This window comes from Phalacrocorax carbo, chromosome 9 (assembly GCF_963921805.1).
Source record: "Phalacrocorax carbo chromosome 9, bPhaCar2.1, whole genome shotgun sequence".
NCBI classification, from domain to species: Eukaryota; Metazoa; Chordata; class Aves; order Suliformes; family Phalacrocoracidae; genus Phalacrocorax; species Phalacrocorax carbo.
The window spans coordinates 19,683,179-19,755,267 of NC_087521.1; the positions used below are offsets into that span (position 1 = coordinate 19,683,179).

General features: G+C 40.0%; 2 protein-coding genes and 2 long non-coding RNA genes across 6 annotated transcripts; 2 read left to right on the forward strand and 2 right to left on the reverse strand.

Moving 5' to 3' along the window:
* Positions 1-302: 302 nt before the first annotated feature.
* On the forward strand, positions 303-9,672 carry PSMC1 (proteasome 26S subunit, ATPase 1). Its single transcript, XM_064460555.1, has 11 exons — positions 303-388; positions 1,111-1,164; positions 2,014-2,110; positions 2,525-2,649; positions 3,171-3,356; positions 3,560-3,688; positions 4,645-4,741; positions 4,922-5,111; positions 6,487-6,638; positions 8,418-8,572; positions 9,368-9,672. The coding sequence occupies exons 1-11, from the start codon at positions 386-388 to the stop codon at positions 9,500-9,502; spliced, it is 1,323 nt and encodes a 440-aa protein (XP_064316625.1). The 5' UTR covers positions 303-385; the 3' UTR covers positions 9,503-9,672.
* LOC135315020 (uncharacterized) lies at positions 6,633-11,787 on the reverse strand. 2 transcript variants are annotated; one of them, XR_010374453.1, is made up of 3 exons: positions 11,145-11,787; positions 8,199-8,307; positions 6,633-6,823 (listed from the first exon to the last, which is right to left on the reverse strand). It is a non-coding gene; the product is annotated as an uncharacterized LOC135315020 (long non-coding RNA). The 2 variants fall into 2 exon arrangements; XR_010374454.1 differs by lacking the exon at positions 6,633-6,823 and adding an exon at positions 7,592-7,754.
* A 768-nt stretch (positions 11,788-12,555) lies between these two features.
* Positions 12,556-45,434, reverse strand: NRDE2 (NRDE-2, necessary for RNA interference, domain containing). Of its 2 annotated transcripts, XM_064460553.1 has the most exons (14): positions 45,305-45,434; positions 37,124-37,232; positions 34,868-35,092; positions 32,788-32,937; positions 30,847-31,309; positions 30,242-30,644; positions 26,606-26,739; positions 24,462-24,582; positions 22,248-22,423; positions 21,130-21,516; positions 19,144-20,072; positions 16,738-16,876; positions 14,003-14,074; positions 12,556-13,348 (listed from the first exon to the last, which is right to left on the reverse strand). In XM_064460553.1, the coding sequence occupies exons 1-14, from the start codon at positions 45,381-45,383 to the stop codon at positions 13,223-13,225; spliced, it is 3,513 nt and encodes a 1,170-aa protein (XP_064316623.1). In that variant the 5' UTR covers positions 45,384-45,434; the 3' UTR covers positions 12,556-13,222. The 2 variants fall into 2 exon arrangements, with proteins under 2 accessions (XP_064316623.1, XP_064316624.1); XM_064460554.1 differs by lacking the exons at positions 12,556-13,348; positions 14,003-14,074; positions 16,738-16,876 and adding an exon at positions 16,883-17,821.
* A 237-nt stretch (positions 45,435-45,671) lies between these two features.
* On the forward strand, positions 45,672-47,983 carry LOC135315019 (uncharacterized). Its single transcript, XR_010374452.1, has 3 exons — positions 45,672-45,808; positions 46,620-46,698; positions 46,798-47,983. It is a non-coding gene; the product is annotated as an uncharacterized LOC135315019 (long non-coding RNA).
* Positions 47,984-72,089: the final 24,106 nt, after the last annotated feature.

Consider the following 72,089-nt stretch of genomic DNA (forward strand, 5'->3'; position numbering starts at 1 on the left):
CTCCCCGCACGGCCGCCTCAAGGCCTCGGCGCCACCCGGGCGGCAAAGGGGCAGGGCCCCCGCCCGGCCCGGCCCGGCCCGGCCCGGCAGGCGAGGAGGCAGCGGCGGCCCCGGCGACCCGGAGCCTCGGCAGGGCGGCGGGCGGAGCGGGTGGCCACGGGGCCACCTGCGGGGACGAGCGACAGCCGACGGAGGCCGCGCGCAGCGGGGCCACGTGACCCGCTGCCTCGCTCCGCCGAGCCGGGCGGCCGTGCGCCTCCGCCCCGCCCAGGCCAGGCCGCCCCTCGTGTTTGGCCCTCGCCGCGCCCCGTAGTGACGCCGCCGCCGCGTCCCTCGCCGGCCGCCGTCGAGGCGGCACTTCCGGTGCGGCGGACGCTGAGGCAGGATGGTGAGGCGGGGGCTGCTCCCGGGGCGCCGCGGCGCGGCCCTGCGGCGGGACGGGACGGGACGGGCCTCCTCTCCCTGGGCATCGCCGCCTGTTCCCTCCTTTCCCCTCCGCTGCCCGGGTGTCCTGGCGCCGGCGCCCGCGGTTCTGCGCAGTCACGGCTGGCGCCGGGCCGGCCCCGGCGGGGCAGGAGCGGGGGCAGCGCGGCCGGGCGGCCCCGCCCTCTCCGCGGTTGTGGGAGGGGCGGGGGTCGGTCTGTAGCCGGGGGTCTGCGGGGCCCCGCCGGGCGGGAAGGCGAGCCGCCACCCCGGGGAAGCCACGGCCCGCCGGCCGCAGCGCCGGTTTGTTTCGCCTGCCTGAGGAAGGGCGGGCGGGCGGGCCGGCCAGCCGGTAGGAGAGCGCAGGAGAGCTCTTCGTGGTACCCCTTGCTCAGTGGCGCTCGACTGATTTACACTAGCGAGGAATGAGCTAAAACTGTAGCAAGACAGTGCGATGCAGTACGAGTCAGAACCACCCCAAAAAACGTGGCCTTCCCAGCCTCATAAGTACCATCTTCTCTTTATTCACTGGGTTTTGACGATTAATTGTAATATATTAGTACTTTGTTGAGATAGGAGAGATCTAATTATGGCATTTGTTTACATGGAACTGCCTGTGGGTTTCAAGATTCATGGTAACGTACTTACATTTGGCTGTTGTTTTGTGTTTTTTTAATTTTTACTTAGGGTCAAAGTCAGAGTGGTGGACATGGTCCTGGTGGTGGCAAGAAGGATGACAAGGTAACTAAAACCAAATACTGTTACTTAGAGGATGAACTATGGGTGTGGCACTACAGGGTCTGGCTGCAGTAGGTTTTATTTTACAGGGGGTTTTTTGTTGTTGTTCTTGTATGTGCAACTGCACAAAATTGTGCTCTTGCTAGTTTTGATGAAATGTCCTTATCTCTTCTGGGTGTGCATTGGTAAAAACAGGTTGCTGTTCAAAAACAGAAAAGGGGGCTTAACTGGAAAGGAAAACTGAAACTATTTGGCAGTAGTGATTTATTTTTTTAGAAAATAGAACTATAAATCTCTCTGGGTTAGGAAAGACTAGTTGCCTTTAAGCTGTCTCTTCAGTAACTGGGTTTGGTTTGAAAATGACTGTCATCTGCACGAGGTCAGTACTTCATGTTGTGGACTCTTAGAGGCCTTCCCAGCTCCCTTCTGGAGATGGAAGTGTGACGTTCTTGGCAGCTGTGTCTGAGCTGGCAAACTGAATGCATGATACCTGTTGATTAAAATGCGCCATAAATGATCAGATTCAATATTTTCCTCATCCTTTCATGTATGAGTTCTGTTTGTGATTTACTAAAGGCTTAAGCTGTCTGTGTTCTGTATTCACTGGAAATTGGCAGAAATCTAAATTTAAAAAAAGGATGTGAAATAAGCAGGAGGAGAAATTTTTTAACTTTCTTAAAAAATAATATTCCTTTTGGGCTTCTCACTATATATCATAAAAGAGACAATTTTATTATGTAGCCGTTCAGTTCAAGTCGAGCTCTCCCTCAGTCTGTGCGCTTGACATCTGTGGGGTTTTTTTGTTGTTAATGTCCTGATTTTTTTCCCCATGCAATTCTTTTTATGAATAAGGATAAGAAGAAGAAATATGAACCTCCAGTTCCAACCAGAGTGGGGAAAAAGAAGAAGAAAACAAAGGGACCAGATGCTGCCAGCAAACTCCCCCTGGGTAAGCATTCTGCCTGTCCTGGCAGTCCTGTGGACTGTCCGCTATTCAAGAAGTGCAGAGCCCTCGTCTCCCCTAGATCTGGCTTTGTGTAGGCTGCAAACGATTCAACAGAAGGCCAAATGTAATTTTATTTCTAATTAATGTAAAAACACTGAATAAGACTGTTGTTATGTGAGATGCAGCCTATGAACTCCCAGGTAAGCGAGACGGAGAAATTGAAATGAGGAGAAATGCAGGAGAAATGTTATCTTTTAAAATGTTTTTTACCTGGAATTACAGTGGGACAAGTAAAATAGTGACCATTGCTCATGTGGAAGTTCTTGCCAGAAAATAAAGCAGAATTTCTGGTAATGAATTAGTAAATAGTTGGTACTGTGTCAAACTTGGTCTAAAATATTGTGATTCTGCTTACAGTGACTCCTCACACACAGTGCAGACTCAAATTGTTGAAATTGGAGAGAATTAAAGATTACCTTTTAATGGAGGAAGAATTTATCAGAAATCAAGAACAGATGAAACCTTTAGAAGAAAAACAAGAGGTGAGGTTTGAGTGAACTGTTACTTCTAATATTATAATAAGCACTCCCATGTAAACTACTTCATACAAAAGCAATGGAAACAAAGCACCATGAATGTGTAAGGCAATACAAGCGTATTATGTACATTACAATTCTTTGTTAAATCTCAATTCCTGTCCAGAAAACAGAGGATTATTTTTTCCTGGTGGTTTAATGGTTTTAGCCCAAGCATGGGTTACTAGAGATGAGGACACAGTAGTTTTTTGTTTCTCAGTGATCTGACGAAGTGCAGCACCCAAATATCCATCAGTAGAGAAAGAATGCTTTAGCTATCTCCATCCATATAGTAGTGTCCTTAGGATAGGACTAAAATAATGGTGAATTTTGTTACCAGCCTATGCTTTTATGCCTTTTGGGGCAGCAAAACAATAGTAGCAAGGCCTGGTTCTGTTACACTCGGTGTGAACTGTTGAGCCAGTGTTGTACAAGAATGGTTTTGCCCATATTTTTTGAGTTGTTTCTTGGATTCTTCTTGACAACAGGAAGAAAGATCAAAGGTGGATGATCTGAGGGGAACACCGATGTCCGTGGGCACCTTGGAGGAGATCATTGATGACAACCATGCTATCGTGTCCACGTCAGTAGGATCAGAACACTACGTCAGTATTCTGTCTTTCGTGGACAAGGACCTGCTAGAGCCAGGCTGCTCTGTTTTGCTAAATCATAAGGTGAGTTGTTTTTATAAAGTGAGGCACAACTTCTTGTACTGTTTTTAACAGGCCTTTTTTTTTCTGAGAATCACAGGATTGCAGGGTCTGAGAGCTAATGCTGTTTATTTCACACACCTAAATAGATGGGCATTGGGTTTAGGCTTGAGCTTGTATTAAAAATCCTGCTTGATTTCTTTGACAACTCCTAATGCTTGAATTAGGTTCATGCTGTAATAGGAGTCCTGATGGATGACACGGACCCCTTAGTTACTGTGATGAAAGTGGAGAAAGCTCCTCAAGAAACATATGCTGACATCGGTGGCCTTGACAACCAGATTCAAGAAATCAAGGTATTCAGTTGTACTAATTTCCACTGTTAAGTAAGCTAGTAATGTAGCTGTTGTGCTGGGAGCTTGAAGGTGCAGCAGCAGGACCAACTGCTGGGCATGTCATGTTCTTTTGTGTCTTGCTAGTGCATTCCTTCATTTGATTTTGCTAGGCAGGCTGAAATCTCTTAAGTGAGTAGCGTACCCATTCACAAACCGTACGCGCAGAAACCTTTCACAGCTGCTGTGGAATGTGTGGAATCTGTAGAGCTCTGAGCAAATAAAATCTGTGCAATAACTTACTGTTTTACAACATGTAACGTTATTGGTTGTTGCAAGATGAGAAATTGTAAAAAGCGCAGAGGTGGGTTTGAGTGGCTGATGCTGTGCAATCTAAGGATTTGGTGGGTACAGTCTTTTGGCTTGTTTTGGTTTTGCATTTGTGTGTTGCTTCATTGGGTTGTTTTGTGTTTGGATTTTTCGTTTGGATTTTTTTTCCCCCCTACCAGCAGAGCTCTATCCAAACCCTAGTAAAACTCAACCTTACTGCTTTGGGTAGGTGTCCAAAATCACAAGTGCTCTTAAAATATTGATCTGTAGTGTCTGGTAAGTCATGGTGGAAGGCATCCTTTCACAAGGGTCCCCCCCAACAAAAGGACCTCCATGAGTATTTGGGCGTCAGGAACTCCTGGGTTCTGAACTCAGCATGATGCATTTTAGGCTGGGAGATGGGGAACACTCACTGCTGCTCTTCCGTGTGTCAAGTGGAAGCAATAGGAAGACCTGTTTAGATAGAGTGGCTGTCTGCCTTAGAACTGGAGGCAGCAGAGACACTTGTTTGTCAAGGTCTTTCTTGAAATTAGTTAAAGTCTTTTTGCTTTTGTTGCTTTTATTAATGCTGTTCTTGAGATCCCCACAGAACTTCTGTGGAGAGCGCTCACTCTTTAGAAAAACTGAGGTTTGCTTTTCTTGTGCTGCAGGAGTCTGTGGAGCTTCCTCTCACCCATCCAGAATATTATGAAGAGATGGGTATAAAGCCACCCAAAGGAGTCATTCTGTATGGCCCACCTGGCACAGGTATCTCACAGTACAGTAACAGCTGCGCTGAGCTAACGCAAATAAAATAAATAATGCTTGCATAGTATTAAAGCATTGCCAAGTCTGTCACAAATTTGACATGACTGTTTTGTTAAAGCACTTTTTTTTTTTCCACTCCCCTGCAAACTAATTACAGTATTTCTTTCCAACTGAAAACAGGTAAAACTTTGCTAGCCAAAGCAGTGGCAAACCAAACTTCAGCAACCTTCCTGAGAGTGGTTGGTTCAGAACTGATACAGAAATACCTGGGCGATGGTCCGAAGCTCGTGCGCGAGCTGTTCCGTGTGGCTGAAGAGCACGCTCCCTCAATCGTCTTCATTGATGAAATTGATGCCATCGGGACAAAGAGGTACGGCGTTCCAGCTCCTGCTTCACACACACGTTATTGACAGGGACAGTAAAAGGTCTACTAGAAGCACTTCTTTTGCAACCATGTTGATACTCAGTTTCTTAGCTCTGTTATCATTTTCATAATGCTCTTTTTGATGTAAGCTTTTTTAACAAGTAAAACTTCAAAGAACTTCTTTTAAACTAAAATACATCATGACCTTTTCATATTAAATAGATATGACTCGAGACTTAACCTCTGTTCTCTTGCTACCTGGTAACACCTCTATTACAGAGTGTCTTAAATAGAGGCACTGTGTGCAAGTTCTTATGCTATTCTTGAAGTGCAAATCTGCAGTAATTGGCTTCAGTGATTCAACAGTAAAGTGTACTTAATACTGAATATATCCATTTGTCGTTTGCCTCTCCAGGTAGGTCGCTAAATACCTCTGTTCTTGGAATATTATGTGCTAAGTTAGAGTGTAATTTCATGGAGAAGCATTGCTTGTGCTGCACTAAACTATTGTTTGGCTTGTATCCAAATTGTATTCCTTCGAAAATTCCATAGGCTGGTTGGAACTGTCCAATACAAATAGTCTTTAAAGTAGTCAAATGTATTTTTTAAATAACTAAAAAGGTGCTTACACATGTTACTATGCAGCTACAAGCCTGAAGCGACAGTATAAGGCAGCTTCTGCCTCATGTACGTCAGCACATCTGGAAGGGGTTGGACTGATGGTGAAGTGCATAACACGCACAATTCTTCATAAATATTATGTTGCTTCAACCTGTTCCTAAACACGGGTGAGCGGTTCACATGTAGGTTATCTAGTCGGACACTAGCAGAGTGAAACAGCTGAGCTGCAGAGCACAGAAATAGGGCCACTGGTACCTGTGTCTCAGGAAGACCAGAGTTAAACCAGGATCCGCGGTGGTAAGGCTAAAGGGCATACAGCCGAAACTGCGCGTGCAGGGAAAACCTCTGAACTGAAAAACGAGTGACAAGCTGTATTTGCTACGAAGCGGATGCATGTGCTTTTAAGAATTAGGGTTTCTTCCTTTTTATGTTAATTTGTTCATTTTGTTAGCGGAAAAAAGATTTCCAAATACATAATAAACAAGGAAAAAGGACAGATTTCCTTCATGTGATTGCTGTTACTTTCTGCAGCTACAGGAATAGTTCAGTGTCTACTTCCCTAGATGTCACGATATGATTCTGAAATCCCACTTCTTGTTTTCTATGGGTGAACATTAAATTAAAAAAAAAAAATTGGGTATGGGTGTTTAAAAAACCAAACCCGACCACACACTATTTTGCTTATATGTTTGTGGTAGTTACTTGAAGTATGTTCTTAAATTTGCACAGTGCTTTTCCTGACTACATTGTTTTCTTAAAGGTATGACTCAAATTCAGGTGGTGAGAGAGAGATCCAGCGTACAATGCTGGAGCTGCTGAACCAGCTGGATGGCTTTGACTCTCGGGGGGATGTCAAGGTTATCATGGCTACAAACAGAATAGAAACACTGGACCCAGCCTTAATTAGGCCAGGTAAGAGACTTCCCGCTGTGCATGCTTAAGTCGCCTTTCTTGCGAAAGGACTTGTCATTACTTGTCAAAACATGGGCTGGTGAAGAGAATGCAAGTTACTGGGTTGTCTTTATTCACCATCTCATCTGTGCGGGTGTATCTGTTAAAACCGGACCCATTCACAAGTTTCCAAATGGGAGAGAAACCTGCGGAAGAGAAGAAATGTGTTAATTCCCCTTACATATACACAAATGATTTGAGTGTTCTTCCTTTGTATGAAGAGGGCACAGGTATTTTCAGTAATGTTAAGGCAAGTGGTAGCGCGATGGCAGCGTTTCGTTCACACCTTCCGCAGCTGGGGAAGGTAGGGCAGTTCCACTTGTGCCTCAGAGGTGAGAACTTGAGCCTTGACAATGAGAGCCTGGATTTTGCTGCAAGGGAACTGCTCTGCTCCTTACCGGCCTGGCGTCTGGGGGGTGAGCTGGGGAGAATTTGATGTACATATTACACGTTGAGCCAAGAACTTGAACAGGCACAAGTAGTGTTTTTTAAATGGCCACTAAAAATGCAATGAAACATAAGTCTGTAGGGTCTGTTACATCAGAAGGTAGAAAGCAACACGGAGATCAAAGGAATAAGCTAAGCCTCCTGTTAGTGTTGTCCAGTAAATCTGAAGTATTGAAGAGGTGGTAAAGATCTTCCTCCTAAAGTAACAGAGGTAGGACAGAGAGCAAAGATAATTTGAGATAAAATTGTCAAAGAACTACTCTGAGCAGTCGCTAGACCGGGTGGACCCAAGGGGTTTAGAGAGAGAACTCCACAGCACAAAGTTGCTGAGGTGTTTCTTCAAAAAAGTCTGGTTTTGTCACCATCTTAGCCTTACCCCCTCCGAATCAAGAACAACTGCTGTTAGAGTACAGATGAGAGAGTACTATACAGGTATTAAAAGACAAGCTAAGATGATCTGAAATTTGTTGGAAGGAAACTTCCTACACCTATTGGGTATTTAAATTATAACCATTGTGTGAGCAACCAGGGCCCTTCTAGCAGCTTGGTAGGCTGATTTACCTTTGTGTACGACAGTCTGGAATATCTTCTCTGGTTCCACCAACCCTTTTTAGAAAAGATACTGTAAAACTAAAAACAAGTGATCTGTAGATGGAAAATATCTTTAAAAAGAAAGCTCATTAAAGTTGGAACAACGAGTGCCAGAACATCCAACGTCCCTACTGACATAAAGCAACATCTGGTAGGGACTTGCAACACAATTATTTAGGCAAAACCTTCCTCCTTCAGTTAGGTCTTTTGTTTGGGTTGTTGGGGGTTTTTTAGGAGGCTTGTTGTAGGGAGGAAGAGTTCTTCAAGTTGCCACAGTGATTTACTTCGTGTGTCTGTGTGTGTGTATGTGGCAGAAAACTAAACTTCAGAGCTAAATGTAAGCTCACAGCAGAATAAAATTTATTACAAGAACATAAGCATTTGATTAACACTTTCCTGCATGATGACACACGGGGCTTGTTCTTAGATTTACATGTGACTCAGGAAAGGTTTTTCATGTTTCGTAGGTGAGGTGTCTCTTACCTGCAGCAACTCAGACTTTTTCAGCAGCAGCAGGGTATCTGTCAGCTCCGGTAGCTTCCTCTTCATGGCAAATACCCTGGTCTCACTTTCTGTTCTAAGACAGGAGTGACTGTGGTGTGAAGAAAAAGTCACTGTCAGTCTAACCATGAAATGTTCTTCCTGCTCTGTTTCCAATAGCTGCATACAGAAAAAACCTGACCGAACTTTTCTTTTGGACAGGACGTATCGACAGGAAAATAGAGTTCCCTCTGCCTGATGAAAAGACCAAGAAACGAATCTTTCAGATTCACACAAGCAGGATGACGTTGGCAGATGATGTGACTTTGGATGAGCTCATTATGGCAAAAGACGATCTCAGTGGTGCAGATATTAAGGTCAGCGTATGTCACCATTGCTACACTCGAAAACACAAATCAGATCTCATTTTTGCTGCATCCAGAAATATTGTCTGTTGAAACTGTTGTCTAATTCTCTGTGGTTACACCACTGAGGGACAGTTGGATGGCTTTAAGAGTGCTACATACTCAGCTTTACAAATGGGAAATTTATCCAGATCATAATTATGGGGTGGTTTGTATTGGTAAGAGTTAAGTACCTGCCTTCTCTGAATATCAAGTTTTAAAAGTAGCAAAGGGGAAGCTAGAAAGAGAATGGGGGATCTTGGACAAATGTGCAAGGTAAACAGTACTTGAGATAGTGCAGGGTAAGAAGCATTTTTAGAGGCTATGCTGCAAGCAGATAAAAATGCAGCTGCAGGTTAGGAAGGTTCAGACACACATAGTTTGCTTTTTTCAAGTAGTTAGAACCCTTGCTGGTGTTACCACGCGAATGAGCTTAACCAAACGCGACAGCAGGTTCCTCGCTCGTCTCATTGCAGAAGGCGAGCACAGGCCTCTGCTTGTAACAGAGCTGGATGCATCTGTTCCTCGCAGGAGGGAAATACTCTTGTGAAGCTGCTTTTCTGTCTTGGAAGCGTTACTCTGACTACAGGAGCACTCACCTAGCTTTATCCAGATTGTTTACATGCTTCAGCGCTTCTGAGCCGTATCAGACTTAGCAAAAATTACATTCTTAACACTCTTCATGTCTGCTACAGAGCCAGGTGCTGCTGGCTTCTGAGGTGGGGCCTGAAGGGTCAGACAGTAACTTATTCTTGCTTTCTGTTTCAGGCAATTTGTACAGAAGCTGGATTGATGGCTTTGAGGGAACGGCGAATGAAAGTAACGAATGAAGACTTCAAGAAGTCTAAAGAGAATGTTCTCTATAAGAAGCAGGAGGGAACCCCCGAGGGACTGTATCTTTAAGTCACCTGGCTCTTGGGGGGCCTATCAGGAGCTCTTTCTGTGCTGATGACAGCCTTGTGTAAAACCACACAGTCTAGCTAATTTTCGTTCTTGAAGGTTAAGTCCTGCTGGGTTGTGGCTTTTCAGTCAGTGTAACACCTCATTTCCCAATAAAACATCCATTTGAACTGCACTGTCCTGGTGGCAGAGGTCTGCTCTGTACATTGGACTGGCTGTTGCGTTCAAGAAAAGGCGCTACTGCTTGTCTCGGGGCTCCAAAGCACCCTGCGGCTGTACCACAGGGCGCAGCGAGGGGCGTGTAAGCAGGTGCCCCCCTGTCAGTCCTTAGGCATGGCAGTCATTTACAACTACTGTATAATTGCTGCTGTTATTAACGTAATTACTTTTCTATATCTTTTTTGGGGCTAAGTAACTAGGATGAAAGTCACTTGTAACATCAGTGTCCTAAAAAGTAATGAAAAAACATGCAACCTTAAGTAACATCAGTACACGTCAGAAGCACCCACCTCTATTGAGCACCTGTGCTTACAAGGCAGCAATGTGGCTGCTCATTCATGTTCTTAAAGCTCTGAATGTGGTGAGGTACTTGTAACATCAGTTTACAAATTTGTTTTTCCCAAGAGGGTTACAGTTCATTCTATAAACAAGTGGTCTTTACTATGAGTTAGAGAACGGCTTTAAAAGGATGCAGCACTGCAGGGGGTTCTCCAGCCCTGCGCTGCCCCAGGCAAGATGTACGTCCAGGCACGGCACTGGCGCTGGCCAGCCCAGGTGCTAGCGGTAGCGAGAGGAATGCCAGCGGCAAGTCACGTGCTTGGTGTTCTGCAGCATACGCTTAAAATGAATTCTTCCCCTCTAAACAAAGCCACTGCCTGCAGCTCCATCCCCGTAGGCGGTACATTTCTAGTTCACTAAGTTGTAGCGATGCGTACGCTGCTCATCAGGTACTCGGTGTAGCATACGCTGAGCTTGTTAAGGTCTAAGTAATTAATGTCCAAATGTACATGTGATTTTTAAAGGTTATATACAGTCGCATATACAGACCACAGTTAAGCAATGTGCGGTCTTTGTTCTGGGAGCTTTCTGTGGGAGCAAATACGGGCCATTGCACACAGAGCAATCCCTTTGGTAACCGCCAGCGCTGTAACAACAATGGCAGCAGCAAGGCCAAGCGATGCAGTTTTTCTATGTAAAAATTAAGTGGTTTGTTTTTTTAACCACAAACCCTACAGCTGAATGGAGTCTTTCATGACAAGAACCCTGAAATAGTTTTGGTTTTTATTCTGGAGATAGATAGAAAAACAAGCAGCAAAGTTTTATTACCCATTCTTACAAACCTTATGAGGTCTGTCTCCTTGGAACGCTCACAAAAAGCCAGTGATTTTTTAGCACTTCCTAGTTACAGCAGCTGAGCTCATCCTTGCTTGAGGGGCTGAAGGTTTACACCACGTGGCAAGCAAAGCTTTTGTTGTTTGGGACATGGCTGTTAACGCTGGCCAGAAGCACCAACCACAGAGATGGGTCGTTCAACCAACTGAAGGAAAGCTGCAATGTATTAAGCTAAACCAAGAACCCTGTTCTGGTACGCTGTCTGCCACAATAGCAGCTGAAAAAGAAACGTATTTGTAAATTCAATTCTTACCTTTTGCAGCAGAATTTAACTTCTGTCACTTTCTCCAACATTTCTGAACTTGAGTCACAAAGCTCAAGACAAAAGTAATAAAGATCATGAGAAAGTGAACAGCCAGGATATTCCCCATCAGGGCAGAAAAAGCTACTGGGGTCTGAATTAACAGGCAGGACTTGCTCCAGGAGCTCCAGTAAGCGAGTGGCCTCTGACCACCCCCAGCAAAGGAAGCAGCAGGAGTGCAGCAAAGGGCAGAGCTGTGCAAAGGAAAGGGCCCGGGGGAGGGGACGCGTAGAAAAGTGACTGAAGAGTCACCGCTGCCACCACTGCGGGTTTTCAAGATGTGACTGGACACGCTGCTAGATAATCTCACCTAGGCTCCCTGTCCCACAGAAAGTTGGGCCAGACGATCTTCCGAGGTCCCTCCCAACCTGGGCAGCCCTGTGATCCTGGACTCTGAGGAGAAACACAAGCAGGGGCACAACTGCGCTTCCCCGCTCTCCACGGCCCGTCCAGGCCTCTAGAGGAAATGGCATTTTGCTTTGACAGGAGCGCAAAACCACGCACATGCAAGTTGTGATGTTACTGTTCAGTGCACAGAGCAACTCCCACCTCCAGTTCAGGAGCTCTGTCATTTCTGAAAGCAGCATGGATTTTAAAAATAAAATATGTATTCATACAAAGACAGATCAATTACTTCATAGCAAAACCAGCACCACTTGCAACCACAGCAATATTATAAGGCTCTTAAGAAGAACTGTAATGCTGTTTAATGTTCTGCATATTCCCAGTAATATTTAAAATAATTTTAGGCTACACTTCATTTATTCCTTTCTAACTGAAGTGTATTATATCTTGTAGTGTGGTGCTAGAGGCAAAACCGAGCCATAGGTTGCATGGCTTTGTCCAGCCAGAGTTCTCCATGTAATCAGCTCTCCCCAGCTGGATGATCCCAGTTGTGTTACTGCTGTTAGTGACGGTTTTCTCCCGAAAAGCCTCTGAAGCAGTTTTGAGGATTCAGCAGCTGCAGGTACCCTCCCTTCAGATGAAGATCCCATTTCTGAGTACTTGGGTCTCAAGAGCAGGGATGCTAAACACTCCTTTACGTATTTCAGCATATTCTCTCTTACATAACACAACTCTCTCTTTAAATTGTTACATACTACTTCTCTAGGAGCTTGCCTAAAGACTCTCGGAGTAGAAGCTACTAATTAAACAATCATGTTTTGACGACTCTGCGCCTTTGGCGAGGATTAAATACAGACCAGACCTCTACTTCTCCCATGATGATTGCCTGTATTTGGATTAAAAGTGAGTAATCAATTACAAAATCGTGTTTAAAAGTGAGCTGCTTAGAGATGCGTATGGATACATTTTCATTTTTAATACACTCACAGTTCAATTAATAAAAAATAATTCACGTTCCTTTTGTATTTTCAAATATGCAGTTATATTTTTCATAAATATTTGTATTTAAATGGTCATCTGTCAAAACAAACATACACAAGTCCAAAATAGGTGCCTGCTCAAGCAAAGGTGTAGCTTTTACTAACAGCGTTCGTACAGGTGTAACGGCTGTTCGACTGGGTAGTTACGCATACACGCGCCTGCATACCAGGCTGAAGGAAACCACTGAAGTCTGCCCGCTGGGGGACAGTGGAGCATCCATTTGGCAGATGTTTATTTCCTGTGCTGCTCACCAAACCAGAGCTGGCATGTACTGAATCTCTGCTGAACTCTAGGGAATGTAACTCCAAACAATAGCATTAGGAATGTGGGCAACATCCAACGTGGGCTATTTATAAGAGGGCATCCTTCTGCGGATACTTCAGGGAATTCAGCAATACTTCGGAGAAACAGATGCATTTTTGTGGGCAAAATGCAGTACTTTATTCCAGCATACTGGCAGCTAGTAGAACTCCATTTTGATAGCAATTTATATAAAAGCTTAAAAAAAACCCCATCCCTAAGCCTTAAAAAAAAAAGTACATAGTACCCAAGTCCCAACAGAGTTCCTGTTTGAAGAGAGACAGGTCTAACTGCTAGTTTTGGAACTAGCTTCTGTACTTCCTCCACTCATCTAGAGTCTTCTTTTAAACCTCTAATAGTAGATCCAGCTCCTCCATAGGTAACCGCACTCTCAGTTCTTTTTCAGTCATTAAATCAAGCGTCTCCTGCAGATGATCAGGGAAATACTCTACTGCATCCATATAGAGAACCTAGAAAGACAACAAGAACATTTTGTGTGCCATCTATTGTAGCAAGAAACATAGTAAAAGGTAGTATGTAGATACGCAAACAACTCTGTAGGAAGAACATAAGAAATATATTTCTTCAAAATAATACAAAACAGAATCAGTACTTCCGCAGTGACAGCTATGCAGATGTTTAATCAAGTCTTTTCCAATTCTCATGACATAATTTTGTTCAAAAAGACAAAAGGTAGGTCAAGCAGCACAGGAGCATTTGCAGCATATACGCACACGTTACCTCAGGAGTTGCAGGTGCTCCTGAATAATTTCTTGTACTATTAACTAAATACATTTTTATTTGCCTGTATATCTCTGCTTCTACTGTGCTCATGACAAAACACTGTCTGAAAGACACGATCGCTTCTAGATCATGCAGAGGGGACTTCATTACCTCCTTGCCTCATGTGATGCTACACCTTTCTGTTCTGAAACACACACACCACTGACCACTATGTTTCCACTTCAGGTGCATCTCTTATTTGCAAAAAATCTTCTTCAGAAATCTCTCCTTTCATTTGCGTATAACTCATTACAACAACTGTTAAAGTCTAACTTGTTTTTAAAATACAGGACTTCAAAGATTCAAGTACAATGACAGGTTTGTATTTTTTCTGTGCTTACCTTTGCCCACGGACAGTTTTGAAGGGCTTTATAAAACAATCCTTTACTTTTTTCTTTTTTTCCTAGTGAAGCCTGTGTGAGAAAAAAATGTTCATACTTCAATGGAATAATAGCTGAAATAAAAAACCAATTATCTCTGAGACAAAGAAATTACTGCTGAAAAGCTCAAGTGTTGTTCTGCTGAGGAATCCTTATCACTACATATCATGGTAGCTATGCAGCTTCACCGGTTACACTGGTGACACCAATTACACTCTTCAACGTGATCGAAGATATGTCTTGAAGGAGTTTCAGGGCTTTACTTGTAAGACAAGTAATAGCACAAACACCAGCAGAAAGAGCCTCTGCTGAGCATTTCAGTTAAAGTCAGTGCCCCTGCCTGTATTTGACAATCATAATGCAATGGGCAAGAGTGCAAACCATTAACCAAAACTTACACCCAATATGCTACACATATACTACACAAGAGCATCTTGGGTACGGTGAAGGTGATAATACATTACTTTTGTGCATGGAGGAGATCATGCACGTACATCTTCTTACTCGGCAGAAGCTTGTTAAGGCTGAATCCCCTTTACAGACAAAAATGGCTATGTCAAATTAGCATCTATCTGGAAGGAGTTAAAAACTTTTTCCTCAAAGTACCCGTTCAACTTTGTGATACAAGTGCAGAGCACACAGCTATCAAGAAGTTTAACAAGAGAAGGGTAGCAGAGGTCAGAGTGCTGAACTGTCTCCTTAGCTTCAGACATCCAGTTATAGGTAGAAAGAGTTCTTGTGAAGAAATCTTTTGAGTTGGGCTACTTTGAAAAACACTTAACAAACGGAGGTTTATGGCAAATCAAAAAAAAAAACCAAACAAACCAGTAATTCCAAAATACTGAAAATACATTAAATGTTTTGAGATCTTTGGAGATCTTCAATCATGAGTTTACATGTTCTCTTGTTCTGACTACTTCAGTACTGTTGCTGAAAGTCAGCAGGTTCCCTTGTCAATTCTTAAAATCTAGAAGTTCTCTTTCATGTTACCGATACACTGGCTGTAGAAGCTTGTGCTGTTGTGGTGTCACGATCTCCCTTTACTGAACAGCAATGCATCTCCACTGGAAACCCTGTTGTCAGAGCTGTGCACCAAGATGCATACACATCTTTTGCTGCTCTGCAAAGAGCTTTCAGTAGCATTCTGCCTCTTAAGTTTTTCACAGAATCACAGGGGTTGGAAGGGATCTCTGGAGACCACCTGCTCCGACCCCTCCGCTCAAAGCAGGGTCAGCAAAAGCAGGCTGCTCAGAACCACATCCAGCTGGGTTTTGAGTATCTCCACAGGAGACTCTGTAACCTCTGGCCAACCTGTTCTACTGTTTCATCACCCTCACAGTGAAAAATCTTTTTCTTATGTTTAAATGGAATTTTCTGTATTTCAATATGTGGCCAGCGTCTCTTGTCCTGTCACTAGGCAGCACTGAGAATAGTCTGGCTCTGTCTTCACACCCTCATATGAGGTATTTATATACATTGACAGTATCTTCCAAGAGCCTTCGCTTTTCCAGGCTGAACTATCACAAGTTTCCCAGCCTCTCCCTGTACAACACATGCACCAAGCCCTTACTAATCTTCATGGCTCTTGGCTATTCAGAGGGACCTGGATGGCATTAGGCAAAGCATTGCCAGCAGGCTGAGGGAGGTGATCCTTCCCCTCTACTCAGCACTGGTGAGGCCACACCTGGCATCCTGTGCCCAGTTGCTGGCTTCCCAGTAAAAGACGGACATGCTGGAGAGAGTCCAATGAAGGGCCATGGGACTAGGGCATCTCTCCTATAAAAGGAGGCTGACAGAGTGGGGACCATGTAGCCTGGAGAAGAAAAGGCTCAGAGGGGGGATCTTATCAATTTATATAAATATGTGAAGTAAGGATGTAAAGAAGAGGGAGCCAGGCTTTTTTCAGCAGTGCCCAGTGATGGGACCAGAGGCAACGGGCACAAACTGAAACGCAGGAGGTTCCCCCGAACATCAGGAAACACTTTTACTGTAAGAGTAACTGAGAACTAGCATGGGTTGCCCAGAAAGTTAGGAGTCTCCTTCCTTGGAGATACTCAAAAAGCTATCTAGGCATTGTCATGGGCAACTCGGACTGGGTGGCCCTCCTTGAGCTGGACAAGATGATCTCCAGAGGTCCCTCCCAGCCTCAAACATTCTGTCATTCTGTGAAGTTATACAAAATCAGGATCTAGATTTGACTGAAATATCAAAGTCCTTATAATTTCCTTACAGAACCCTAAAGTAGGTTTAAAAGATAAATACAAGTCATCTTTGCTGATTTTACTTACATAAAAATAATAAAATCCTAAGTCCCTACAATTTGCTTCCTCTTTTCTTAAATTTTGATCCCTTGTCCACTTACCTTTATATTGTGAGTAAGACTGGGTGGAATCCATCTATTGGCATGTTATAACATACTTTTCATCTATATAAGATCACAGCCACAATAACTTGCCTGCATCTGTATTAAAACTATGCTGTCAGAAGCCATTACTCCTTCTAATCCATGTGAATTACATTTTCCTTAATATTCCCAGCAATAAAGAGCATTACAACTCAAATATATCACCTGGCAAATTGTATCAGTATGGCAGCATTTAGTATTCCTTTTTCATCCAGTATTGCAGCTATGTTCACCAGAAATTCTAAATATGGTAAAAAAACCCAAAACAAAACAAAACCAATACTCTTCTTACCAGAAAGTTCAAATACATTCTCCACAGCAGTGGACAGTGGGTACCATTTTCACTCTGAACTGCGTGTTCAAATAAAGCTACAATCCGATTTGTTAACCCAGTTTCAGGAATAGTAGAATGTATTTCACCAACGTCTGCCCTGAAACAGAGGAAAAAGGAAACCACAGTCCCTTAAACCCAAGCTAAAGGACCACATCCAGGTAAGAGAGGGTAAAGATCAATGTACTGTCTTTGTTCACATAGCACCACTGTATATATCCAGGTTTTTGCATTACATACTACAAACTGAATGTTATAAACCAGATTTTTAGCACTTTCTAATCTAATTAGCAAATTTCTATGTAGGAAAATCAGTTAAGGATAAATGAGGTATTTTTGTGAAAATTCTTTTAGCATGTTGAAAAATTAACCCTGTCCAACTGGAAGAGACAATTTCTCTTTGAGTCCAATAATCCACTATTATATGATCTTAGAATACTTATCTTAGTCTTCATTCAAGATCATTTATCATTCCAAGCTTGGCATAGTGGCTCAAACCAAATTCAAGTCTAGATCAGCAAGTTTTCTTCTGGTGCCCTGGCAAGCCTGTTCAAATTTACCCATCACCTTTTTAAGGCTGTATGCTGGTCTTGGATCAAGACCAACAAGAATCAAGGATTACAGCTCTTCGTCTGAACCATGATTACAATAATTTTCTTTTTCACCTAGAGATTCAAATCCCTAAGCTCCAGACATAACACAAAAGCAGGTATGTGTTTTCACTGAAGCATTAATTTCTATCTACAGCTGATACAGACTGGCTTTTTTTTGGTGCTTGAGCTTGAAGAAACAGCCTGGAGTACTCATGGCAATGTCACTTGTGTATGTGTGCGTTCTCTTGGATTGCCAGCTTGTTCCACTCATCCTTAAACACTTGCTCCTAACTTGCCTCTTTTTTCAAGGGTTTTGAGGTCATGTTTCCTCTCATCTTAACCTTTGCCATGAGGGAAAATGATGTAATTGTTTGAAGCACTGTACCTCACGCTGACTTATATATGCTACTGTTTTACCCTTCATGTTCGTTCCTTTAAATGAAATCTGTGGACTTAAGCAGAAATATAGAACAGAAGAGGAAATAGTCACACATCGTACAGGCATTTTCTTAGTTTGTCAAAATAACATAAACATTAGTTTTACACAAGACCAACGGGCCATTTATCTCTCTGTTGCAGTAGCTCAGGTCTGCTCTTGCAACATCTAACTTCCCCCTATACAAATATAACCTATAGGAAAGGCTATGCTAGCAGAGAACAATCTGGAAAGAAACTGAATGTCACCAAGAAAATAATCATTCTGGAATTTTAACATCAGTTTCCAGTAAGGAAAGTAAGGAAACTTTAGTTTCCTGTAACAATAATGAAAACCTATCACAGTGTTAGTCTGTAATTAACAGTAAATCAAACTACAATACTCCTTTACGTTTGGTAGCTGTAAAATTCTTATTACAACTTAAGATGGCATATACTGACAGCTCAGGAATGTTGCTATCATGTATGCGTGCCTGTTGCCAGACTGTGGCAATCAAAGCAGTGGGTGCACCACCATTTTGAAGTATACTGATAATTCTGCAGTTTCATCAAGTGTGGATATTGCAGGCTTACCGCTATGTAAAGCTTCCTGATAACATTTTCCTAGAAACCTCTGTTGCTATGTGCAGACAGAAGGAACCAAGCTGCCAATGTTATTAGAGATATGCAGGTAGCAGTGAACAGGTAGCTCCAAGCAACGGGTAGACAACAGTTAGAGACTAAGCTTAAGAATGAACACACCCCTCTGTTCCCCACATCCCCTACCCTTTACTCCTTTCCGAGGAGCAAAACACCTGAGCCCATATCACACTGCAAATTCAGGAAATTTCCAGCCTCTTCCACCTAGCAACAGCCCCATATGAAAACTAAATTCTCCAGTATTCACTGTGGAAACAGATCTGCTGCAACTATATTCTGTGATCCAGGAGTAAGGTAGCGAGCTCAGTCAGAAATTGCAACGTAGCTCTGTATTATCTCCTTATTGCTGTAGTATTAAAATGCAGCTCTTTCTAAGCTCACAGTGTCTACCTTGGCCATCTGAGTAGGCTCTTAGTTATTTAAAAATTACTTAAATGCATACCATCTTGATGTCAGCAGCAAGTAATCAAACACAAAGCAACACACAATCTGATCCAGTCAAAAGGACGAGACTATCACTAGGTTTTTAATTCTATTCAGGATTCTGCCACTGACTCACTGTTCAGTCTTGAACAAATAACCTTCCCCAGCTACAGCTTCTTCATATGCAAAATGAGAACTATGAGAGCATTTTCTCTCCTCTGTTAAGTGATCAGACAGATCAAAAAAAGCATAACCACAAGGAGCTGCAAGGTATTACCTCTGGACACTCTCAGTGAGTTTTTTTCTCATCTGCTCTGCTTGGATTGCAAACAGCCATGGCTCTAAAGAGTTAGTAGACCTTGTGACACTATCAAAAAATCTTCGTGCTTTGCTAGCACTGTGAGACTTCCTTTGGATGTGGATATATGACCTCCAAAGAGACTGGTTGCTAGGATACCGTTTCAGAGCCTCCGTTAGTGCCTCTCGCAGAGGATTCAATGGATAAACACTAATTTTCATGTGGAATCTGAGTAAATTTGTATGCAACAGTGTGACAGCTTCAAGAGCAGTGGGAAAATTTTGAATGCCAAAATTCTCTCCAGTATTTTCACATGTTTGTGGACCAGCAGCTTCAAGTTTTTCCGAAGTCTGTGCATATATTAATACTGCAGCATCAATCCCAACAGTCAAATACTGGAACAGTGCATAACAACCAACCAAGTTAACCAGCTGATTAGCATCACAGGCTGGATCTTGATCAGAAACAGGTGTTTTACTTAAATAATTTTGCAGCATATGCTCATATGTTTTACGAGCTTTCAAGACATTCACAGGTAACACTTGTCCACTATAGGGCACATATGGTCCACTTTCAGCCAATTTAGTCAATATATGAACAGCACGTGACATAACAGCTCCTTCTATACTTTCTAGTAGTTCCACTTCTAGCTGAGCATAAAGCAGACTGAGGCTGCAGAGCTGGGGACTCTTCAATCCTCCTGTCCCTGCCGTGCAAAGAGCTGTGTCAAACACCTTCCTGGCATCATCAATGTTACCAAGCAGCCATTCTAGGTAGGCATACAGTTTCCAGAGAGAAAGGTGGTTTCGGTTGTCAGGTGCTTTAAGAAGATTCTTGGCCAACTTTTTACTTTTCCTCCCCTGTGCTTTCAGCTTCTTCTTGTTTTTTGCTTGGAGACACTGAACTACCTGCAGGTGAGAATAAACAGAATTAATTTTGAGAGGGGTGGGAAAAGAAAGGTAAAAAAAAAAGCTCACAGCATTTTTTTATTTCATTACTGCATTTATTTTCATATTGTTCCATATTTTGCCACCAGCCAGATCTGTTGCTACTGAGTACTGTAAGTTGTCACAACTGCCTGTTGTCAGCTCCCTCCAGCACAGCCAAATTACACAGGCTTATCATTCTTACTCCTGCCACTGCTATTAAGTACTACCAAACTTCACTCTTTTAAAAGCCCAACTGCTTAAATAAAGAGCTGCTAACTGGTAATGGTTGAGTAAAGTAAAATAAATGATCCTGTCTGGCCAGATGCAGTTTATGACTAGCACAATTAAACCTTCAACTAGCTTTTCACAGTGGGGATTGCACTGACAGACAAATCTGGAGATTGGATGGGAAGATTACAGGAGATCACCTGGTCAGGTGGTGTTTGGGTAAGAGACAGGGAACTTCTCCGTAAGGAAACACAATACTAAACTTTCTGAAGCATTAGGAAGACAACCTGGACTCTCATCCTTCTGTGGGCATCTGTTAGAGCAGTTCTACTTAAATAAATCCATATTCAAGTGATAAGGTGTTATATCCTTCAATAACACTACAAATGTAACTTGTACAGGAAGAAGTAAGTTTATTGATAAGGTGCTCTTATCATGGTATTGGGGATTATGCACTTAGAATCATTTGGTAAAAGTACTTGGCTGACTCACTTTGCCTTGTAAAAAATCACTTGCATCCATTCCTGTCTAGCATGCAATGTGTCATATAATATTCAAAACTGCAAAAAATATTTTGTTACATGTATGCCTCTGTGTAACATGTACTGAAGAAAAGGATCTGGGGCTTGGGTTTGGTTTTGTTTTTTTTTTTTCCCCCCCCAGTGCAATCTTAACTGTCATTTCCTGGTTTGACTACTTAGTCCTACAAGACTTAATTTTCACCCATATTTATTTTAATTCAGTATAAACATTAATAGACAAGAAAGCCACACACCACAAAAGTGATGATATGCAGATTCCTCATTACCTTAGATATTTCATACTGTAACCAACAAACGGACAGGTTAGATTTTTCCTTTCCTGAAAATAGCAGGAATAGAACATGAAAAACATTCTGTATGAACTCCTCTCCTTCTTTGTAGTGGCCTATGTGATGTCTCCCTTGTAGCATTGTGTCCATATGACCAATACTGTTGAATCCAGAAAGTGGAAAATCAACAGAAGTCAGTGGCTTTTCATCAGAAAACACACTGTCAAAGATGTTATTTTCATCCATGGCAATATAGAGGTTGGAAGGAAAGAGTTTACTTGTACATGGCACTCCCAGGAATTGCAAAAATGAGTACAGTAGTTGACACTGAAGATCTGGATTAGAAAGCTGGATTAAAGATGGTCCAAGATCATCAAATAATACCTAAAAAAAAAAATCCAAATTAAAACAAACTCCATTAATTACATAAATTACAGGTTTGCTAATTTTATTTGATTGCATAATTTAAAGAACCTCTTCCAGTCAATAAAGATTCATAATTACTATCAAATGGTAACAGAATGTCATTCAAACAAAAACCAGACAAGTTAAACAAGCAATGTGTTCTTCAAGTCAGACTGTAAATTTGCTACCAAGACATTTCTTTGCCCTTGAGTATCAAAGGCCTTCACAGAACACTTACACAATGGAAGTCTGAAAGATACTATTTTATTGCTTAGGCCATTTAACACACTTTTATTTGAAAATCAATGTCTGACTTGACCTATCTCCCAAGGGGGGGGGAACGACCAACCAACAAAAAAACCCAAACCCTGAAAAATCCAACTATACGACTTGAAAGCAACAAAACATTTATTTAATGTACATATCTTCTTAAACACAGATTTCTGTGACATTTCCACATACAGATGACAGAAGTCACAGAACAGCAAAGACAATTTACCTACGACCCTTTCTGAAGTTTACCATGAGCTTCCCATGGATTTCAGAAGTCTCAGAGCGAAACCTCAGCTAAATTTTGAATTCCAAACAAAGAAAAATTTTTTTTACAAATTATAAAAGGATTACTCCTCTAAAATATCCATTGGCAATTAATTGAAATGAAAGGATAATTTGTCTTATTATAGCACAGTGTTTTGTTACAGCACAGTGACCTGTCTTTCTGGATCTTCACAGTCTTCTTCAATTTCCTTTTTGGTTTTGTCTGGCCTCCAAGGTAACCAATGCCTTGCTTCACGAGAATATTCAATATCCAACCAAATATGCCACTTGGGGAGAGTTTTATCCTTTATTTCTTGATCCTCATCTATCTCCTCTTCATCATCATCATCTAAAACCAAATCAAGACACCCATACACACACAAATTTATTAAAGAAAAAGTAATCCACCAAATCCAAAGGCCAGACTTGACATACAATTTAACGACATTAAAAATGTAAACAAATGCAGTGTCATTAAAAAAGTCACAAGACAGTGCTGAAAATTTCCACATCACAGTTCTGGGTTTTGACACCACCTCCGTAAGAATAGGAGGTTTCCAAACTTCTGAACCAATGAATCAGTGTCAGCACTCAAACTTTTTCATAGAGGAGAATAGACAACACTGACAGGCTGCTGACCACTTTTATCACCAGCAGTTTGCAAGCAACAGACAACAGTGAGTCACCTTTTTGTGCAACTTAGGTTCTTCACTTCACACCTGGGCATACAAACTCAAATGTGCTCTATGGATACTCATGTGCATAAAACATTTTGAGAAAAATCACTGTAAGTAAAAATACTATGATGTTAAACATTGCAAACCAAGCTTGGCAACGTTACTTTCAAATACCTGGTATTTGTAACATTTTAATTAATGTGCAATTGAAACAACCAATGCAGTTAAACACACACAAAAGGCAGTGCGTAACTAGACCCCACTTTTATGATGATCCTTCTGGACTATTAGATATAATTAGCATGTTTTTCCTGTGTCAGCAATATGATAATTCTGTGCTGGAACTGAGGAGCACCTGTAGGCTAAGGCAAAGCTTGTAGAGATATTTCAAATACTTTTTTTTCTTTCCTGTTGCTGAGGAAAAAAAAGTCCTCAAAATTTATGGTTACCTGCACTATTATTTTTGGTACAAAAATCAGGCCATTTCTATGCCACCTCCAAATTCTTGATCCTGACATTTGCCATTAACTAGATGAAACACTCCCATTCCCAGTTCTTAAATTTCAGGTAAAACAAACAGGTGGTGGCAAGATTTTTACTCTCTCTCTGTTTTTTGTGATCTACAGCCTCTCCCTTAGCCAGCAACTCTATGAAAAATGATAGCATTTCCACAATCTAGCCAAAGTTTGGAAAAAAAAAAAATCAACAGTTTTAGAGATTACACTCGATTATAGATTGCACCTGAACTTCAGGGCTTGGCATGCATGGGTAAAAGCACTGATATACGCTGGACCTGCCCAAGACAGGCAGTGGTTCTCTACTCTGTACTCAGCCTTCCCAATTTGTGGGGAAAACGTCCATAGCCATCAGTAGTGGAACTGCTGACCTCAGTTGAGGGGCAAGGAAATTCCATCTTAATCCAGGGACAAGGGAAGCACAGGATCATTTTTCAGTTCCTCTGTTTACTAAAAGCAAAGCCAAACTTGCTTTGTTAGAGTTGCTACAGCAGCAGGACCAGCAAAACCAGAGACAGCTCATCTTTCGTTAGACACATTCCAGCCCCCTGCTCCCCTTCAAGATGTGTCTGTTTGAGAAATAGTCCTTGACATTAAGGAAGCACTGCAGACCAGAAGACAAGGTGGGGCTAAGCAGCAGGGAGGTGTTTTCTGCACCCCTGCTCACCCAGAAGCACTCCAGCCAAGTGGAGATGAAATTTCTTTGTTTTCTGCATCACAAAGAAAAAGGGAAGGTTTTCCTCCTATTTCTGCTATATATTTGCTATAAGAAACTGAAATCTGATTCTAGAAATAGAATCCTTGAGGCAACTACCATCTAATACTATAATCCCACCTGGTCTACCAATATGATGAAAGGGTCTTAAGGGAAGTAGTTTCTTTCCACTTTAGCTGGGCGTGGGTCTCAACCAAGTATTCACACCTTTAGCCTTTTCAGCACAGAGCAGAGGATACGTCATCCTCTCCCTTAACCCTCATCCCTAGGAAGGGCAACAATATTCCATAAACAATGTTGCACATAGAACACTCAACGCATGCTTTTGCCTGTGAAGTGTGATATACTTTATCTTAATCTTGGTAATTTTTTTTTTAAACTTGCATGCAAAAACATAAGAAAAAACAGCTTGTGTCATTCTAATCAAAATGTTTAGAACACCACATGGACATACAACTACACATATTGATGTAGGCATACCAGGCTTAAGAGCAATCCAGCCACCCTTTTCTTGTTGGTGCATCCATGCTTTCCAGCCTCTTGCTCCTTTTTCTCCAATTCGCGGTTCTCCACTATCCCAAAAGGGTTCAAAGAATTCCACCTATTGTTTTGGGCAGGGGAACCAAAACAAAACATACAGAAAAATAATTTTTGCTGTTGTACAGACACTAACGGGGTCTACTTAGGTTTTCCAGACCCCTACAATCACTTATCTGGGTGCAACTTCTGTATCTGAAGACTTTGTTAGATGCTGCTTAACAGCAGGAACAACTGAGTACTTCAATTATGCCAGTGACACAGCAGGACTGTCATCAGCTCCTCTCATGAACATAAAGATTGTTTTTAAAAGATATTAGGCTTTAAAGAAAGCAAAATACTTTTGTGCAAAATGTCTTACATAGATCCTCCAAGGATAAGGATCCAAAGTGCCCAAGATGTGGCTTTTGGAAACCAAATGTCCCTATCTTCCCTCCCTATCTTCCATGAGACCATGAAGAATTTGGCTAATGGAATGATAATTCAGACAATCATATACCTATGGTCAAATCAAAATGTTACATTTGGATGTAAATCTGACTAGACTGAGGACAAGAGAAAAAGATCAGCAAGGCCTTCTTCATCTCAGATTTCAGGGTGGTCAACAACTTCAGGGCACTTTCCAGTGAATCAGAAGTCCAGGGTTCTAGTCCTGACTTTGTCACTGCCTGTATGCAATTTGTCATCTTTAGATTCATCAATTTCTCCCCTGCTTTGCGTATACTTAGTTGTAATGACCATCTCTCTGCTATTATATGCTTCTGCTGTGTATCAAACCTTGGCTCAGACACTGAGATGTGACTGTTAATACAAATATTAACAATAAAATTTACTCTAAGAAAAATCAAGCATCAACGTATCACAAATGCAGGGCTTAGAGCAACTGCAAAATCTAATTCTGCTCCTCATAGATTTATTCTTTGCCTCAAGTGAGAAAGTGAACTGTGAACGCAGTACAGAAACAAGTAATTCAAGATTGAGTCATGATGCTTCTGTAAGAGGGCAGAATGTGTGATCAGCTGTAAATCTGGCATTTTCCTGTTTTCAAGAACTGCACTTTCCAACCTAAATTCTGTCCTTTTAAGTCGAGGTTCTTTTCCATCCTGCTTTCTTAAGAGTTTTTAAACATTACATATAATCTTGGAATTTTTCAAATGCTTGGAATTGTAACTCAAGCTTTATCTGTGTAACTGTACCAAATCTCCCATCCTGCATGATAATTATGATTGAACTCTACACTTTTGGCTCTTTAAGAAGACACCGCTATTATTTAAACTAGATTGCTCCATTGGTGGGTAACAGTATTAATCTAGAGAGCAAAAAATTGAGTCTCGGTAGTGGTTGCTGGGGAAGAAGGTGAGGGAATAGAAGCAAATGCAATTTCTGTCCTCTACAATAGCCCAGCTGCCTAACTGGTGGCCCTCCCTACCACTCATTAAGAAGGAAGCAGCTCCTGACAGCTCAGTGGGATGATGCTACACTGGCAACAGACCCCTCTAAATACTAATTTACTGATTATTATTGGGGTGCATGCCCAACATTCTCCTGAGGAAATCAAGAGAAAAAGTGATTTAGTACTTTGGCAGAATAAGATGAATGGAATCTCATGAGTCAAATAAAGATACTTCAAAGCATGAAGGTGTTCCTAATGTAGCAGTCAAAGAATTACTGAAAACAACAGAGAACGCAAGAAATGTTTGCAAGAACTGTCTAAACCAGAAAGAGATTATAGGTCCTATCAGCTTTCTCCATCAACAGTAACAAAGCAACAGCAGTTTTGAGGAACCGCTAACTAGACACAGACATTGGTCAGCCAGCTCATTTTTTTCCATCTTTAGCTAGTAAAAAAGACGACATGAAATGACTGGTTATCACACTTCTATTATATACAGTAGAAGCAGCCATTTGGAGTGTAGTTCCAGAGGACCCACAAGCATTTTCCAATGCAAGCATCGCCTTGAAGAAGCACAAAGTAAGCTGTGATTCAAAATATTTCCCTACGTCCTTAAAAATTCATCAACATTCTTCTGTTACAGCATTCTGTGTAATGCACAAGGACATACACCCATTTAAATGGAAATTGCTACCTGTCCCCTTGTTGGCAGATCTTTTACACTGTCAGGTTTAAAGAAGGTGAAGTCGATGAGAGCCTGAAACAAAGACACTGCTTTCTCAGAATGGCCAGCCTGTCTCAGAAAGTGGCACTGCTGAATAAATATAGCTGTAAGGAAAGAAGATAAATTTTTAATATTTCAAATCAATTTTGTTGTAAATATTTTATTACAGCCCACAAATATTCAAAAGACATACATGAAGTGCTGTAGAGCATAATTGTTTTGGAACAGGATCAAAATCCAAAACACAGGGAGTAACTAGCATAAATGCATGTCAAAATTGTTGTTGTTTAATCAAATTTAAGACCTCCCACTTTAAATGCTCCAAAGAGATGACTTTTTATTCATGCCATACATGCACTGTCCTCTTGATGAATAAAGTTATATGCAATGGTCCCAACTGCAGTTTACCCAACATCTGTCAGAGTGGGTCATTGCCCTCTTTAAAGATGCTGGGCGTTATTACAATTCAGGCAGTAAGTGATTACAACAAAAATCCTTTTTACCTCATTTTTGCATGAGAGAGTTACACTGGTAATATACCATTTTCATTCCAGCTGTTATTCCCATTTTCTTCTCCTTTACATAAGGACTCAGTTAAGAGAAGTCCAGTCTTTTGGTTAAAGTATTACTGCTTGAAATTAGAGAAGAATCCTATCTGTTACTCTTCAGCAAATTATTTCTGTAGTCACTGCCATAACCCCACTACACACTGAGCCTCAAGTCTCAGCTTAAAAAGTGAAGCAAAGCCCCGGTTTTTCTATTCGTACATTTGCAATGAGAGTCTTAAATGAAAGAGCTGGAGAAAACACACCTCTATTACCAGGCAGTTCGAGGACATCTCAGAGATATTCTATCACACCAGAAAACACTCAAGTTTTAACAAAACAGTAGCTGTTCAAAAACCAAATTGCTTTAAACCACAATCTTAACTGGCTTGCAAAAAAATCCAAAACCCCACAAATCAAGACTTAAATAATTCATTGATAGTTTTGAAAACAGTTCTTCAAAAGCTATTGTCTCTTCACCAAATGCATTGGCTTTGGAAGGTTTTAAACAATCAAAATACTTAAGTGTCTTAATTCAGCTAGAATATTGGGCATTTAATCTAATTTTCCTGCAAAGTCAATGATTGTTTCTGATAGCAAAGACTCTGAGATTTCTGAAGCTATTTAAACAACAAAAAGTACATTTAAGTATATAATAGAAGCTTCCAAAGTATTTTAACCAATTTAAACACTGTGTCCAACTGACACTGAAAAAGTTGCCCTTTCTTAGTTTCTCAGCTTCAAACAGATAAACTTTGATTAAAATAGTCTGAATGTAGATAATATCTCATCAAGACTTGTTACCAAACTGGAGCCAAAAATAAATTGTAGCATAAGATTCTCTGCATGATAAAAAAGAAAAATATATTTGAAGAAATTAAAAGATCAGCATTTTCTTTGTGGTAAATGCTGAAAACAGCATGAATACATAATTCAGTCCATGATGCTAAGACACTTCTGCAGCTGAACTGACCTAAAAGATATGGATGTTTCTCCCCAACCAGTAGGTATCATTTGAAATATAAGACTCCCTTTCCACAGAACAATTTGAGAATGCTTACCTTCATCTACTTTATATTAATGATTCCTAGTAAATTTAAAATATTATAATTTTTTATCTCAAAATTTAAGTAAAAACTGATCTAGAATTTTAAATTCATTTTTACCTGCTTTCTTAAATTTCATGTTTTTAAAAAACACCCATTTCCAAGCAGATAGTACTGCATACTGAATTGCACACTAGATGGCATAGTCCACCACTATTTAAAATTAGCTCTTACACACTGTCATTAGTAAAGGTCAAAGGTTGAAAATACAAGCCTACTGTACATGTACGCGGCTACTCAGCTCATAATTTGTGAAACTCTTTGTATATTTATCTTAATGAACAATTTGGTAATCTTCCTAATAGGTACACTGGCAGTTCAAGTTCAGCCAAAGAATTAGACAGTTCAGTCACTGAAAAGAATCTCAGATCAAGAAGTTTTCTACTACTAATTTCTCTACTCCTATCATTTGAAATCCAAAGGGGAAAAAAAGCCCCCAACACAAAAAAAACACCACACCAAGACCCAAAACCCTCAACAGTGTTCATAAACAAATCATTATGGTCTCAATACAGAACAACAAGACATTTAGAGTGGAACAGAAACACAAATATAATTTAGTTCGTTTTCATTTTAACTTATCTATAGACAGTGCCAGCAATCCAGTATTTTGAAAAATGTCAGTTTACTAGTTAAAAAAACTCCATTAAAAAACCCCAAATTTTTCATAGCAGTTGGCAAATAGTATTTAATGAGACAAATATGTTCTGTGCAAGGAAACAAAATGAAAGAAAAACCTTCTTGTTTGAAAAACATAGATGCTGAATAAAACATTTGTCCTGAGAATCATTCATTGTGGTTAGTGTACAAAGTGACTGAAGTGTTGAAAATCAGAGACAGTATAAGTAATTAGAAGCTCTCAGGCAGTATAATATCCACCTGTCAGCATAGGATTTTTCCTTTACAGCACTCTTTTCCAGTGCTTGCTCCAAGATGAATCAACAAAAGACCATAAGAGATCTGAACACCTGAAACTAATTTGTAACCCAGAATCTCAATCTGTAAATCCAGACTGGATATTGCATAACAGAGAGCATCATTGCTCAAACAGTAGTTACAGGACTCGGATAAAAATAGAGGTTCCTTGGACTATGCCACACACAAAGAAATGTGGACTGCTTCATAATAGTCTCCTCTAGATTTAAAACAAATTTTAAAAGGGAAAAAACCCCAAACATATTCATGGCAACACTAATATTTCCCCCTCCTCAGTGTATTCATAGATTAATAATCACAATGACCCCCCACCCTGAGGTAGAACAGCAAAGTTGAAATTGGATAGGTTAAGTCATTTAGCTCCAAATAAATTTAAAGCCCATGCCAGAACTTAGCACAAACTCACTTCTTCCCTGGATCCAGTCCAGCATCCTAACCACCTGACTAATTTTCCTTCCAGGGATAATTATAAAATAAATTATAAGTGATAGATATATGCATACAATAAATACAAAAGGCATGATCACATGGTATCACAGTTTAGACTTCTCCTTCTATGAACTGAGATGCTCAAGAAAATTTCACATCAGACTTCCCATGTCTGTCCTCTTTTCTGGATTGAAGCAATCAACTACAATGCTTCTGAAAAAGAGATAATTTTTTCTTTCACAAGCCAATCTTTTTTAAAAAAAACAAACAAACATTTTTCAGAGATAAAAGCACATCTCTCAGCTATTGGCTGCAATTCTCCAGCCTTGACATTTGTACTGTAAACTGCTCTGCACATTAGACTTCACTAGATGTTATATCACAAACTCTCCTGGGGAACAAAAGCATCTGCTATATCCATATTTGGTTGGAATATCTGCTTCAATTCTCAGCTAAGAAATCAGGATGTCAGGCATTTTGAAGAGAATGAAAACTTCCTGTAATACATAGGAAAGTCTATTCTTACAGAGAATGTAGTCAACCCCTATGTAAACCATTCTGACCATAACAGGAAATCAAAAGAACCTTACCTAGCATAGCTTCTTCTGTGCCAGGCAGTAGAGGATGTGATACCATGCTGCCATCCTGTACAGCTGCCAATGTAGTCAAACATTTTCCATAGAGACTATTGATTTTTGAAACAGAAAAGGTAGTGAACTGACTTTGACAGAACAGGAGATATTTCTTCCACAGGTCCGGATTATTGGGATGTAAGAAAATTAGCTTCTGCCATTCTTTGATCAAAGCTGGTGGTTCCCAGAATTCTGTACAAAGCTTCAGCCTGGCGAGTTTCAGATCAACATTACTTGGATTGCTTTCAATTGCCCTCTCTAAAATAGCCAGTTTCTTTTCCAAGATTAACTTCAGTGATTTTCTTCTTACTTCCTGCTCTCCCTGACTGGCATAAGGGCTAGGCCCTCTCATTAATTCATCCTTAAAACAAAAAGAAAAATCATTACAACATTAGAAAGAATCACCACTCAAATCACAAGAAGAATGCTGACATTTGTAAAGATGAAATAATAGCCCATTCTTCACCAACAGAAGACATACAGTCCTAAACAAATGAAACTACAATATAATGTTCATGTATTTATTACTTATAATAAGCAACCAGGTCTGTCAGAACACATACCTGAAAAGAAACAAATTCCATCCAAGCACTAATATCTCTTGGGTTTTCTCTGACTTTCTTGTTATGTTCTTCCACTTTTGTCATTAGAATGGAGTTAATATTTATCCCAGGCTCTTGAACTGTTTGCTGTGTATTTACAGGCTCATGGTCTGCACTCTTGCAATCTTTTCCCTGTAGCCACACTGTAGTTGATGGATCATAAATCCCAAGAGGATTTACCTCTGTTGTGTCAGAAGGATCATCAGTTTCCGTTTGGAAAACTGGTATAAAAGCAGTCAGGTTAGAAGGAGAACTTTTATTGCAAACAGGAATGCCATCTGTGTTCAGAATCTTCACATTGTTCTTTGTGAAGTAGCGTTCAGGTCGCCTCTGTAATTGCTTCCTTTTTGATGCAGAACTGTCCCAAACGATACACTGTTTCTTTGCATCTATACCAAGACAGGACTCTCCTCTCCTTTTATATCTTAGAAAGATAAACACAATTAAACATAATCTAAAATACATGTTAGAAAAGATACCTCCTTTTTGAAAGAAAGCATTGATGAAGTACCGCAATTTGAATTGAAAAAAATAACATACGCATAGACCTTCAAAAGTGTAGGAACTTGGTAACTTTCTCCTTATTTAAGACTTCAATTTATATTTTTTTTCAGTGCCATCAAAACTTTTATTATCATACTACACTCTCTCTGGGCTCGACAATATCTGCCATACTCAGCAGAAGAAATTTTTTTCCCTCCTATCATTTTAAGCCATGTAGACAAACCTGGAGAAAGAACAGACAGCATTGTTGAAGCCTATTTAGATGAGATTATTTTAAACTGAAAAATCAGACACCAGTAGTTCAGTCCAGTAATATCCTTCTGTCTCCCTAAACCTCTGTTTCATATGCCAAGAAATGGGTGGGAAGGGGAGTGGGGAGAAGAGAGAGACCAGGTCTGTAATGGCCACAATAATCCTATGGATTAAGAAAGGAAAATAGCATCCTAAAATATTACTAAGAATGTCATTTCAGTGGCAGACGTAGTGACATGCAATGCTAAAATAACACTTTTTGTCTCAAACAATAGCTGACAATCCAAAGGTGGCAGAAAATTGGAACAGGTTATAACCAGGCCGTTTTACTGCAAAGATATATACACTACAAAAATAAAATGCATAAATCTTCCTCCTCTACAGATAATTACATTCTGTATATAGTAAACAGTTCTCCTTGAGAACATCAAGAAGTAAGCGTACATACATAATGCATGAGCCCAACTTAAGCTCCTTCATATGGGCTTCTCTGTTAATGCGTGGAAATGTTCTGAAGGGTACCAGTAACCCACTAAGGGTGCTGAATGTGCAATTTCATCTACAGTCATTTGACACGTAGCAATGCGTAAGACACATACCCTTTGGTACAATGTCTGGGTGATCTAACACAGAATCTGTTTGCTAAGAAAGTAGCTACCTTTTTTTTTCCCCAGGATATCAAACTACGCAAGGAAGTAAACCTCTTGCCAAATCTAGTAAGAAATAATCAGTACCTTCATTTCCCTTTCAGACACGGAAATAGAACAACAGATATCAATAGGGGCACTTGCCCAGCAATGATCAGTAACAGAAACCAGGATTTCTGACCTCAAAACCATGCTTTTGCATCTGCCCTATACTGCCACCTCCAGATGGCAGTTCTACAAGTTCACATGCCTGCAGTCTACTACACAGAGAATGTTTTTTAGAAAAAACAAAAATCATGCACTTTATTCCCATTATTTCTTGGCATCTTTTGTCTTTAAAAATATTCCTGCCTAATGCAAAGTCAAATTTTGAAATAAACCATTCAGTTATCTCATTTTCTCATCCTCTACATAGAAATTTCACAGCCAGGCTCATGTTAATGAATCCTGAGATAGTGACTCTGATAGTTTGACTACCATAGAAACCGACATATCATACCTTGCTATGTCCCCTCGATACAGGGATTTATAAGCCCAGTTTGCAGGGTCTGGTTTCTTGTCTATTCTGAAGGTTTCTGCTGTGAAAGCCTGGATATCATCAAGCCAAACAAAGCGATTGCTGGTAACATTTGATGTTTTCTTACCTAGACTGAAGAAAAGGAGAAGTATATTCTAAACATTGGAGAATATATTCAGCATTTACAAAACCCAGAAACATTACATTTCTATAGTTCACAGTAATTTAATTTACTCAAAGTCATAGTACATGATCCATCATTGTAAAGTCAGTCACATGCTCAAAATGCAATAATAGGACCAACAAAACAAAACACAAACACTCCTAGCACTTCCAAAAATTGGACTTAGTATTATGAAAGGCAATAACCAGATTTAACCAACAAACTGTCTGGTAAACTATAATCTAAAAGCCATTATTAGTACTTTTAAAACTTACTTATGTCTTTCTTAATTGTAGCGTCTTATTAAAAGAGGATAATATGTAAGAGGATTATGTCGATTAGCTGTACACTATTTTATCAAACGCATGGGTATAATTACAAAGTGCCTTATGGATTACAGTTATACAAATGAACTTAAGCAGAAATTGTCACCTGCCTCCAAACGGAACTTCCAATCTGAATTCATGTTACCAATAAATAGACACCCTGAAAGAACTTCAACCCTTTCATTTGGGCAAAGCACTGGCTGGTTGGCCCGGTCTAGCAAACAGCTGATGAACCAAGTTCAGCACATTCCGTCCAGCCCAGACACCCTTCCAGCCACAAGAGTGACTGGGCAGAGCAAAACAGTCTTAGCATCCCAGTGATTTTTACTGTGCTTCCTCGCAGCCAAGTAAGCCTTCGCCACCACAAGCCAACAACAGTCTTCATATGGGTGGTGGTGAGGGTGGCTAGAGGCAGACAACTCCTCCAGTACCACCCCTATTCTTCCACAGAGAAACAACATTAAGAGCCCTTGGCGTAGAGACATGCCCACGAGCTTATGCTCCCAGCTCCTGGTAAGTCTGCCTTGGGAAAAGTAGTAAATTGGGGGAAATCAAAGACCGCCTGGACTACACCCAGCTATAACAATGATTCCTCAATGTCAACAAATCCTCACTCCGTCTGCAGGAACAGCTGCAGTGCTGTGAACTGGAGCCAGAGCTGCTGCTGCTAAAGAAAAAACAGGAACTAGGGAATCAAAGAACGGCAAAACAGCTGCTCAAATGAGCAAACATGATGTGAAACAGGGAAAGGGACTTACACAGCCAGTTACATTGGGCCACTTTGAATTAAATGACAAAAAAACAACAGACTGAGAAAAGCACAGCTAGGTATGCCAAACCTGAATACTCAGTGTGTTCACAGAGCCTCTTTTACTGCCCAAAGATCATGCTAGTCACTAGATACCTATTTTCTTGTTCCATATAAAAATGACACCTCCACTATTACACAGTACTTTAGGGCTCCTGGAATTAGCAAAAAAGATCTAGCAAAAGAATTTTAATTGTTCAAATACTCATCTAGATGTACCATGAACAAGAAGTACAAAGCATGCAGCAGAGAGCCATAAATGGCTGGACATAAAAGAAATGCTAAGTCATACAACAGGCTTTGTCTTAATACGGAAAAAGACAAGAGAAATGTTATCTCTGTGAGGAGGAAGTTACATCACAAGGCAAACACAACTGTATGTTAAGACTTCTGCACTAATTAGGAATAACATTTAATGCAATCTCCCTCCAAACTCTCCCAGTAAATCAGAGATCCATGAAAGGTAAAAAGATACTCATAAAAACTCAATATAAGTTTCTACATGTCTTTAAAAATACATTTCATTACCGCCATACAATGCTTTGATCTGCAGAACAGTACTATGCAGAGTATTTTAGTCACAGTTTTTCAGATATGATTAAACAAGTGTTTGTAATTCTATTTCCATTGGTTTCAATCCAGTTTAGTCATATACAGCTTAGAAAAAATTACCCACCAGTGGCAGGAATTTAATTCATAAAGTTGGAGAGACATGTACAAGAACACAGTGAATTTACATATTACACAGTATTAGTAAATACATACTTTGCTGCTACTTCCTCTTCATGATTTCTGCCACTTCTTGTGGCTTTATCCTTGATGTGCTTAGTGTCCAGGTCTGATTCACTGCTACTGGAGTCCCCTCTGGTTTTCTTTTTTGTCTTCTTATAGTGGTGATGCTTTTTCTTTTTCTTTTTCCTTTTCTTACTTGACTGCTTCAGACTATCATCTGTATCACTTTCCCCTGACAAGTCTGATCTTGAAGTAGTCCTGCTTGGAAACAAGTATATGTATCTATATACATTTTTACAAGTAGTAAAACTGTAAAGAGATACCACCAAAAGAAAGTTAAGAATCATTTTATCCTTTACCTTTATTCTCCCTGTATTTTTGGAGAAGAGACTTAGCAGCAACACATACAGTGGAAGTGATCCAAATTTGCATTAAACAACAACTGTCTGTATTTTTGTCCACTGCTGGAATTACTGACACCAGTCTTAAAGTTTTAATTGTCAAAGGCATTTTGATGTGTGATCTGTATAAATATCCATTTGTTATCATTGCCAAATTAAAGATGATGACTGAGCTGATAAAGTCTTCTAACTTTGTTATGACAACTTAGGTCAAGCTAAAAGGAGAAGAAATCTTTCATGGTGGCCTGCAGAAGAAAAAAGTCTGCACTTTTTCCCTTGTTTCTTTGTGATTTACATAAGAAATATCAAAAACATACTTTTAAAATCACTTCCAGGTTAGAAATTCAAATCTCACCTCTCAAAGAACAGTTTTTGATGACTACTGAATTAATGTCATCGTATAATATAATGTAATAAAAAACACTACATGCAGCAGACAACTGACTGACTGAGAGATCACACAAAGGACAGAGTTTTCACAAAACACATGTATATGATTGTACATGCTACCTACACCCCCATACCTAGTGATCAACTGAAATAACGGTGGTCTTCTTGAACCATTAATTAAAGCACAAGCTCTTTTTAAACAGTTTTACTGGAATTTTTCAATAAAAGAAAGGAATAACAAATCTCATTATTCCTAATATGTCAATAAAAGAAAATGCAGCATTTCAGAAGCACGACAACTCAGAAAATAATCTTACAAATTTTATTTAAGGGCACTAAGACAAAAGAAGTGATGGGAGAACCATTAGCAGGCCTTTAAAACAAACACACACACTCCCCCAAACCAAAAAACAAACCAATAAACCCCAAAAAACAACCAACTACATTGGAGTAATTGGTTTTTATTGAACTGAGAATATACCCTATTAATAGGCAAAAAGCTAAACATTTTTCAGTACACTATTTTCTGACAAATTATTTTTCAAAGATTAATAGAATATGGTGGGTTTACAAGGTCATTCTATCTGAATGGGAATTTGTAAATTCCTTAGTTTTATGATATTAAAATCCTGAAAAGATTTGAAGAAATATAAGCAGAATATCCAACTGATAAACAGAACAGTGATTGCATTTCAAACACACAATGCACGTAAATGTAAGAAAAAGTATACAAAAAGATGTATTCAGCCATGAAGGTTATTATAAAAACATTCTCTATCAAGACCGCCAACAGTCATCGTAAACACAGGAGCTTGTATCAAATGAAGAGTCACTAAGTTTTTGAACTTGGTTACTGCAACTCGATTCCAGTAGTTAGTAAGTGTTAGTTATAGTGTAGGTATGTCGAGTAAAGCAACTATTCTAGTGAAGGTATTAAAACTAGTTCTTCAGCAAACATGGCTGCTTAAAGTTCATTTTTGTAAAAGAATATGATCACCCACTTCAGTGATCAGCATGTTCTACACAGCTGCACAACTTGATACATGCAATATTTCATTAATTCACATCTTCAACCAGTTTTTAAAAAGTAAAAAACCCAACTGTGAAATGGCCAATCAGACTGGTTTCCACAAAGAAATCACAAAGATGATTCTTAATCTTTACATTATTTCAGGGGTCACTTAGGAGATTCAAAACTAATGAAGAGTTATGATCACTCAGTTCCCTTTCCATTCCAAAATAACAATGATTTAAATGCAGCTGTGAGAAAAAGAAAATGGGAATGTAATTGTGTAAGTATAATTTCTCATTATTTTAAGTTAAAGGACACGGAAGCATTATTCATAGTTACATATATGACTCAGTTCAGGACTTTTTAAATACTGAACAGTGGAATGAAAAGCACCCTAGAAGCTCCTGATCTTGGTCTCATATTACAAAAGATAAGCAGGACATAAGAAAGAGGGTATTTTAAAAGATATCGAAGTACATTCTATACCTTATTAGTGGTGATTTTTCAGAGATGAGATTTGCAGCTTCTGTGGTGCGCTGATGCAGTAACAGTGCATCTTCAGTAGAGAAGCTTGGGTTACTAAGCCAGTCCAATTCTGCAGGTAAGGAAAAATGTGAGATCAATACAAATTAGCTTGCTGTGCTCCTTATAGTTGGGAATTAATCCAGTCAGCACACAGCTAAATTTGCAGCAAATGTCACTAAGTCATGCGTAATAATTTAGCATATCAGAAGGCAGTCCATGAAATTTCCATTTAGCGGAACACTATGCTTTAATTAGGTAAAATTTTTTAGGAGCTGGAATCTTCCCCAGATATCAGTCTAAGCTTTAAAAACCCCACTATATAATAATACTTCAAAGTTCATACTGAAAGCAGATAATATGCTTTATTCATATTATATGTTTAATATATATATATTATATACCCTACGCTGCTCTAGTCTGCTCTAGTGAGACCCCACGTGCAGTGCTGCATCCAGCTCTGGAGCCCTCAGCACAAGAAGGACATGGGACTGTTCGAGCAGGTCCAGAGGAGGGCCGCAAAAATGATTCGAGGGCTGGAGCATCTCTGCTACGAGGACAGGCTGAGAGAGTTGGGGTTGTTCAGCCTGGAGAAGAGAAGGCTGTGGGGAGACCTTATTGTGGCCTTTCAGTACTTAAAGTAGGACTTTAGGAAGGATGGGGGCAATCTCTTTAGCAAGGCCTGTTGTGACAGGACAAGGGGTAATGGTTTTAAAGTAAAGGTGGGTAGATTTAGACTGGACATACAGAAAAAAAAACTTTACAATGGGGGTGGTAAAGCGCTGGAACAGGCTACCCAGAGAGGATGTAGAGGCCCCATCCCTAGAGACATTCAGGGTCAGGCTGGACGGGGCTCTGAGCAACCTGATCTAGTTAAAGAGGTCCCTGCTCAATGCAGCAGGGTTGGACTAGCTGATCTCTAAAGGTCCCTTCCAACTCAAACCGTTCTATGATTCTATACACTGCTAAAACAAACACACAAAAAACCCAAATCTGTCCAATACTAATTTTTGCCATGTAAAATTTCTAACTTTATATATTTATATATGGTATAATATGTTGTTATATATGCATAATTACATATGATCTTATATCTTCATATATTTTCTAATTATATACAATTTATAATATAGCTATTTACATATTTGACTTTAAAGAGTAAAATTGAAAAAATTACAGAAGGACATAATTACTTGGAAGGTATAGTTAATGAATGCAATACAATGCAAACTTACAAAAATGTACTTTACTCACTGTATGGAAAATATTTATAACATTATTTTATTGATAGGGATACCCATTACTGATAAGAATACTCAAGTGTTTTATAAAAGGTCAAAATGTGTCACCGGATTCTCAGTTCTCTAACCACCTAAATCATTAGACTCTTAAATACTGTGAAAAAAAGACTATTTGGTGCTAATTTTGATATATTAGTCAGCATTAAGTATTCTGCATCTAGACCTCAGCCATTTCAGTCACCGGATAAGATCAGATACTGACAGGATGTGAAGGGGGAATTTTTTTCCATAATTTTACTGATATTAAAACTTTTATAACAATTTTCACAAAGATTTCATTTCTAGAATTCTTTTAAGTATGTGAAATTTTCTAACATATTAAACAACAAATTTTATTTCACCTAAGCACAGAATTTAACACCAGCCACCCCAGTGACAGACCACAGGAGATAACAACAAAAGGAACAAATTTGGTCTCCCTGCCTGGTCTCCATGCTCTTTGCAACCAGTTTTGCCTCGGTGTTCTTCCTGTCACACTCCTGTCTTTGTGCCTTTGATTATGCTGACCTCTAATCCTTAAATAGCATGAACTCATTGTCTGCCAGGCCATACATCTATCCTCCTTCTAAAGTATTTCTTTCAGAAATAGCTCTTCATACCAAAATTCTTTTTTCCATCTCATATCCCTCAATTGTTGTCCACAAAAGGATTTAAAATGGAGCAGGCTGCAAAACAGTTTGTTAATCTAAGTTAGACTCATCAAGAATTATGTACAATCAAGCAAAGCTCCAGCCGTGTTTCCCAAGAGGCTGCCCCTGCTACCAAGGGCCCTGTGGGGAAGGCCACCTTCCCTGGTTCGTCTTGAACCTCCACCTCTGTCCAGAGAACCCACAATTCATGGCACTGTCAGGACCAAAACGCACTTCCCAGGAGCACCCCAACCAATATGGTGCAGAACATTGTCATGCACCATTTCCCAGCTCACCAAAATGCAGGATGTAGAGTGGAAAATAAAAATTCAGCTGGATAATATATATGCATATTATTGTAACCTTCTGCCTGGCAATCAGAATCACCAAACCTAAGGCAAATACACTACCCTACTTTCTTGCAAATCAACCTCAAGGGGGTTTTTCCCCCCCTTCAAGGAAAATACTTAAGATATATTAATGTAAAATTTGAATAAAAATTGAAACCCTAAAAGCACAGTCCTTACTTGTCTATTTAAAATATGATAAAAATCACTCTTTAATTTAAATTAATCCACACTGAGCATTTGAGCAAATGCCTTCATTTTAAGTACGTGTTTATGATTCTGGAACTGTAAATCTACCACAAAGCATTCTTCCAAAACCTTTGGTGAGCTCAAAGGAGAAAGATTTATGCTAGATAATATGCAAGCAACATTTCACTCACCTATGAAAACAACTGTTCCCCCTGCTGGGGAATAGTGTTATGCAACAGTAAGTTAATTTCTTATTTCAATCCTGTAAGAGGTGTATTAAGAACCACCTAAAATCAGAATTACTTCTTAAAAGAATTGTATTTAGTATTTTCCATGAAATTCCAAAATGTTTCTCATGGATAATTCTATAACATTTACATATTTTAAACACACAGGAGTTAAAGGAGTAAATAAATAAATAAATTTAATACACCTGATAACTACAAAATCAAATTGGAGTTAATAATTCAGTATATATCATGCTATACCAAGTGCCGCTTTTTGCCTGAGATTTTTGAGGTATATTAAATGTGATATTGATTTTTAAAATTATCTTACTTATATTCAATTATTTCCACTCATTCTGGTAGTGAGGACGAGGTATAGAGAAACACAGGAGCAAACTGCAACCCTACAACGTTCTTCCACTGGTCACACTCTGGTCTTCCTTAAACTTAGATAAATTCAGAGAAAGTACAATGGTCCACAGCACTCCAGATTTCAGTAAATGCAACTAATCTGTGCATAAAGGCCTATATTTATTTACAGAATAAAAAGGAGACATTTAATTCCCTTACAACACAAATCAAAACAAAGATGGATTATTTTTTTTTATTACCCAGATCCACCTAACAAAACAAGAATTTACTGGTTGGCAGAGCCTCTGGTGTAAAGGTACATCTCATAACAGCACAAAACTGTAGCTTATTAGCCAGACAGATCTCCTTAAAATGATTATATCTGTTCCAGAGATATACAAAACATATCTAATTTGTCTTTGGCCTGATCTCCAATAACATATTTCAGGCACAAGGATAGCCTTTGAGCTTCTTTTCAGTAAGTTATTTTTCCCCTTTGTGATCGGTAATAAATCAATTACTAGTATTATTTTTTGGTAGAAATAAATGTAAGGTAATTCTGTATTGATCTGAATGAAGAAATATGGTTCAAAAATCCCTTCAAATATATTAATACTAACACTCATGACACTTTTAATAAAACATTGGGTTATGGTTTGGTTGGTTTGTTTGTTTTGTTGGGGTTTTGTGGTTTGTTTTTTTTTTAAGTAAGCTCGAAGGCAGAATGAAGTTAAATAATATGCCTTCATTCATACTGAGCTGTTGATAACAAAATTCAGAATTCAACACTTAGAATATTCAGACCATTAGAAAAAAATTCTAAGTTGTTTAAGTTTTAAGATCTTGATCTAAGGTCTTTTAAAATGCTGTACACATCAAAACAGACTTTTCACTGATTTGAGGAGCATAATATCAGGTCCTCCAAAGATTAATGCAGATAATGCATTTTTAAAATATTATTCATCAGTGTAAACACTTTAGATACAGACAGCCCAAACTAGGAAAAAAAATGTTTGCATACAACAAGTATGCTAAATTTTATAACCTTGAGCCTTATAGCACTACACTGCCAAATAACTCCCAAATGGAGATACAGATCTTTAGCAGCACTAAGAGCTTCAGTCTTAAAAACTGAAAAATAGAAAGCAACTGATATATTTCTTTTTAAAATGGCATTATTGATCATATTGACAAAATGAACAGAGAAGAAAATAAACAAAGAAAACAGTAAAGCTCCAGCTGTTTTAGAAGACAGTAAAACATGGGGCTGACCAACTATATAAATTTCCCTGAGGCACAAAACACACTTTAAACAAGAGGCCACACCTGAACCTGCAGAAGGGTGGAAAGCAGTTATCTTTATATTTCTCTGTTTAAAAGGCTGTTCTAGGAACTGAACCACATTCTTAAATAAAAAGATTGAGTCAGCAAAATTTCATGCCTCTCCTCCTCCCAGCAAATTAATGCTACAGCTCACAAAAGGATGAAGCCTGGGTTTCTAAGTTGTGTCATCCATCCTTCACACTCCCCACTGCTGCCACAGCTTCAGGAATTATCTGGCTTCTCTAGACCCTTCTACAGTACTTTGCCACATCCCTTAATTATTGGCTGGGCAAAAGGCAGCCTATGCCGTGTTAGACTGTGATCTCCAAAGACGTTTATTAGCTGGCTAATGTCCAAATGCTTGTCCATATCATCACCAAGCCTATCTACCCTGTTAACATGAATTGAACTGTTACAGCCCCTCTCTCAGCAGTGGTACTTTATCTATATTTATCTGTTCTAAGCAGATGTAGATTTTCACAGACTTCCTCTGCTTTTGTAATTTCTCTCTTCCACCACAACAAATTTGACTGGAAAGGTTAAAACTCCTAAGAAGGAAGAGAGAGATATTGAGTAAGTAGGCTGGCAGACAGATGCACAGCAAGCATGCACAAAATCCATCTCCATAGGAAATCTGCCTTAAATATAGAAAAATAACATCTATTACCACCGTTAACTCTTAGAAACAAACTTCCAAGATGTCATTTTGACTTAACTTTACCTGAAAGCATCTGTTATTCCCTTACAAATGTGAAGTCACTTATTAATTTGGTGCAATATAATTACAACAATGAGCACAAGCAGAATAAGGTTAATTTTTATATTTTAAATTGTTTGTTTAGGGCCTCCATCGAAAACTCACCTTGAGAAATGGAGTCATAAACATTAATCCCCCTGACTGTGCCTGTAGCCTGGTTCTACCTGAGCGGATGAGATCAAATTGCATTTTTAAAACATTGAAGAATCATATGCCAAGAACCAACCCCTATAGCATAGTCAATATGTCTCTGTGGATACACTAGGGAAATTTATAGAATTCTTCAACTACAGTATTTTCTGAACAATTTAATCAAACTGACCTAATATCCTGGAAAGAACTGAACAATTTTTTCCATTACACAGCATGCAAGTCCAAACCTCCTTGTAAATAATCTCCAGTGAATCAGTTAGCTGGGTACAAACATTTCAAACATCAAAACACATTCCAAACTTTAAAACTCTACTTTTTAATTTGTTGTTATTTTTTCTAGTCAGATGTCTAAACAGTTTATCATTTTCACACACCAGATTTATGTTCTTAAAGAACATAAAAAATAGAAGATATGAAAGACTTCTTTTGTGATAATATGTATGTACTTGTTATTGTTCTACTCTACCATCCACATTCACGGGCGTAACAGTAGAAGAAATCCAATGGCATTCTTTTTAAACCTTCCCAAGCAAAAAAAGTTAGAAGTCTACAGTGCATGTCTACAGAGACAATTTTTAAGAGTTATGCAAAGCCTTTTCAGAATCCTGAAAATCTGCTTTCAGCAAAAATCACTGCATTGTCTTACTTATAGAATAGTTCAGACTGTAAATAATGCTGTGTATAATACTTACTACTGTGAGTGGGGTTACCATTAACCACTGCTCTGGCCAGTATGGCTACTAATAAATTTGTAATTTATCTTCTACCAAAACCTAATTAAGCTTAACATAATTGTAAGAAACCATATAAAAAATTACTTTGCAGTCTAGCGGTTGCTGCAACTTAGCAATCTAGCAGGATAGGAAGAGTGTACAGCAATACTTCAGACAGCACTTACATTTACAAATATGGTTTAGGAAGGTTTTTAAGAGTGTGAGACAGAGGTGATAGGAGGAATGAAACATGACCAGCATATTTGCGTTGTTACCTCAACTTTTACAGTACAACTACAAGGCAGTCCTCAAAGACTTCAGAAAACACCTCAGCTTTGCATCCCATGTTAAATACAACATACCCTGTGATCTCTGTATTATGGACTTTGGCTTCATATCAGCTCTGAGGAAAGAGTCATCTATCAGAGAGATACCAAGGCTGCCCATCAAGTTCTCACAAGCAGAATGTCTGAAATTTGATATATGCCACCATAAATGTGATTCTGAGTTAATACTTAATTTTTATTACTTATACTGAACTGTGGTCATTAAAACCAAAGTGCAATATTGGCTAAAACATACAACACACAAATTTTGCTCCCTAAAGTTTTGTCAAGAATTCTCATAGAGGAAACTTCCAGTAGACCAAATTATAACTCATAAACAGTACTAACAACTGAAATCTAGATCCCAAAGTCAGTCTTAATATATTTTTCTGTGTAATTTGATCTTCCAGACAGATGGTCTGCAGTGACCAGGCTACACATAACAAACCTGAAGGCTAAATTCCCAGAGTTTTAGTATATAAGAAAGGTCCTACTGCTAGAGAATTTAATGTTACTCTGCCTGGCAGAGTAGCTCCCCTCTTCCTAGAAGCTATAATTTGGGATCTTATTATATCCACTATTCCCTGCACCAAGTGTCATTACCAGAAAGGCTCCTGAATGTGGCTAGAACATCTCTGTACTGGCAGACTACGTATCAACAGCTGCAATGCCATCGAGGGTAATGCAGAACTGGTCTGAACTAGCTAACCCCAGCTTGTATTGCTAAAAGCTTCAAAAACTCACCATACTGACTGGAGCAAATGTACAAAAAATTTAGCCTAGGTAAACAATTCTCTTGAAGTTTTCCCTTGCTGTGGTGTCTACAGGATGGACAGGCTCAAGGGTGTTGGAAGCTGGCAAGCAAAAAGCATAGTACAAACCATCTCCCAATAGAATTAATAAATGCTGTGCATACTTCAGTTTGGCAACACACCGTATAGGGTTCTTTACTCGTTTAATAAAAGTATAACTTGCTAGACAGCAATCATGACAGTCAAAATGATGAACTGAATCATAATCTCACTCATAACCTTCTAAAAAACACCCTTTACAAATAAAATTTTGTTTAATAAACACGGAAATGAGAACACACTTTTTAAGTTATCCAGGGCTAGCAGTGGAAAAAAAAAAACCAAGAAAAAACCACCTCGTTTTCTGCATAAAGCAAACCTTCTCCACCACACACACGAAGTTAACATACACGTATTTTTCAGAGATGAGTATTTCTACAGCCATGCCTGCGGCATCTATCAGCAGATAGCTGGAAGCAAATCTGAACACACCTGAGAACCCGCCAATGAGAAGCCAGCACCATTTTTACTGTAATATCCCTATTTCAGGTTCTCCCCAAAGTCACCTCACGAAAAGTAATTTTATTTGTAAGTATGATAACGGCGTTCAAACCGGCCGCCACAGGCCTCGCGCGGAGTACGCCTGGTCGCCCTGGCCGTGCGCTCGCACTGCGCCCGGGAGGGAGGAGCCCGGGCCGAGGGGCACGGCACCCTGCGAAGTGGCGCTCACAGAGCGGGCTCAGCGGCGGGACAGGACGGGACGGCCAGGCCCCCACCGCGCTCTCCGGCCCCAGAGGCGTTGGGCACTGAGCGCCGCTGCCGGGGTCCGGGACCCCAGCGGCAGCACCGCCCACGCCGCACCTCCATGACGGGGGCGGAGCGCGCCGGGCTGTCCCCCCCCGGCGCGGGCTGGCCGACGGCCGGAGCAGGCCCGACTGGGTGCGCGGAGGGACCGGCACGGTGCGGAAAGCTCTATATGGAGGCGAGTGGAAACGGGTTTCCACTGTTGGGGAAAAGAAGGCTCTCCCAGGACTTTACCTTTCCTGGAGCCCTCGCTGCTGCTGGCTGGGGGCTCCCCGGGCTCGGCGACACCGGCAAAGGCCGGGAACAGGGCCATGTCTCAGCTTAGCGCCACTACTATCTGCCCGAACTGCCCCGCGGAGCGGCGGGGCAACATGGCGCCGCGGCGCCGAGCATACTGGGAGATGTAGTTCGTCCGCCCGACTTCCCAAAATGGCGGCGGGGTGCCCTCGCTGCTCCGGGAAGAAAGGCTCAGTGTTGGGGCTGCTGCGGGCGTCCTGCGTCCTTCGGGCCCCTGCGTATCTTGCGCCTTCCGCCGCCGCCACTAAGGGGACTGGAGGAAGGAAGTGCTGGGCGAAGAGGAGGGGACGGGGTTTCCAGAGCCAACCTTCCCTTCTTCACCGCCCCGACTTCCCTCAGGGGGTTCATTGGGAGGGAGCAGCCGAGCTATGTTTCCTCGAGACTGGAACGCTCAGCTGTGGAAGGGAAGACGTTGTAAGAAGCCACGATTCCCTTCACTTAGTATCCACTGCGTATTTGAAGGCACGTCTAACCAGACACGGTTGTGTCTAAGTGAGGGCTTAGAGAAGAAATAATGTCTGGCAGTCAGTCAGTCCTTTATAAGCCTCCTGACCAGGGAGTTACCCATCATGTTTAATAGCATCCATGAGCCTGCCCTCCATAAAGGAACTGGAAAAATAATTTTTTATGCTTTTACACTTTGTGCCTTCTTGAGCAGGATGTTCCACTTTTTAATTACGTATTGTCTGAAACAGTGTTTCCTTTCTGTCTCAAGCCCAGTGCCTGATTCTTGCATTGTGAGGAAAAATAAGCATCCCTATTAACTTCCTCTGCAAATTTTTATACACTGTTAAGACACTTCAGTATTCTCCTTTCTGGACTGAAAAGTCTTCCTTTTTTCTTTGTATATTGAAGCCGCTCCATATTGTTCTCCTTGTTGAATTTCTTTAGTTTTTCTGACTCCTACACTAATACTGCTGCACAACCAGAATTTCATGTGGTTTAGGGATTATATGGAATTATAATGAATAGTTTCTTTTCTGCTCCTTTCCCAACACCTTCTGATCATTCTGTTTGGCTTTTGGCCTCTCCTGAGCTACAATGTCTCTTCAGAGCCCACTCCTGAGTGGCAAAAGATAATAAGTAACTATTGTGTATAGATGTTAGGATTAGCTTCCCTATACACACGACTTCACATTTACCGAGCTCTTTTTTTTTTGGTCATTTTATAATTTCTTTCTGAAATACTTCAGCATCCTTTCTCAGTCACCTTTCCGGTTGATTTTCCTGAATACTTTTCCACCACCTGCAGATTTTGTCAACTCTAAGTTCGCTGCCATTTGCAGCCTTTTTGTAGAAGTTGAACAGTCAGATCCCAAGGAATCCTGCAGGTGACTTCTTTTAGAAAACTGTAAAACTATTTCTTAATCCTTGTTTTCTATTTTTAATTTATTATCAATCTATAAAATGCTATTCATTTTTATCAACAGGAGAGAAGAATATAAGTACAGAGAGAAGAGGATTCAGAACAAAATAGTGGTCATGGACACTGATACTCTGGAAGTCATCAAATGAGTGGGCCCTGATTGCCAGCTTGGAAAGAATGGGCTTTAAAATGTATTCTCACATATTGATGTGGAGCAATGTCTTTGTTCAAGTCTGTTAACACCTATCAAATTTTGTAGTAAAACATTAGAATGTAGAAAATTCAGTACGTAATATATAGAAGTATATATCTGTCTAGATCTGATACAGAAGATAGGGAGAAAAAATCTGAAAGAAGCACATTTTTGTGACCAAACTCTGAGGAGAGAATTAAAAAAAAAATCTTGTCACATGCATATTTATCCTTTTTCCTGAGAAGAGAAAACTTACATAATTATTCCACCTGAACAAGCATTTGTCTTTCTGTCTGCCTGGCACAATTCCTCCAGGTAGTTTTAGAACTTGTGACCAATTTCAACCAAATGTAACAGAAGGTTACAAGTTATTACATTACAGCAAGTTACATGAAAACAGGTGGCAATGCAGAGCAGGATTTTCAGTGGGAGGGAAACTCTAGTGTGCATGCAGTTCATATGGGTAGTCTAACCTACCGGGAAAGTTGAGTCAGAACTCTCTTGCTTATGGAAATATTTGTTATAATCTTATTTGGATAGTTATTGAAATCTGTAAATGTGTTTATTCTGCATACTTCTGGGAAAACTACAACCTATCTATAGAAAATTATTTCTTTCCCTATTCTTTTACAAACCAGACTCAAAGCCTTTTCAAGATACTGATGCTCTTGATGCAGGATATACTAAATGGATTTCATAACAAAAGCATTCAGTTTATTTGCTGAATGTCATTAGTCACCTTGTCTCTCAGCTGCTCATAGTGATGGTAGCTAACAACTTCTCAGCAAAGAGAACATGGAAAATGTGCTTTCTGAGAGTAATGCAAATGACCAAAGAGAGAGTATATAAGAACCCTAAATACAGATTTATGCCCTGCATCCCTGGAAATTAGCCACAATTATGGATAAAGAGATTTAAAAATGGTGTTGTTAGTGTTGCCGTACATATATTACTGTGACAGCAAAAAACCTCCCCACCATATTTAACACTACCACATAAATGCAGGCAATATTTTCTGTTATCACAGGATATATTAAACCTGTGAACATAACTGGAAGTTAAACTTGTGTGAATATTACTTTTAGATTATTGCATTTATTTGTACAAGTAGTTCCTATTTATCATTAGTAGAAATTGGCTATGTAGTAAAATCTTCTGTGTTATTTCCTTGACTTACTGAGTGAGCAATGCCCGTTCTGATGAAATGTAGTTTTCTGCAGTGTATTTAGTCCCATATTTAGCAGGTTTTATTTTGCAGCTTTTGTCTTAGAACTCTGCAAAATGCATTTTAATAATGTTATACGAATACTTTACTAAGCCTTTACAGACAAAAAGTATTATAAATAAATTGTTTGCCTCAACTCAGTTGAGCCAAGCCTTTCCTTAGGGTTTAGTGAAGAACCTGACCAAAACATCTCTCAATGTCTAGAATAAAGTTACCTGAAACACTCAGCACTGTTTCTTGAGTTCTATCCTAATAACAGCAAACCATCAAGCCTTTTACAATACGGGCAAAAACCCAGCAGCTGTATACAACTAGAGTTCCTTGTTAATAAGAAGGAACAAACTAATTAACTAGGGGAACTAACAAGTTCCTTACTTAAGAACACTCTAGTCCACATTTTACATTCTATCTACCTATTAAACATATCAAAGTCTGGTATAGTTAATATTTTTTATCAATAATCCATTTTAAGGCTTTTTCTTCTTTGGAAAGCCTTACAGTGAGTAGTGTACTGAACTGCCTAAGCAGATGTGAGATTGATAGTTTTCAGTAGATTTGGGACTTGAGTTCTTTTGTATATTTTGACAAAAATCATAACATATTTAGGAACAGAAAAACCCCTCTCATCAGGTCCATAACATTTTCTTTATTACAATAAAATTGTAGTAGATATTTGTGAATCTGACTTTTGTGAAATGAGTGCCATATGAAGCAGTAATTTGGGGCCCCTCACCAGGGCCTGAAAGGCCACAGCAGGCCAGTTTGGTTCTTGGCCTCACTCACTCACACTTTGCTCTGTCATGCTCTCCACACCCTAACTTTACAGCCTGTGACATCATGCCTCTCATATCTTTCCATATTTGCTGTTGCTTCTCTAGACTTTCTACTTCCTCTGTAGTAAATCCTGTAGTTAGTTGTTCCTTCCACTCTGATGATCTAGGAACTCCTGCTTGGAATAAGTTCATCTCTTTATAAGATATCAAGAGACCATCCTCTTTACAAAGGAGGGTTTGTTCTCATATGCAAAAACTTACAGAACAAGCCTTATAGTACACTGCTATAGATGGTGTAATTTAAAGCATACACAGTGGATACCTTGAATAAAAGAATCAGAAATAAACCATTTTGAGTGAGGGCTACATTTTGCTCATTTAAAGAAATAAGAATCCCTAAAATATCATAAAATTTTGTAAGACTGTAAGAGCAGAGGTCACATTAGGGAGGACACGAAATTAATTATAGCCACAGAGCTGGAGGGACACGTATTTACATGCACCTTCTTTGGCTGCCCTGAATGACCCCTATGGGATGGATTAGCAGGCTTCCACCTCTGTGCGCCACCAGCCTTTTCAAACCTCGTTGACCTACCTTGTGCTGCCAGCATTGTGTGATGATGTACTTGTATCATAATAAGAACGCTTATGCAGCTCACTCTAATAAGAAAATATGTTATTTTAATATGACATATTTAGCATGTTCCAATAGTGAGAGGAACTGGGCAAATGTAAAAGGAGGGTGCGATAGCTTTACCTCTGTGCAGTGAGGAGCACAATGAGGTTTCCAATAACACAGGTTCCTGTTCTGAAGGCGTGCCAAGTTTCCAGCCTTCCTCTACATTTTCCCAGCCTCTTCTCAGGTTTCTTTCACTAAGAAATGCTTTTGTCTATGCCAACACTACTCAGATGTATTGTGATCTACTGAGTAATTTTACCAAAGGCTAATTTTTTATTGAGACCCTCTCGGCAGGCAGAAATGCAAGAACTCCGGTTTCAGCTCTGCTAGGCGCAGCACACTGCTGCTGGGCTGTAACCTCAGCACTGTCCCATGGCCAGCCTCACCAGGAGAACAATGCAGAAGAGATGGTCTCCTGCAGAAGCATCACATGTTTTGGACTTTAATGATGACTGATAAGGTCCCCATAGCTATCTTATTTCCTCTTTCTACCCTGCTGTGAGGGTGCTGTGTGGGCTGACAGCTCCCGGGGGCCAAGAGCTGCAGGGGCCAGGACAGGAGCTCCCCAGCGGGGAGCAGGGCACCGGGGCAGCCCCAGCCCTGGGCATCGGGCACCTCCCTGGGGACGAGGACAGGCTGAGGCCAGGCTGGGCCGTGGGCCCGTGGCTATGCCCGGCTCGGCAGGGCCCATGGCTGGGCAGGGCAGGGCAGGGCTGTGGGGAGCTGGAGACCGGCCCTGCTGGGGTGATGCTGGGGCAGAGGCTGACGGCCCTGGGGGGCTGACGTGGGGTCCTGGGCCCTGGGCAGGGTGGGGGAGACTCTGGGGAGGCTGGCAGGGGTGGTCAGGCCTGTCCATTTTCTTAGGGCCATGACACCTTCATCCCACTCTATTCCCCTTCGAAGCTGCTGTTATACTTCCCACCCCTTCACCCTTCCCACCTCTGCCGGGAGAGGACTGGCCACCCCTGAGTCTGGATGTAGCTGGCAGCCACTGCTGCCATGTCGCCAGCTCTCTTCCCTGCTTGCTTTCTTTCCCAGGTAACCAGATTCATGCTGTGAGCATCAGGCGTGACATGGCTGGGACATTTCACAGAGAAAATGATGTCGAGCCCTCCATCATCTCACACTTTGCTGAGAGAAGCAGCTCAAGAAAATGACTTCTAGGAAAAAATTCTTCTTAAATTACTAGATATTATTCATTCAATCCTCAAAACTGACAGATCAAAAGTGAACATAGTTCACTACAAATGTATAATAATTTCACATCTGTCTTTCAAAAGCACTCCTAATGTGTTTTTAAAGGAAAACGAGGTGACTCTTATTTAGCAACAAATTCCAATTACTAGATTTCTCTTAAGTTTTTTATTATCTATTGTATTACACACAGAGTAAGTATTCTAGGTGAGAATATTGTATAATACTGCTATTAAATTTGATGTATCATATTTTACCCTCAAAGTACCTATTTTGCAGGTCAATATGTATATGCTTCCTAGAGTCTTTTATACAGACATTTTGAAAATTACATTATTGCTCATTGAAAATATGCAATTCTACCACCTGTAATAAATAATACCTGAATAAAATCTTAGCAGTTTAAATTATTAATAAAACAGGGATATAAAATTACATAAAAGTGGTGCATTTTTCCTTCAACAGATAAAATTAAATAGAAAATAAACATATATAAGTTGATCTTATTCAGAGACACCTTACTGCTAATATTTTTACAAAGGTGTCAAGCCATCTTTCTAATGCTTCAATAAATCTGGTGATTTATTTATTGATCCAAGTTCTATCTGTGAAATCTCCAGTTATGGTAAGTTTACTGGGTAATCAAATGCTTGCTGGGTAGATCAGCTATTACAGGTATGTTTGTGATGGACATATGTAATAAAGATAACTGGTTCAGTTCAGATATACATTTTGATTCTACAATTCAAAAACCTAAGGGAGATTTTTGCACTTGATTATTTGAGGTGTATGGTAGAGCTGGGCTTGAACTTTGAACTAAAACCATGGTCAGACTGACTCTGTATGCATGTATGAAATATGTATTCACTGTTCCATAATACAAAACAGAAACAGCAACCAAATTAATATGAAAACTCTTTGTTTCAAAGCCATACCTAGATAGACCTATTAGGTTTTTGGAGATAAACCTAGACTTGTAAAGTATTTTAACTTCTGCTGTACACGCATGTATCCATATGTGACTATAAATCTGTATCTCTATATAGATTACAATAATGAGGATTTTGATATTGTTCCCAGTACATTTACTGAGAATTTTGCCATGAACAGAACTACACCCAGAAGAGGAAGGAGGTATTTTGCAGACAGAAGGAGAGCATGCTGTTTGCTAGAAGTACCCACTAGCATTTTATGCAAGCTTTCATAGGACAAAGACTGGAGAATTTTAAGAAATTCTGAATTATGAGAACTGCCTATGTATCTAAAGTCATACATTCTTATCCAGTTTCTTTTTGTAGAGGAACAGACAAGGAGTTCGATTCCTGAAAAAAAACCAAACCAAGCAACAAAAGCCCCACCCTACCTACACCTTTATTTTTGGCCTATATTTGTATCTTGTACCCTGGAGGCCCAGCATCCTTCTTTTTAAAACAACACAGGAATAGATCTTCCTGTACAAAAAAAAGCATTTGACATCTTTTATTCTCAAATCAAAACAAGTAAGTGTTACATGTCATTCCAAAAGAAAATATTCAACTTATTGCAGCATTTTGAGGTGGCTTCGTGGCTTCATCATGCAGCCACAGGTGGAGCTTCCAATTACTCTAATTGGGGATTTTTTTGGTGTCTTGGGATCATAGGATCAGATATTTTAATTTGGGGGAGGGGTAATACCCCTGATGAACCTTTCAAAATGCAGCCCATGAAACACAGTTAGTGTGCTTAAACAGTCAGTATGTAAAAAATAGGGTACACTGTCTAACAGACCTGATTTTCCATTTTCTATTGCACTTAGCAATTCTTCTGCATTTTCCCTAGGTTTCATTATTTCTTATGTAAAATCCATGCTAATTTCTCTTTAGACGTTTGCCCCAGATAACGTTTATCTAGCCATTTATCCCTAGTCTCTAACCTTTTGTGAATACAGGTCTGGAAGAGATGGTCTGAGTCACTGAGTTCAGTCTTCTCTGCAGAAAACCTTACCATGTGAGGTTCATGTATTCCATTTTGAAATTTGTTGGGCTTTTCAACCCACAACTCCTGTTGCAAGACAGGTCCAGAATCTCAGTTTTCCAATGCTTAGAAACCTCCTGTCTTCCTCCTTAATTTCATTTATGCTCTGTTTGTATCCATCTGTTTCTGGGCCAGCATTTTCCTATGGCTTAAAATAGCTGTTTGCTTCACCAGAGTGCTAACCTGGATGTAATCTATACACAGACAGTAATCATATGCCACAGCCTTTCTTCCACTCTTGAGCAATTTTAAAATTTTGTAAGATTGGTTGCTCAGTCCACTGAATTTTTTGCACTTTTCTCAGTTCATATTCTGAACTAGAACTGTATACAGTATTCCAGATGCACTTGTACTCTACAGAATGGCCTACCTCTCCTTCTCTACTGAAAATATTCTACAGCCCTGCATGTATCATTTAGTTGGCTGAATAATACTAGTGGCTCATAATGACCGTGATCAATAATTACACTCAGGCATTTCCAATCTATCACTTCCCCTGGATGAATTCCCCTATTATACTGGAAAGTCTTATTATTAATCCCTAAGGACACAGCCTTGTATTGTGTATTAAATTTAACTGTACTTCTATTACTCCAGGCTGCTAGGTCACCTGTTTTCTAGGAATGAAATTCTTAATATGGCTCATTGTGAGCAAGGCCTCTCAGATTTTGCCATCAGCAAGTGTAATTAGCATGCTCTCATTTTTGTGCCATTGCCTTTATTAAATAAGATTGAGCCAAATGCTGGTACAAGGAGCCCCACTTGAAATCCCTCTTTGGTCTCAGAGTGCCCTTCCCAGCACGGTCATATCATCATCCCTCTTTCAGCCATTTCTTTATCTAATTTACATTTCTCGTGCCATTTCCTATTTCAACTAATAATCTCACAAGTACTACGTTGCCAAGTGCTTTAGTGAAATAAAAATCAATTGGATCTACCAGGTTTCCATCCATGAAAATTCTGCTGCCATTAAAATACACTCATGATCTAACTTCAATAAACTTGGACTGCATTTTATCCCATCTTCTATTTATACCATAGTGTTCAACATTTTCAAAATTTGTTTCAAAGCTTTGTGTGCTATTGTAGACTAACAGAATAATTTCAAATATATTAGATGTTTATAAAAGTGAAGCTTGCTATATAGCACTACCGCAATACAACAGATGGATTAAAATCTCTACCACAAGCCATAAAACTTCATGCCCTACTTCCTTCATTAGTCAGTAATACTTCCCCATTTGAGCAAGCTGAGTTCTCCTAGCTTAGCTTCCATGCCATGGTTCTTTTTACTTTGTGTATATTCTCTTCTAACAGCAAACTTAGCTTTGACTTCCTTTGTACATCTTTGTTCTGAAAGCTGCAAAAATTACTCATTAGGCTGGGAAATGTAGATAGATTATATATAATCTCAGTGCTCTGGGGCTCCCCGTTCTTTTTGTGCTAGTTGCAATGTACTACCTATGACACTAAATAGTCTTTTGCTTTTTGTTTTACTCTTTGCAAGATCTAGCTCTGGGTTAGGTTTGGCAAATCTTCCTTGAGCCCTGCACGTCCACATCTCCTAGTCATAGCTTTCTTCATTCATTCATCTTCCTTCTCCATTCCTACAGACCTTTTCCTTGTTTTCACTCTGACTGCTGAGGTGGTTACTTATTCCACTTCCATACTTGGAATGTAAATTCCAGGCGGTTTTTGCATCTCTTAGTTAGATAAATTCCAGACCTCAGTCATGTTTAAGCCTCTGATTTATTTGGTCTATTCAAATACCTCAATTACTATGTCTAATCTACCAATATTTGTTCTTATGGTATTAAAAAACCCTCCAAAACTTTAATTGTTGAAACAGCTTTCTTCATTCTTCCATTTAATTTGGATTTTTCAACCAGGTGAGGATGGAGAGGGCACCGCTCTGTTTTTACTTTAAAGGCAACCAACTCTCTCCCCATCACTACTACCCACCTAAAATTAGTCTAAAATGGCATCAGCTTGATCCCAGTAAAAAAAATGTTTTGGTTGCCACTTGCACAAATATCTGGGCTGTGCTGGTATTAGTAGCTCATGTTTTCCACTATACATTTGTATTTTTTAATCCCTCTTCAACCTCATCAGAAATCTTCCTCATCCCCACGTTTCACCAACAACTGAGCTGTGATGCTTGCAGGAGATTTTCCTTTCTCCAATCTCCATTTGCGCTGCAAAATTCCATTAATTCAGCTGCCATCGAGATTACAAACTTTCCTCCAGTTTTCTAGAGTATTTAAATTTGAGAATAATATCACATAGGTATCCATTACTGGTATTGGAAAGTTTTATTACCAGACAATTTGTATAATGCTTGAGTTGTATGCAATGTCACCTCTCTGACAGAATGCTGTCACTAGACAACTGATACATTGAAACTAGTTGATATATACGCAGTAAAGAAAAACAAAACAAACCTCTACAATGTACTGAACCAGAATCCTGCTGCCCTGAACGATTACACTGTTTTTCAGCACATTGAGGATTATTATACCTATAAAAACACCAACCTAACATACTTACATAATGGATGGCATCACTAAATCACAATAATATATTAACTGGGACTAATCAACTATAAGCTATTAAAATTAAATTGTTGATTTTCCATTTCCCAAAGAAGCATTTCCAACTTTCAACCACTGCCAGGTTGCGGATCAGATTATTTTTTGCTGTCCATTGTTAGAGGAATTAAGAATTTGCAGAGGAAAAAAAATACCTTCTCTACTGGTCCAAATGACACTACCGATTAGCCAGAAGCTGGAGAGTTTCTGAGAGATTAAATATCAGACAAGGTAAGCCAATGTGTCTAGCTCAAAGGAAAAATTAGGCATGTCTGATCCGCAGCACAAGTCCAGAGGCAGATTTGTATATGACCACTGAGATACCTCTCAAGACGTTTTGTTGCTGAACTTCTGAATACAGAGAGTCCTTCCATTAGACTAAAAGGAGAGCAATGGCATTTACTACTCATCTAAACATATCTTAACATCTGCTTAGCCATCTGATAAATTATTGGTGAGGTATATGTTCTGGTTGTATTCCTAACATGTGAAGCCATAGTTCTGTTGAAATGAATGTGAGCTTCTCTGCACCTCCATTCAAATAGATTAATTCCTCACATGGACCTGGTGGATGTTGTTTTCATAGGTTACCTTGCTTCTTACCATAGATTTGAAGAAAAATATTTCATTTTTCTATTTGAGGTTTGTGAGGAGGCAGGGTAAAATACAAAAGGAAGGAAACATTAACCTCTATCCAACTATGCAACCTCTGGAAACCTATGAGGCTTGATCCCAGAACTTTATAGGACCAAGGTTGCTCTTGATTTAAAATACTGGAATGGAAAAATAATTAAAAGTTCAATTTAGTATTGTCTCCTACCCTCTTCAAAAAAGTGAAAAGCTCTGCTTTATTGAGGGAAAGTATTAGGAAAATTACCCAATGAAGTCTCAGTACCCCAAATATATTATTGCTCTTGATCAAAATCCACCAGAGAAAGAATTGTGAGGAACATGTAGAAATAGGAATAAAGTCTTTCCCTAGAGCAATGTGAGATCACGTGAAAAATAATTACAAGACAGAAAAGGGTAAGAGAGTCAGAAAAATGTAAAACTCTACTGAATTTGTATAATTTAGTATTATTTGTTAAAAATTTCCTGTACAAGGGGAAAAGTATCATTTAAATATGGAAAACCTCTAAAACGCTTCAGTGACAGTTTATTATTCCATCCACTCTACTTTGATAAACAGCCTTAGTCCATTAAATTCTGTCTACTCTTTTCTTTATTATCCACATTAGATATGAGCTGTTCTCTGTTTAATTTAGCCTAGCAAATACTTTAGGTTATTTTTCCAAACTAGTAATCATATATTAAAAAAATACAGAAAATCCATATAGAAGTAAACAGAAATGCAGCTAACATAGAAATATGTACCTGACCATATTTATGTAATTTATTAATGGCTAAGAAATTATTATTAATGTTCATTAGTATAACCAGAACAACTTCATATCTTTAAAGTATAGCCAGCCATGGTAGACAATCTTGTACTGGAAGTGATAAAACACTGCAGCAGTATTTCCCGGGAATCATAACCATTGATTCCTGATATTTGGGACTGCTCGAAGTCCTAAAATCCAAATAACACTAAAATGGTATTCTACCACCTTTGCTACCAGAAGGGTGCCAGTGAGTTTCAGAATGAAGTACTTCTTTTGAGCTAAGCATATTGCCATTTTGATGAAGAAAGCACACCATATGCTTAAATCAAAAAATTCTGGCACTTGCACACTGAAAGGGGAAGCTGCACTCCACCCCAAACTATGGTACGGCCTTTGGCAGACGCACACAGTAGCCTTGTATGAACTGTGGAATCTCTAAACACTGTCAAAGCAGCCTTCGTTTAGGAGGAGCTGCATAAAGCAGGCTCTGCTAGGTTCGTCCAAGTTCATTTATAGAACACTGTACCTTGGTTTTGTGAGCTGGTATTCCAAATTTGTTAGCAACCAAATCAGTAACAATAGACTGGAAAGGAAAAAAACTCAAATGTTGACATTATAGAAGTGCTTGAACAGCCATAATCATTAACGGAGGCCCTGTACTAGAGTACCACTACTGAAATATGAACCCTGAAGACTTTGAGACCTAGCCTAGAAACTATCCTATTTTAAAATGCTAAGATCAGGGTTTTCCTTTGGCTGCTAGAAGTAATTACTTTTTATTGCTATTCTGTAAATAACTATTTCAGGAAGGTAAATTAATCGGACTAGCAGTTGCAGACAGGCCTGGAGATAAGCACATTCAGACAATCAGCACAATAAGTTCAGCAAGTTGTCAGGAACATAGGTAAGTTGGGGAGGGGTGCAAGGAGAGACTACAGAGGAAAGCAGTGAGAAATGCCAGAGTTAGGAAATGAGAGCTGCTGAATGTCATTTGTAAATTAATGGCTGTAGCCAAACAGAGAGTTTCCTGGTAATAGAATTTGTTCTTCTCGAGTCAAGAGGAATACAGTATTTTCTCTGTTGTTCAGGGATCTCTTTCCCTGGGGTTGCCAGCTGTGTTTTGATAGCCAGACTGGGTGGGAGATTTCTCCAGTGGCAGATTCTGACATCTTTCTTCCCTGTTGAGGAAACAGCTCGACAGCCATAAGTTCCTTTGCTTGTCAAGGGAATTTCTCTGCTCCTTGGCAAAGTGCCTGCTCTGTATTTATTCCCTTTGTTTGGATTCCTTTTCCTTTTCGATGACGTTTTCGTCACACAAAGATTCTCACCCCCTCAAGGAAAACCATGGTTAGACCTATCATATGCCACTCCTAGAAGTGACTTCTGAAGCCTGATGATCATCTGTCTCCCCCCACCCCGTACCATTTTCCTTCCCCACAAGTGGGGTGAAGCAAGAGAAGGCAGCAGTAAGGACAAGCAGGGGTTGATTTCTCCGCAATTTCTGACCCTGTGACACCATGCCTGCGGGGCAGAGAGCCCCCTGCGGCCACTTTATTTGTAGCCTTTTTTTCATTGAAGTCGCTGACAAAGATGACTGGGAAACCTGAGGCTCTATTGTTTTTAATTCCCAAGAAGCCATAAAGTGCACTGTGGTATGCGGCTCAGTGAAGCCATCCAGTTTTCCACAAAGTACTGTGTGTGGTTTGTAATTTTGCAACCCTGCAGTTTTCTAAGTGATGGTTCAGTACTAAAACAAAGAGAATACCATTTTCATGTGCTAAAATGAAATAATTCTATATATTAATGGCATTCCTAAATTATTTTATTTGCAGGGAAGAAAAAGCCTTCCCTCGAATCTCCAGCTACCTACCAACATTTTTCATTTTTTCAGATTTCACCTTCTCAGAGCAAACATGTTTGGTGATCTTTGAAGCACTGTTTTGTTTGAGATTACTCTTAATTTACAATGGTACAGCTATTAAAATCAGTGAAATTATAGCAGTGTAGCTGCCCTGTGGCTACTGTTTCACTATAAAAAATGGCAACAGTATCTTAAAGCCTTCTAATACCCCCTCTGCCCCTCAGGTATGCCAAAACAATTGCTTGTAGGGCTTCTTAAATAAGGCGTATTAAAAGGTTGTCAGCACTAAGTCAAGGAACAGATTGGATTAAAAACAAAAAATTACTAGCTAGCACAGCTGAATGGGTGGCATGCCACAGACAGAAGAGGGAACAAAAAAGAGAAGTGGGAATACCTCAAGCTGATACTGCTGCTTGAACAGCAGTAAGATAGCAGCCTATGCAAGATCCAAACTGAGAGCAGTCTTGTAACACCCATTGAGCCAATTCTCAATTATTTATGGTTAGATTATCTACACTGCAGATTACCCATGCCACAAATGTAAAACCACCTTGCATCCAGCATAGCTGTTAGCTGAGGCCCACCACTGTTCAAATGTCTCTTGCAAGACTGTGCCTGGCCTGGAAAAAATACATGCACCTTCATGCAGAGCCAGAGATTATAAATTCTGTTGAACCAAAGCTGCCTCTGAAGAAACAGCTGAGGCTTCTCCTCACCGTGTTCCAAGAACCAGGAGTGATAGACAGCATGCTGCAGTCACACCTCACCGCTTCCCCTCAGAAACAGCTCAAACCCAGCTGGGCTTCAGGCCAACTGCCGCCGACTTCATGCGAGGCAGCTGAAATGATCCCCAGCACACGGGATTATGGGAGGCCCTTTAGGTCAGGTGAATACGATACACATGCCCGGATCCAGTCTGGATATCTGATCCAACAAACTCTCCTACAGGGAACTAAGGAGACAGCACTGAAACATCAGCAGCAAGAAGCCTGGGCAGATTCTGGAGGAAAGTATGGGAGCAGAATGAAAAGGCCAAAATGTCATAGGTGACACCACCGTGAGGCATTTACACTATAAAGTATTACTTGCAAAAGAAAACAGGAAACATTACAATCAGGAGTAGGATGTTGAGAAGCATTCCATCTTTGGCTCAGCTCCAGCCTGACTGAGCTGGATGACACAGAGGATCCAGCTGAAGCTATAAGGCAACTATTTCTTGGTTGTCTGTTATAGTGCTAACACAAAGCTTGCAAGCACAGTACTTTCCTACAAACTACAATAAAACAATCACCTCTTGGTGTGGAAGTACATTTTACCACTAGACAGTAGCTTTGCAGCTAATTATTCTGTATCATTTATACTGCACCATAAATGTGTTTGCCATTTTACATTATTTTAAAAGAATATAGTTTGCCATAGAAAAGCAAGCCAACTTCCAAGTGAACACAAGTATTTTTACTCTCATGCAACAGCTATCACTTTGCCTTTAATGGGTCATCAAAAATTTAAAACTAATTATCTTAATTCTTTGCAAATATTCGGATAAGAGGCACAATTTCATGGAATTTCATTTTTTTGTGTGTTTTGTCTGGCCCATATAAGCAATACCGATGAAGACAAATGGGCTGTTGGCCTGTTCCTACGTTGCAATCTTGTGTGATATTATATTCTCTAGTAATTCCAATTCTTTTTGGCCCAAAGAGTCGGTCAGCTTTCCACATCTTTAAGGTTGTTTCCAGTAGGAAAAAAACTGATAACATTTGATATGATCCCCTTTATTTAGGAAAAATGGGCACAAGATCCTGATTTGTGGAGCACAAAGAAATTCAGATGAGTAGAAGCAATTTATTTACCTGTAGTTCTCACACTGTCTGTAGGCAGCCGTATTCTAAAAATCTTCCTTCCAGAATTTCTGATGCCACACAGAGAGAACTACAGCAGCTTCTGGATCACTTCCTCAGTTCTGAAATAATTTCTAAATCCTCAGAAAACCAGCTGGACTGTTTGACCCTCCTACTGTCTGCACCTGCCTGTGACCCAGTGTGAGTACAACATTTTCTACAACATTTTCTACTGCCCATTATCTAAATCAAAGTAAATTTTATTTGTTTCTTGCACTTTCTGAATGGAAAGTGGCTCTCATAGCCACTACTTTGAACAAAATGGTTGAACTGTCCAACATCCAACACAGTAGCATGCTCTTCAGACTTCATTTTTTTATATTGTCAAACAAAACCCTTTAGAATTGCACAGAATCTCTTAGCTTAGCCAGATATCACGGGCAATCCCATGTGGCCATCCACCGAAGCCAAAAGAATTACTGCGGGGATGGATTTGGCAGTACAGCATTTTGAACTGAGTTCCCTTAAGCAAGAAATCAGCACAAATGTACAAATCTGGCTGTGTTTGAAGGTTCTATTTTGCAGCCATCTGTACAGGCTTTATTGTTAAACAGGATAAAACAAATTCTGGACTAAATGATACTCCTCTGTATATGCATTTAGGTTAAAAAAAACCAACAACACAGAATTAGGAAAGGTGAAAATAACTAGAAAAAGCTGTTTGGAATTATTAGAAAACCCAGAAAACATTATGTTTTAGTAAAACACTAAGCATCCAGCTTAAGACATGTTGACACTGCAAATCAATGTCAGAATCCCAATATTATTTCTTAAGCCAAAAGATACAGTCAGCTGAAGGCAGTTTACTGTGTGTTGATTTCTCAGACAAAACATGAAAGCTGAAATGTTGCCTCCTTTGTAATGGTACATAAAATCTTGTATCATTTTTGTAGAAGAAGTAATGATGTACTTGATTACTGTTTGCCAAATCAATGAGTAATTACATGGTGAAACATATTGCTACAGAAACCCACTGAGGTCAAGAACCGAGTAAATTCTAAAAATGCACATGAATAACAAACTACCCGGAGCTGCTGTTGTTCACAATAATTCTGGAAGCCTTATTATTACATGTCATGCTTCAAATTTAAGAAAATCTCTTACTGTTACAGTTTAGAATACAATCTTTTACGGGGACAGACTGTCTCCTGTTACCAGCAGTGAGTACTTCGTTCAAAGACCTACCTGATCTTGCCATAGCTGTAGAAAGATACTGACCCAGTGAATCTCAAGCCTGATCCAGAATAGTATTTTCTATGTATCAACTTCTGAGCTGCCTGTGCCATCCCTGCTGTTTGGGAGCTTAAGAAAGCAGGGTGGATGCCAATTTCAGTTACTTTTTTGCCATTTTGCTTTATCAGTAACAACCATTTTAAGGACTAGGTGCATAAATAATGACACTGGTTTATAGATTTTTTCCTCAACATAGCAACTCAACTATGTTTTCACCTCTGCAGTCAGAGTTTATTTTTAAAATGCAGCTTTGCATAAAAACTTGATCCACATTATACTTTCACTCCTATTTGGAACCAGATTTTGATCAATTTAAGCAGGGGAACAGAGTGAGGGTTTAAGCACTGAAGAGCTCTCAGATTCAGACAAGATCAATAATCCTGTTAATTAGCAACATTATTTTTGCTTTTTTAACACTCTTTAAACTGCAAGGAATGACACAAGCAGCAGCTACATACTCAGCTGAGCTGTGGAGCAATCACCACCACAAAAGTAGTTCCAAGCAGCCACTAACCATTTACACTGCCAAGTCTCCCTGTGTCTCCGGTATGCTCTGGCATAGAGCAGCTACTCTGAAACAGCATGTGTAACCCAGGAGTAAGCTCCTCTGCACCTGGAGGTCTGTATGATCAGCAGCTAACACTAACCAACTGGTGGGCAGTGCCTTGCTCCTGTCCAGGCCAGCAGCTCTTGCCCCTCTACTGTCATTGCCCCTGATGTAGAAGCCTAGCCATAAGCCACCTTTCCCAAGACTCTGGGAGCAAGACAAGGTAGGAAATGTGACATGGATGGAGTGGAGGTGGATGAGGGAACAGAGCTGCCTTCTTTTTGTGGAGATGAGGGAGGCAAATTCAAATTTGGGGCTTCAATATGTGATGCATCGACACAGGTACAGAAGTGGCCTAATGGGTCAGGTATGGACACGTATCTTCCTGCATATCCATGCAGACAAGTCTGGGGACAGAAGTCTGATGTTACCAGTTGCACCAAATGCTTGCCCCTATCCAATGGATTACGCCTGGGATCCCCTGCTCTGTATCAGTCTGTTTTGCTGTCATGGAATCTATGCTAGGAGAGATAACAAACAAGTTAAAAGTTACACCCAGGAAGTTAATTGCATGCTGTGACCTATCAACACACCCCCACAATGGAAGAAGGCTCAGAGCTGTAAACTCCTGCCATAAAACCTGTGACAGAATTAGTCAAGCAATTAGAGCAATGGGGTACTATAGAGAAAACTTACCTGCCATATAACAGCCCAGTACAGCCTTTTAAGAAACCAGAGAGGATATGGCACATGACTACTGACTGTAGAGCTTTAAATAAAGCAACTGACCCTTTAACAGCCCCTGTTCCCAGCATAGCAGATACGTACGTGTTCTTCTGTGGGTGGGAGTGTTAGCTACAAAAGGTACATATGGTCTTTATGATCCTGATACAAGAGCAAGACAATCCACAGTTTACATTTACTTGGGGTGGAAGACAATAGAGTTGTATTGCCTACCCCAAAGTTTTAAACATGGCCCCACCATTGCCCGTGCCATGTTAGCTAAAGAGCTAGAACTGGTCATCCTCCTACCTGTAGTAACAATTTTGCAATACAGAGATGATACTCTGACTGGAGGACATGATGAGGAAATGATTCACCAAAGTATGAATGCTATTGTGCAGCATTTACAAGAATTAACTATTAGTGTTCCTGACTTGAAATGGCAAGGACCAAGTCAAGAAGTTACATTTTTAGGTGTTATGGATAGGAGGACAGAAAACTGTTCCAGAATCTGTATTAGCAGAGATAAAAAGCATTCAAGCACCTTCTGATAAAAAGGAGTTATGAGCTTTCTTAGGAACTTTTGGGCTTTGGAGGTCACACGTTCCTCGATTCAGTATTTTAGTGGGATCTCTACAATTTGCTGAAGAAAAACACAATATGGAATTGGGAACAAAATCAACATGAAACATTAAACACTTTCAATGATGACATTTTACTAACCAATCCATGGGGGACCCATTAACCCTGCACACCCAAGTACATTTCATATAGGCATAAGTTATGAGGCATATCAATGGGGATTATGGTAAGAAGATGTGCACAGTAAAAAAGCTTACCTATTACGTTTTGCTCTAAATCGTGGCAAGGCTCCCAGCTACACTCCCTTTGAGAAAGTGCTGTTAGCTGCATGTGAAGAGCTGCTAACTACCAAGCCGTTAATTTAAGAAAGGGCAATCAAGTTATGTGTGCCCTTTCATATTTCAAAACCAGTTTTAACTGGTAAGCCGTTACCCTTAATGGTAGCCCAGGAAACTGCTGTGCAGTGGTGGGCCTTGTATATATTTCACCAGGTGACAAGCGATGGGATGAATAAAGAAAACAAATGATCTGGGAGTGCAGAGCGAATTGGGATGCCTGTTGAATACTCCCATCTGCCCTCCTCTCCAATAACTGATGTGCCACCATGGGACGGTAAGACAAAAGAATTTTGGTTCACAGTGGCTGGGGAACTGGGGGAAAAACAATCAGCAAGTAAATGGTAGAGACATATGGGGAGAAACACACTGGGAGATTTATGATACAGACCAACCTAAGTGCATATCCACAGGACACGTATCTGCCCACCAAAACCTAAAAATCCTGAGGTGAAGTGGTATCACATGGCTGATCATTTGGCTAAAACAAATGCATTGCAAAACTCAAGCAGAAAAGGCTAGTAAGTGGTTACAGGAATGGCTAGCACACACTGGGAATTATGATTTATTTCAATGAGCTGCAAGGAGAGGATGGCCTGTGACAAAAGCTCTGGCAATACATATTGTAGACATGTGCCCTTTTTTTTTCAAACAGTGGTACAGTACCTGTCAAAAGGACAACAGTTTGCCATTCTCAGGGAAAGTAAACTACTTTGAGGAACTCGATAAGTAGATTATATTGGTCCTTTAAAGCGAACTCCTGAAGGCTGGAAATACACCCTCACAGGTTTAGAAACAGTGGTGTAGGGAACGTGCAGCCCACCCAAGCTGCAACTGTTCCAGCAATCGTTGCTGGTTTAAACCAGTGGTTTGCTACTTTTCCCATTCCCAGAGAAATACAGTCTGATAATGGATCACGTTTTAAAAATAAAGTTTTACAAAAGAAAAGGAGTATGGGATTCTGTAGACACTACAGGGAGTAAGTTAACAACAACTGGGGCTTGGATTATGTCCAAGACCTACGAGTCTTCTTTTGCAGGAAAATACGGGGGTTACCTTATCATCATGGGAACACTGACAATGAGGACCTATGCCTGAGACCCATCTCTATCAGGTTCTGCCTTTTCACACTGCCTTTGGAACAGCTCAGGCATTCCAGGTTGAACATCTGTTGCAACCCAACTTTGAAACTAGTTACAGGAAGAATACTGTCTGCATTAGCACAAGGTCAAGGACTGATAGTAGGTGATAATGTTACACTAATCCTAAGATCTAAAATGAACGTGACTTTAACTATATGTAATACTGGATGGGAAATCGCACTTGATTTTAACAACAAAATGAAGTAAGTACTACAGACGTCTAAGGCAACTAATCGTACCTTAATGGCTCATAAGACTTACGCTCAAATTGTAAACAATGAGAACCACATAATAACATACAGCAATTTTTCTATAAACACTTTTAATAATCAATAGGAAGTTGACGTGAATGGACAAAATTAAGATGCCACTTGTTCCTGACTGTGTATCTTATAAAGCAACCAAAACACCTCTTAACAAAGGTACTCCTTTATTTAATGCAATTGTGTGATGGATGAGTGCCCATGATTACGGATCCAAAATTACTGACAATGAGCACACATTTGAATCTAACTGACGTAAGCATTAGTGCATGGAACAAGACTTGTGCTGAATACTGTGTCCCTCTGTGATTCGTGGCTACAAAATCATACACCAACAGGACACAGAACTAAAAGAGGTATCACGCAAACTTTGCCAGGTGGAATTGGTACAGGATCAGGAATATTGAAGTCATTTGATACTGAAACTCTAGCAAATAAATTATTAGTATTGGAAGAAATAAAACCTTGTGTAACCAGAATGACTGCAAGCTGGCTACCAGCAGCTTTACAAACCTCCATCCGAGACTGGCAAGGCACTGGGCACCTTTAGCGACAAACTAGTGTATTCCTGTGGTCCCCATAACTAACCAGCAAAACCATACCACAAGAAGCCAGCTCTGCTTTATCTTGTACTCTATTTCAATTAACTACTATACATCAGGTTAATCAGATTAGAGTAGCCATTGAAAGTAGTCAAAGACAAACCTTAGAACCACTGTTCCCTGCCTTAGTGAAAGACAAATTCAAAGGAGGATGGCTTAAAACTGTTGAGGGCTCTTATGATAATGCAGCTACAGAGAAGTTAATACTCCAGTTGCTAGGAATTGGAGAGATGAGTGCTACTCATACAAAAAAATCATACCCTTATGCCAATTTGCTCTCATTCCTATAGTCTTTAACAAAAAGATGTAGATACGTATAGCAGCAGGAGATTGTTTGCATTGTAATACACATGCTGTTTATGAAATTAGTAAACACTACACCGACTGGCCATCAAGCTGCCCTACCATGCCTGGAGCTCCAGAATTATGCAGTATGAAACACTCCTCTGGTATCCGCCCCTGGCAGCATGTCTACAGTAATGAGATACAAGTATATGGCAAGTTTTGGATGTGCGTGTGTTTCCACCTTCAGTACTAGTACTATCCATGTCAAAGATTATGTCAATTTTGGACATGGCAGCATTTACTGCTCTAATAGGACATATATTTTTGACCAAATGACCAATCAGCTTTACAGGTTAACTTCTTGATGGCTGAACAAAAGATGTCTTATTTTGCACCATTTAAGATGTCAGTAACATGTGGAGTGACCTTTGATCCACAAGATGACTTTCTCAAACAAAATGCCAAGGTTACGCAACATCTGTCTGAAATTAGAAAACGTTTAGATGAAAGACAAGTAAAACTGGTATATGATAATAATGAACTGATTCATTTAGTGAAAGTGGAAACCAGCCTTATTGAACATTATTGGTATGGTATCTTTAAAGGTTTGCTTTAAAGCTACCAATGTACTGAAACTAATGTTACAACCTATCCTTGTATTGTAACCTCAATATTGACTTGTTACCTGAAAAATCAAATAGTACATGATACTAACGTCACTTAAATCACATACTAAACCTGTAAATAACTGATTTCCCATACGCTCTCACCCTCAGCTTGCACAGGCAAGAGGGCTGGTAACTCATACAACGAATGTATTCAGCAAACTGTGCAACACCAATAACTGTTGAATGCTGGGCTGAGCCAAGGGGTGGAATGCGACCAACCTACATCCCCCTATAGGAGAGATGAGCGAGAAAATAATTATCTCAAGGAAGACTGTAAAGAATGACCACCAATTATCCTAAAGCTGAACTTATCTCAACAAAAACGGGTCTGGAGCGTAACCTTTGTTTTAGATATACGGCTGTACCAGTGGGTCATCATGCTGCATAAACAGCCTTCCCTGAGATAACTAGTAGAGAATAACATCTTCCTGAGCTAGCCAGACCTACATGGCAGGGGAGAAGTGTGCATGTGGGTCAGCCAAAAAGAGAGTATAGAAACTGAGCAACCAACAGCATGGACTTTGGAGAGCAATGGGCTTGAGCTGGCTTCAACCCACAAACTCCTTCCTGGTGACGGGGTTGCCCAGCATCGTGATGGTGAGCATACAGAGACATGTAACAAGAATTATGTTTTTATTGCGATTCACCTGTATATTGCAATTGATATTTTATCCTTGTGTTGTGATTTCAGTACATTGCTCTACTCTTCTAAGTCAAAATCCCATGTAACACTGAATATATCAAATAATTAAATTTTATATGAAACATTGAAACCTCAGGTGGAGTATCTAAAAGAACCTGGCCAGAGAGTAATGGACTCTGACACATATGAAAATATGATACTAAAATCAAGCAAGATCAAATGGGGGAGAAAACCCTTCTTGTAAGTGGGAAATAACTGAAAAGGTGAAGACCCCATATGTTCTTCCACAAAACCAATTATACTAAGACTTTTGTTGTGGTGCTAAGTAGTATTTCACATCATCAGATTCAGTTGACAGTAATATAAATGGCAGTTTGTGTTCAGTGTCTTTTCCCAGCCAGAGTATCAGGGTAGATGTGAATATTTGCAAATTACACTAAATGGAAAAAATATAATGTATTTTCTAGTAGAGGTACAACACAGTGAAATCAGACATCCTCCTACGTGTTTGGATTCCAGGCACTACCGGATTTTCCAGCAACTGGTAAAACTCTGCAAAACTTCATTGAATGCTGGAAGATTTGCTTAAGTGCTCCACTACAGTATCTGATGGTATCACAACCACTTAGATCAACCACTTTCCTAACTCACCTCAAACTTTTCAAAAGCAAAGTAATAAGGTCTTGCTGAGGAAACCTGTTCAACTAAAAATAAATTTGCACTAGTTAAAGAGAAAATAATGTATAATAATTGATGTACTAATTACAACACTCTTGTGTTCTTATGTATTTGTTCTTGGCTGATCCAAAAGTCACTTATCAGGTTTATCTGACATAAGCTTTTATTAAAACAGAAAATAAAAACAAACAAACAAAGAGCATCATTTTAGCAACTTTAATAGCTTTGCCAAACTTTAATCACTTGGGCTGAAAATTTCCGTGATGATTGTCTGCTTTGGCCTGTACAAACTTAATTCAAAATTGTTCATAATAATAGTCTAATAATAACAGCTACAGAAAAGCCCGTATATAAATTAATAATTTTGTCTTTAGAATAGGACCTGACTAGCTTGCAGCAAATACAGCATAGGCACACTCCAAATAAAGAGGCTACAGCAAAATTCTGGACAGCTATTCACTAAATGGCACTATCTAACCTGAATGCTGAATCAGACAGCGGTCACAAAGAAAAAAATAGCACGTGACGATGTTGTTCCAGGCTGTCATATAATGTAAACAACCAACTTCAAATATAATGCTTCCCAGCTTTTCCATGCTTGAAATTGCAATGCACTGCTTTGATTTGACTGTGTGTTTACATGTGTGTACTTGCATGGATACATAAATGCAATAAATGTACACATCAAATAGAAACAATGAGTCAAAATAGTACAAATTTTAGAAGAAAGAACACATTACCTGAAAAGGAAAAATTCAAACTATTCTCCTAATATGAACATGTAGTTCCATATTCTGTTATTTGGTAGTACCATTCAGGCTCCATAAGATGGCAGACCTGCATATATTTAACAGATATTAGTGTAATTACATTGCTATGAATATGTTGCTTTTAAAATGGTTGCTTGAAATGGATGGTGCATGTTTTTAGTCAAAATGTTTTGAATGTGATATATTTAGAACCATAATGAACTCTGCTTACGACTCTGTATTACCTTTCCCATACTCACTGACGGCTTTGGACATGGCCTCCATTTTCTACACCCATAAAAAAATATAGCATTATCACTCAGACTTGATGGATTTGTAATTACCTGAATTTGATCAGTTTAACTCTTTCTAATAAACATCCAATTGGTAGTTATTCCCATTGATTCATTCTAACAACTTGTGCTCCAAGTAAGCTAATTCTTAGAATATAATTGCTGTCCTCAACACACTAAAGCTCTTGAGTTTATCTTTTAAACAGCCTACTTTGCAGGAGACTATTTGGGGCAACAATTTACTTGTTAACCCTGAAATTAGTATATTTATTTCCCCTTGAATGACGACGTCACTTCTAGAAGCTTTTTTCAGGTTCTTTGAAATAAATGTAGTTCTATTATTTGTACAGTCATTATAATAAATTAATAAAACAAATTGGCTTTATGACTAATACACGTTTAAGGTTATTCTGGAGAATACTGTGTGCTGCCTTCACCAGTGCTTTACTCCCATTTCTTTTCCATTTGTTAAGACCTCAAGCTGTTTTAGACCTAAGATTTTCAAATGTTAATTTTTTGAAAATGCTATCATGCTTTAAATGAACAAGTAAGAAGCGGAATGAGCTTGCAATCTCGCTTTTATGTTTCACTTTAGCAAACTCTCACTCATAAACGTTATAATTATAATTACACAGGCATATAATTTTCCCATAAAGGTTTCATTGCACTTGTTCCACTTGGCTAGGACTACAAGGAAAAGTGGCTGGATTGTTTTTAATATTTTGAAAGAGTTCTTTGGAAAAAAGACAGTAAGAAGTGTTCATGCCAGCAGGAAAGCAGTTTGTACTCAGTAAGGCTGTGAAAAGGAAATCACGATAATTTTAAAATAAAAAGTGTTCTACTTCCTAGTGAGCAAATGGAATAAAGGAAACAAATTACCATGGAATTTAACTCAAAATCCTTCCAATAGCACATCAGGAATGCTATCCTGAAAACTGTAGTTAGGAAGAAAACTTTCACTAGAGTCAAGAAATGGGGCTGTTATGTTCATATGTAAATTTGCAATTTTTTTCATATGTAAACACACTCTTTAATAATTGCTTAGCAGTGAAACCTTATTTAAAATACTGCTCCCTGACACATTCACAAGCTTCTTGCTGACTCACTCTTCAAGAATAGGATTTTGAAACACAGCAATGAAAACACTCCAATAACAGAAATACTGAAGAGTTTAGATCTTGAGTGTCTGTAACCTACTTCTACGTTTAGACAGCTATTGTACCTAGCTTCACAGATGTGCCAGGAAGTTTTTGCTGGTTTGAAACTCCCATAGTTTTTAAAGAGGTCCTGTAAGCCCCTTACTGGTGCAGAGACGGATTTTTTGTTTGCTTCTGTTTTATCTATACTTATTCCAATTAGAGACATATAAAAACCCTACAGGAGTGGTTACAGCATGTCTGCAGCTCCTTATGCAACAGGGCTGCAGCGGGTTTTGGCCAGGCCCAAGGGGCCCAAGACACCCAACAATGTCCAGAAGTCCCAGATGGCGGCCGGCCAGCCTCGCGTGCCTCTGCGCGCAGCTTTGCGATTCGGGTCTAAATTTGCAGAAGCATCTCTTTGTGTTGAAAGATTCTGCAGCATTTCAGCAAGATATTTAAGAGATCACTCATCGCTTTATCGTGCATATCCTCCTCCAACTGTCACTCAAACTGTCACTTCGAGCAGCAGTCCAAGAAATGCTTCTCACACTGACAGTGGAAGGGCAGAATAAGCGAATTTGTACTGCCACATTTTGTACCTCTGTCACTCTGTGCTAGAGAAGGAATGAGGAAAGCGGCTTTGTCTTTCTGCTGCTTTTTGATACAGAAACCCAGGTCTAAAGAAGTAACTGATCGAGGAAAAGCTTCCTGGCAGTTCTGGCTCATGAGCCAAGCAATTGCTATTGCTGCAAGCTGCAGCAGCACGAAGAGACGGCATCTGATACGGACAGTAAGGACCGAAAGCCCTACGGGCCTCGCAAGGCTCCGCGGCCGCGGCCAGGGCCAGGGCCAGGGCCCGGCTGCGGGAGGCAACCGCCGCCACGCACCCCTCCTCCATGTCCGCCGCTAACCGCCGCCGTCCCCACAGAAGCCCTCCAGTAGACGCACTCCACCATCTCCACTTGACGCATTGCAGGTACAACGCGACCAATCAGGGGGCTTGACTCTTACCAGCTAACCATTGCAGAGTCCCTTTAGCCAATCAGGCGTTCCCTGACAAAGTGCTGCCTCAGAAGCTCCAGCACCGCTTCCGTCGGGGTCCTCCGTTCCGGGGGACGGTAACCTTCCGCGAGAGGATATAGGCCCTGCCGCCCGCGAAGGCGCAGATGAGCACCTCGCTGTCGGTCGTTCCTCTCTGCTCGGCTCGGCTGCCCTAGCGCTGCTCCCGACGGCTTGGCCTCTGCATCTCCCCCGCGGGCGCTGTGGGGCCCGGCAGGGCGCGGGGCGCTGCCGCCAGGCCAGCTGCACGCCGGCCGCCGCCCTGGCCGGGCGACCCGCAGAGCCCTCACGCCCGTCCCGCTGACTGCGGGAAAGCGGGGGAAACATGAAGTTTCACTCGGGAGGCTGCAGGAGGCTCTGGGAAAGCAAAGCGTTTTGTGCTGTGCCGCCCGGGTGCCTGCTGTTGGCTACGCTTTTAATCGCCATCAGCAGTCCCTGCGCGGGAGCGGGAGCCCGGGAGCCTGGAGAGTCACCAGAGCCGAGCCGAGGCAGAGCATCAGTTCAGGCAAATTCTGAAGTGACTCCAGAGGAGCTGCAGAGCTGTCTGTGCCAAGCCGGCAAATGGCATTTGCTGGAGACAGAGCCGGGAGCCCTGCAAGGGCCTTC

Excerpts from the sequence above, each read along its gene's own strand:
- NRDE2 (XM_064460553.1), bottom strand. The coding sequence starts at position 45,383 with ATGGCCCTGTTCCCGGCCTTTGCCGGTGTCGCCGAGCCCGGGGAGCCC. Across the intron at positions 37,233-45,304 it reads CAGCGAGGGCTCCAGGAAAG|AATTGGACTGGCTTAGTAAC; the intron begins GTAAAGTCCTGG and ends CCTTACCTGCAG. Across the intron at positions 13,349-14,002 it reads AAAACTGTCCGTGGGCAAAG|GTTCTCTATATGGATGCAGT; the intron begins GTAAGCACAGAA and ends TTGTCTTTCTAG.
- PSMC1 (XM_064460555.1), top strand. Across the intron at positions 2,111-2,524 it reads TGCCAGCAAACTCCCCCTGG|TGACTCCTCACACACAGTGC; the intron begins GTAAGCATTCTG and ends TTCTGCTTACAG. Across the intron at positions 5,112-6,486 it reads GATGCCATCGGGACAAAGAG|GTATGACTCAAATTCAGGTG; the intron begins GTACGGCGTTCC and ends GTTTTCTTAAAG.